This window comes from Lycorma delicatula, chromosome 3 (genome assembly GCF_047948215.1).
Source record: "Lycorma delicatula isolate Av1 chromosome 3, ASM4794821v1, whole genome shotgun sequence".
Classification (NCBI taxonomy): Eukaryota; Metazoa; Arthropoda; class Insecta; order Hemiptera; family Fulgoridae; genus Lycorma; species Lycorma delicatula.
Window position 1 is genome coordinate 51536337 of NC_134457.1, and position 72089 is coordinate 51608425.

The following is a 72089-nucleotide window of genomic DNA, read 5'->3' on the forward strand; positions in this document are numbered from 1 at the left end:
CTTACAACACTACTCTGGGAAAATTAGTGTAGTCATAAAAAACCGTTTTCGGCGATTAGCTAAAATATTGAAACAATTACGAATATTTCTCTCTCAAATTAGGATGGATTCAGATAGATTCGTTCGAGGTCGTAAGTGAGAGATGACGATTGGTTTTTTTGCATAATATTCTTTAACTGTTTTGATGAAAACTGGATTTAGAATTTCATTTGAAGTGATAACGATCTTTTTGGTGTGTTTGAGGGGTACGAATCCAAAACTGTTTTGTTTAAACTTAAAATTATGTTTAGTTCTTCCTTACTGAATAAATATCATCCGTTTAATGTTTGAGGGATTTTGGGATTAACAGCTTTGATCTTTGACCTTTGCACACACTACCCTGGAATTTTCCATTAACTAATGTCACATTGTGGCTAGTATTTTTAATGGCTGGGGGGAATCAATATTTTTACAACGTTACTAATTTATTTATTATTATAATACTTTTTTTTTTAATGTATTTTATAGGTGTAAGAGAAATTTTTAGAGGAAAAAAATTAATTATTAACAGATTTTTGTAGACTAAAAACAACTAAAAAAAAATAATAATAATTGAAACATTACTGTTACAACATCTGTTTTTCTTAATAAATGAATTAGAATGTTTCTGTAGTGATAATATAAAAAAATAAATATTTTCTGCGAGTAAACTAGTCAGTTATAATATATACATTCTAATTAAAATTTTTAACGGCATCAGTCTTCATAACCATTTTTTTTTATCGATTGAGATCTTTATAAATCAAGAATTTGTGTTAATCTAAATTAAAATGAGTTTGAATTTAAATAAACTTTGATAACTTTTGATATATGTAAAATTTTATCAGTGAAATACAAAACTAAGTTACACGACTTAGTTACATGACTATGTTTTATTACACATAATTTTTTAAAAAGCTTTTTGCCAACTGTAACTAAATAACGTTCATGAATTTAGTGTGCTAACAAACAACAAAAAGCTTCGAAATCCTGAATATTTTTAGCTGTTTCTTGAGTTGTGATTTTTTAACACAGTTCAATGTTTTCATTTTTTATTCCCAAAACACAAATATTGTCTTAGATAAATTGTTCGTATAAAGAATTATAAATCGTTTGAACGAATGAATCGTTTGAGAAGTATAAATCATTCGAACGAATGAATGAACCCGTCGTACGCTGCATGCAGCCGCCCGGCGCACCTAAAATAAAAGCGCAGAGCGGACAGTAGCAGCTAAAATAAAAATCTGATGTTGACACCACATGACTTCCTCGTATGCCTACTACATCACATATGTACATTTTTTAAAATAAAAATACATAAAATTTTATTCCATTAGCAATTTTTGTTATTTTTTTTTTAATTGCTATTATTTGTCGTAAATTTTTTTTACAATCAGAGGTTAATAATTATTAATAAATCAATATATTTAAATTAAAAAAAAGTTAAAAAAAGGATATGAAGTCTGACTCGAACCGATATGCCTATGTGACGTCTGTAAGTACGTACGTACAGACGTACGCACGCCGAAACTAGTCAAAATTGATTTAGGGATGGTAAAAATGGATATTTTCGTTGAAATCTGAATACCAAAATTTTTCGCGATCACAGTACTTCCTTTACTTCGTACAATGAAGTAAAAGTATATGCGAGCATATACATCAAACAAACAAACTCACGCATCAACCTTTTTTATGGGAAAGACACCGATAAAGTACTTAGTTCTTAAGCCAAGTTCTACCTTTCGTTCTGAGATATACAGTGCTGATATTAAGCAACATTACGTATGTATATTAAGTAAATTCCAGTCCATTATCACCACCAGCCTATTATTTATCTTCCACGACTTCATTAGGTTTCTTCTCAGTTATGTAAATCACATCGGGACACAAATATTTCATTCCAGCTACCAGGTTTTATCTGATAAATCTCTAACCAGAATTTTCAGTAGAATGTTTACAGAGACTGTAAGTAAATTTAGATGAATTAAATATGAATAATTTTTAACCTGAAAATTCATTAGATTATATTAATTTGAAATTTCCAGTTCTTCAACCTTAAATCGAATAGAAGCGTACAATTGTATTTTGATAATATTTTTAGTACTGTTTTAGTCAATGCTGCCAAGGTACTATATAGCCAGCCTCCGTGGCGCGAGTAGTAGCGTCTCGGCCTTTCATCTGGAGGTCCCGGTTCGAATCCCGGTCAGGCATGGAAATTTTACACACACGCTATAAATTCATTCATCTCATCCTCTGAAGCAATAGAGGTGGTCTCGGAGGTTAAAAAAAAAAAAAAAAATATAGTCCTCAAGTCGTATGGGAATGAAAGTAGAAAATAATTATATTTTTATACATATCTTTGATTCATGTAAGTACGTACATAAATACTGTACATATTCTTTCTTTAGGTTACTTTTTTAAAGTTGATTTAAAGTGTGAAGAAAAGGTTATAGAAATAAAACCCGTTTACAAAGTTATATATTTATAAATTTATTACTTAAAATAAAAATCAGGTAAATTTAACAGAATAAACTACTTTACTATTACGCTTCAATTTAATAAATATTTTTAAAAAATTACTTCTTAATTACATTAGTTAAAATATTTATTATTTCAATATTTAATGAAATAGTATAAATTACTCTTAGAAAAAATTAACTATCCTTAAATAATGGAATTAAAAGACATTACAAAAAATAACCACGTTCTCGGTAATTTAATGTCTGATTGCTTTAATAAAACGGACACAAAACTACTTTGTGTACATAATTTTTTTTTGCGCAACTTAAAAAGATCAAAAACTAAATATCAATTTTTATATCTTTTTATTTAATTAATTCATTAATCCGGTTGCTTATTATGGCTTACTTTTTTGGCTGTTAAATGGCTTTTTTATATAGCTAATATTTTGGTTAACTAAATAATTATTTTATTTATTTGGTTATAATGATTAGGTGGTAAAGATAAATAAATATGGTAAATATTATTTTGCTCTTTTAATAACACATCGAAGTCAATTTATCGATTCAGGTGCCACATAATTATCCGAATATCCGGATATACTTTTAAAAATTATATTAAAGAAATATTAATGTAGGTTAGTTCAGTCGTTTCAAGTTACTTGTGGAAAAATGTAAAAAAAAAACACACACATCGAACTGGGAATTTAAAGTTACAAATAAAAATGTTAGTGTCATGATTTATCTTTTCAAAAAATAATTTCAACAACAAATTTCATAAAAGATATTTTATGAAAAATTAATAAATAGAAACAAATATTTTTAATTATACTTTTTATTTAAAATAAAAATAAAATATGTTCTAATTAGCTAAAATTATTTAGTTTGGTTAATTTCTTTCTGATCGTATTTTCTTTTTAAGTCATTGAAAAATCTTTAATGATCCTGATCGCAAACTGAAACGATGGATTGTTAAAATTTTATTCTGTTAACATTAAATTTAAAATTCGTATAATTTGAAAAATTTTTAATAATATTTGTAATTGACTAATAATTGTTATTCAATACCTCTAATTTATAGAGGTATTTATTTTTTCAGATTCATACAAAAATAGTGGTAATTAAAAGAAACTTTCTGCAGTAATTTATAGGTTTGAATTATGATGAAAATTAGTTTAAGTACATTCATTTCCCACAAAAAATGTTCACCGGCTGAGTTACATTATCAATTCATTTTAAACTTATTAAGTTTCAAATAATTATAAATAATAGAGAGCCTAGTAGATAATTACATTTATAATATATCTAAGCATAATTTAAAAAACTTTTTTAAAAGTTGATTAAATTAACATGAAAAAGACAGATTTTTATTTATGAATTTACGTTTCCTAAATAAAAATAAAAATATAGTACTATTTTTTTAAATTGCTAATTAAAACAAAAATAATAATAATTAAAATCGCAAAAAATAATGGAATTCGATCCCTTAAAAATTTGTTCCACCACCATTTTTATTTTTATTTATTTTCTTTGAACGTTATTACGAGAACAAAAAAGAAAAGTAATATAATGAGAAAACGCTTTGGTATTTCGCTCTATTTTATCTATTTATAATAAATACAATATTCAATAAATAAATAAACAAATTTATTTTTAATTAAATTATCGAAATATCAAACTTACATTAATTTTGCGATAAATTATTCCTAAACAAAAATAAATAATAATAAATAGCGTTTCAGTCTGTATATATACAGCGTTATTTTCCTGAGTATTTGTATAAATAAAGATATCACGTCCATACGACTTCTGTTCCTAAAGGTGGAAGTCTCATGCGTCTGTGTTCTCTTCCGCTTCGTGCCGATAATGGAGATCTTGCTTTGGGAGGATGTCTGGGATCACTAAAGTATAATCTCATCCCGCCTTCTGGAGGCGGAGTTATTATAATCTGTTGATTAGGAGTTTTCGCCAGCTTTTCTATTATTGGATTTTGTACGATTATAGTTGTGATCGGTCGGTCGGTAGTAATCGGTGGTGTGCTAGTAGTATTTTTAACCGATAACGGAATGGTCCTTTGTTTTACTTGTACTTTTTGTTTATCATCGTCATCACCTTCAATCTCTTCTAAAATCCCTTCTAATACGTCGTCAATTTCTTCATCTTTTTCTGCCGGTCTCCCTTTTGATTCAGTGTTTGATACATTTTCATCGGAATCATCACCTAATAAATCACCATCTACGATCGAAGACACATCATCGTCGTCATCATCATCTTCATCATCATCATCTTCATCTTCATCTGCGACGTTGACCGATCCCGAAGTTTCTTTATTTTTAATCTTAATTGTTTCCACTCTATCCGTCGGTTGCATTTCTTCTGAATAGTTTTCGGTCGTCATTTCTGTAGTTGTTTGATCTGTAGTCGTGAAAATGATATCACCACCACCACCACCGCCGCCTCCATCAGTCTCGTCTGTACCTTTGGTTTCTTCAAGTACCTGCATAGATGTAATCGTCATCATAGTCGATGTTATATATTCTTTTTCTTTATCATCGATCGTTGGAGTTTCCGTTTCGGTCGGAGTTTCCATCATTGTTGAAGGAGATGAAGGCGCGATAAATTTTTCGGTAGTTTTGACCGCTTTAGGTGTAGTCGATCTAACTCTGTTTCTCGGTGTTGTTTGAACTACAGCGACGGGTGTTTTTATAGGTTTTAAATTCACTTTTACTGGTGGTTGAGCGGGTCGTAAAACTGAGAGATTCGGAACCGGCTTTTCTTTGATGACCGGTTTCTTTTTCTTTTTATTAGACGAATCGGATCCGAAGAATCCATCTAGAAATTCTTCACTGAGCGCACTAAATCCTGTATAATCGGCGGAATCGACATCGTTATCGCCCGTTTCATTACTGTCGTCGTCATCGTCATCGTCATCATCGTCTAATCCGAAATCATCATCGTCATCGTCGTCGTCATCGTCATCTAAACCGTAATCGTCATCATCATCTTCATCTTCTTTTTCTTTATCTGGTTTTGTCGAGGGGAACGGTTCGGCCGGATCGATTCTAAGTCCTCCCGGGCCAAAACGAAAACATGACACTCGAAGCGCCGCTTCCACATTATTTAAAGATCTTAGTTCTAATCCTAGACACGCTTTAAACTGATCTCCTTGTTTTTCTATTCCATAAACTCGTCCACAAAATTTAGAAACTCCTCCAGGCAGGCCCATGCACACCGGTGTTGGTTTCTTTCCTGCGAAAAAAAATGTAACATTAAAAACTCATATCAAATTGTTCTTTCATGAAATTTAGGTTACGCTTCATCAAATGTGATCTTAAATTATTTATTCTTTAAGATTATTCTCTTCTATATTTATTCAGCATCGCTGTTGAAGGGCAATATAAAATTTAGTGAAGTTTTTCTTGTTCTTTAATTGTTCTTTAATAGTTGTTTTGTCCAAATTTAATTTTTTTCATATAAATGTTTTCTTAATCATGCTTTCGCTAGAAAAAATACAGTTAACGATTTTTAAAGATATGTCGACGATTGCAGTGAGTGTTGAAGAACTAAAATAATGAGTTCGAAAACAAAATTTTTGTTTTATATATATATATATGCATATACATATATACATATGTATACATACAGTGATTCAAAATTTCACAGCAATCTTTTGGAAGATGATTCTATAGCCAAATGTAAGAAAAAATGTTCATACAAACGCAGGCCAGAAAATGGTTAGTTAGCGAGTTTTCGGCTCGCGGAACATTTACTCGTACTCCTGCTTTCTGCTCCTTCTTTCGAATTAAACCGTACTAAAATTCTTGGGATAAAAATCAAGGCGTTTGTTGATTTCTTATGATTTTGATATAAGAAATTGAATAAAAGTGGTACTAGACTTCTATCTCTTATATTTTAAGAAAAACAGTGTAAAACGTAAAAACAGGGAAAATATTTTTTTTAGGTTTGAAATAAAATAACTTTGTTAATTTATAAATAACAAATAAAACTTTCTGGTTAATTTTTTAGAAAATTTAATGCAAATAAATAAGATCATATAATGTTTTGGGGCAATGAAGATAAAAATTGGTCATTTAATTGGTATATTATCGGTCTAAAATATTTTAATGAGATGGAAAAGTACTGTTAAAATTATTATGTTCGGTTCTGGGGAAAATTTAATTTCGAAAACACAGGGAAATTGATTAAAAAAAGAAGAAAATTGTTTATAAAAATTAAAAAAAAAAAAAAAAATAACTAGGTTCAAATACGAAAAGTTAATTGTTTATTTTAGTAACAAATTACAAACGAGTAATGTCTATGATAGAAGAACCATTTATCACGTGATGTTCTGTGATGTAATTTGAGTGATTTAACAAGTAAATTATTAATTTCAACACAAATATTTTAGTGTAAAAAAAATTGTCTTTTAAAAAAATTACATTTTAAGTTATAAATTGTATCATTTGCCAACCTCTATGGCGTATTGTAACCTCTTAGTCTTTTATCCAAAAAGTCTTCAATTCTGATCCTGATCATGCACGACTTTCATACACTAAACGAATTTATACCCTAACAACTGTTGATCCTTTTTTGTTGGATTTGAATAAATCAAATATAACATTTTTGAGAAAAATGTTTTTGTAAGAACGTCTTTGATATTTATTTGGTAATAAACACTGAATTTTTTTACGAACGTTCTATCTATGAAAATTTATGTACATAAATGCGAGTTTGTGGATCTGTTGGCAAAAACATCAAGCGGGAACCAACCGGCCGATTGCTTTCAAAGAAAATTTCAAGATATATTCTTGCTGTCCCAGGAAAGGTTTTCAAGCTATACTTGAGGCCTTAGCCCACTTGGGGTGAAGTTGTGAATTAAAGATATTCGTTAAACAAAAAAATCAAACCTGTTACTTCGTTATACCGTGTGTTTCAAAATGAATATCGGGGTTTTAAAGCTATGTAATATTTCTCAGGTTTCACGTACATTGATTAATTATACATGAAATGAAAGAGAAACACAAATAGTTTTAGCTGTGCGTTACAGCTGCGTCCATATTGTTTACAGCTGTTACAAGCTAGGCCGTGGCCTACAGATTACGGTTTGCGTACTACCTTCGCAAATGAAATGACGATTAGCTTCGCAAATGAAATGATTGCGATAGCTTCCCACCGTGTCGATGAAGACTTTCTTTATCGTGTCGTATTCTGTGACGAGTCAACATTTCATGTTAATGGAAAAGTAAAGACTCATGATGTGCATATCTGGGGAACAGAAAATCCTCACGAAATATTTCAGAGTGAAGGAAATTCTCTGAAAAACTGAAACTAAAAAACTGAATGTTTTTTATTCCGTATCCCGACGGCAAGTTTACGGGCCGTTCTTTTTCGCGGAAGCAATTGTGTCTGGAATGAACTATCTTGATATGCTACAGCTATGGCTCTTTCTATTTACTGCAATACGAACTACATAAGTATTTGGAATTTATTTGGCAATAAGATGGTGCGCCTCCTCAGTGGCATAACAATGTATCTGATCGGTTGAATGAAATTCTCCCTGACCGCTAGATTGGTCGCTGGGGCCCAGATGACAGAGCTTGATTGCCGTGGCTTTCACGTTCGCCCAATTTGACCTCGTGCGATTTTTTTCTTTGGGGATTTATAAAGAATCAAGTGTATGTACCACCGTTACCAGCTGACTTAACTTGAGACATAGGATTGAAGCAGCTGTTACATCAATTACTCCAAATTTGCTAATTAAAGTACGGGATGATTTCTCCTATCGGCTGGATGTATGCCGTGTGATGAATGGTGCTCACATTGAATCCATCCATGAACTTATAAAAAAAGCTCTTTGGATTGCTCTTTCATTTCATGTACAATTTATTAATGAAAGTAAAACTTACTAAATATAACATAACTTTAAAACCTCGATACTCATTTTGAAACACACTTCTCTCAACTTGGTAATAGAAATATAATTTGGCAATAAAATATAATAAAATAAAAGGACTAATTATTTTTTTTTTAATGACTTAGAACCTCGGTTAGTACAGATTAAACGTTTCATTTCTTCCATGTTCCAATTTTTCTCATTAATAATAAAATGTTTTTCAAACATGGACTTTTCCATACCGGAGTTTTGACTGTGCCGGACTTATGAACTTTTCTGTATAAGCCGGTGTATAAAATTAATGGTGCTGCTGGCAGAATGAGATAAAACAAAGAAAAATTATTTTATATTTGTTAATTATTCGTTAATAATATATACTACACTGTATATATGTACTAAAAAAAAAACGTAAATTACCTGAAAGCGTTATATTTCTAAGAACTCGATCACCGAATTTCATCGTTATACCGAATTCATTTTCTCTCAGAAAAGTAATTGCTGCACATCCTGAAAAATAAAAAAAAGTAATAGTAACAATTATGTTCAAAAAAATATGTATATGTGTGTTAATTATTAGACTGCAATTTACACGTATAAATAATAATTTAGATTCCCGTTTAAACCAAAGACTCTAATGTGTAGATGTTATAACAAAACACCTTCTAAAAAAATTTGTCTAAGTTGTTTTACTTTTCTTAATAATAATGATTATTATTATTAAAATTTTAATTTATTTTCTTGTCACACAAAACAATATCTAAGTGATTTTTTGAATTATCATGATTTATGTAGTAGGAATTTTAAAGATTTTTTTAACCGTATATAAGAAGTTATATACACCAGCTATACGTGTACGTCAATAAAAGGACAAACCCTTTTAACGGTACTTCGAACAATGGAGAATCACAATAGTTAATAATTTATTCATATTATCATAACATAATAAAAATGAAAGTTCAGGCAACACACATTTGAAATTATGAAATATGTTTATCTTCATCCTATTTTTAGTTTAAACAGTGTTAGTCAACGTACGGTACTCTCACACCCCATGTTATAGTCTTATTACTTACGGTACTTTATGCATATTTGTTTTAAAATTAGATTACGTATATCACTTTCGATTTTATATTAATTCCATTTTAATTTAAACTAAAATTAAAATTATTAAGAAATTAAATTATTATGCGAGATAATTTTGTAGAAATACTTTAATCATGATTTCTATGATTGTTTTTACTTCTCAAAAAACGCAAGTACAATTAATTTTCAGCATTTAATATTGTCCAGCTTCAGTCAACCATTCTTGAGGCGTTAACTGAACCATAAAAACAAAGGTACGTAGGAAATGGGCGTTCGAAAACATATTTCACTATATTAGGACCAGAATTATTAAGCATTACAAAATAGTTGTAATAATAGCCCATGTTGTGCTAATTAGAAATGTTTTTATAATTACAGGAAAAAACTGTCAAATATGTAACATAATTTATTAAAAAATATTTAAGCACAGTAATATAAATTATAGAACAGTATAATCTATCTTCATTTTGACTACTATTGGGAGTAACTAAAAGGAATTGCTTAACACTTGTGTTAACTGTATAGAAAATATAGAATATAGGTTTACAATACTATTAAAGGCGGATACCTGTTTTAATCTTGTTATATACTGTTCTCATGCTTTCGAAATTCATACTTCGAATTATATTTCGGTTATACTAGAATACAGATATTTAATGTATAAAAGGAAGTGTTAGTCTACTAACAATAGTAAATATAGAATTCCCTATCATTCTGGATGGGCTCAAAAAAGAATGGTCAGATTTTTTTTCAACAATATTAGCAAATAATATTGTTTATAAACAACATCGGTAATAACAATTTTTACTCTATTTATAATATAACTAGCCGGTCAGGTGGCTGTGCCCCCTGAACCTCTATTTGTTCATTAAACTCATGCTTGTGAGAAAAATAATGATGAATAAAAATTAAAGCCCGTAAAATTTATAAAATCTATCAGGGTATTGTAATTTCTAGAGTTTGATCGGCAGGACCCAAAACTTTGAGTGAGCTGAAAAATGCAGGTTTCAAAATAGTCCGGCCTGCATCTTAAAAATAATAATTATAGTTGGTTACCCGTACGAAGGACGGGTAAAAATATATTTTGCCCGGTTCTTAACGTTATCCGATAAACACCACTTGGAGGTCACCGTACTTCAATTTTAATTTTTTTAAATTTTCTTTATTTATTTATCTATATTTCTTTATTTTATGTTTTTTTTTTTTTTAATCAAGCTACAGTAGGCAGGTGTAGCCGGTCGTACATACAGTGACAGTAGTGTCAGTGGCTGTGTTGATTGAGCCACCACGCTGTACTTATTCGCAGCCCTTAAAAAATCTAAATTTAAAAACAACCAGAAAATGATTTTTAGATATTTATCTAAAGAGTACTTGCAAATCCAAATCGAGTGAATATAAAATCGAAAATGGGGAAAATTTGCAATCACTGTTCAAAACATTTTTATCTTTCTAAACCCCTTTCAAGGTCAAATTTAGAAAAATCTAGAAATTTTTTAAAAAATATTCACATGAAAATTATACCAAAATTATATCAAAAATCAAGTTGATATATTCATTTTTTACCGATAATTTCTAAAAATACTAAAATTCAATGTTCTCCATTTTAAACCTTTAAACTCGAAATTTCAAAAATCCTTTCCTGTTGTTCACTTACACCGTAAGAAGAACGTGCATACAAATTTTTATCAATTTGTATTCAGTAGCATTTTCTGGGGTTGATTATGAATCAGTCAGAACATGTTGATTTATGGGTACAGATTTAAAAACAACTCAATTTATTAATTGTAAGTAAGTATAACATCTAGTATCACACATAGTCCAATCTACTGGGTTAATCTAATGTGAACTCGTAATCGCAAATCATCTGACTTCGAAGTCGAAAGTTCAAATCCTAGTAAAGGCAGTTACTTTTATGCGGATTTGAATATCTAGATCGTGGATACCTGTGTTCTTTAGTGATTGGGTTTCAATTAACCACACATCTCAGGAATAATCTAACTGAGACTATACAAGATTACACTTCATTTATATTTATACATATCATCCTCATTCATCCTCTGAAGCAATACCTTACGGTAGTTCCAAAGACTAAAGAGAAAAAGAAAGAAAAAGTATCACACATAGTCCGACTACTAATAACAAATATAGAAGAAGGGATTACAAACTACAACATTTTATAAATCGTATTGTCGATTATAATTTGACAGATTTTTGTGAGTGGGATTATGAATAATATACAAATTTTTAATAATTTTTAAATATTGTATAAATAACTAAATACTCATTGAAGTGATTAGATAGGTGTGAAAATATATTTTGAATCCATTAATTACAAGGTTACTGAAAGGAGGGACAAATAATTTGTAAGATAAGACTTACAGGAACTAAAAATATTAAGATAATTATATTTAACATAAATAAAATAAAAAAATTAAAATAATGAATTATGTAAGACTTAAGGATAATGAAGAATCAACTATTAAGATAGGGTAACACAATACGTCAAAGATGGAAGGATTTAGATATTTAGGTACTAAAATTACAAAGGAGGAAGTAATACAGATATCAAAAGCTGATTGACATAAGCAAGAAGAGCTTTCATATAAAAATGAAAAAAAATATAGAAAAATATCTAGTAAAAAAATATAGATCTAAGAACGTATATTGAGTGCATCGCTTTATAAGACTGATACGTATATAATGGAAAAACAAAAAGGTGTTTAAAAATCGAATGATTGAAAATGTAATGTTGAATATTAGGTGGATCGATAAGGTTTGAAATGAAGAGAAAAAAACAAATGGAGAAATTTGTGATAGAATCTTATAGAGATAAACAAAGTCAGCAGAACTTAACACAAACAGGTTCAGGTTATTGGATGACGAATGAACGGGAAAAAGATAAAAAACATAGAGGGAAATAAAGTTTGGAATATATGAAACAAATTGAGGAAAAGTAGGATATTAAGCTAAAATATTTTCACAGTACAGAAAGGAATAGAGAATACAGAAATGATCAGAAAATAGAGATAAGCCTTTTTCCTTCAAGATTGAAGCATATTATGAACTTTGGGTGAAAGTCACCCACATGAGGTAATTTTGGAATTAGTTGTAGCCATTAATGTAACATTAATTATACTCGAATTATCTTACATTATAATTTTACTTCATTCTACTTTTTCCCCTTCATTTCTTGCCCCGCCCCCCAAAAGCCGGACCCGCACTCAAGCATAAACACAGCTCCGGCGGGTGCCATCCCCTCAAACCACCCAGGCAAAAACCCTGGGCCCGGCTATGCCGTTCCTAAGGCTCCACCCAGGCAGCCGGGACTCGGCCTTAAGTGCCATGCCTCAAGCTAGGAGATCCCAAACGAATCTCCCCGCCGGAACACCGATCAGCCACTGCCTTGCCTCAAATAAGGGATCCCGAAAGGGGAATCACCTACCGGGCTATGGTGTTTCCGGTTCTTAAGTAGAACTTCATTCTACTTAAAAAAAGAAAAACCCACTGTTAAAGAATTGATTACTTTATTGGGGTGTGGAATATTTTAGCTTCTAAATTAGAATATCATTGTTTTACATTTTGGTGCAACTAAAAATGATCGATTTCAAATAATAATCACAATAACAATAATAAACTTTTGGTTTCTAACAATAGGTAGTGTCTATCAGCAACAGCAAAGTAGTAATTTTATTTCAAAGAAGAGAGTTATAAAAGTTAAACATTTACTGTTAGTTTAAAAAAGAGATCCAACTGTGATCAATCTAAATTATATTTAGCCTATCTGATTTACTTCAATTATCTGTTAGTAGTTCAGTTTCAGAAAGTATGTCGCGAAACCAGTAAATTGCTTTTTTCTCTCTCTTTTTGTTATTATTATGTGTAATGAAGATCTTATTTTCACGCATAACTAATTTTATACACATTTTATATTCTGTTACCGTTGTATCCACTTTTTTGTATGGTATAAAAAATATTATTGTACTACTTGAAGGCAAAGTTAATTTCACATTTATTTTAGTCGAGTAACATAAACAATTCTATGTTACACTAAGCAGATAGTAATAAATGGGATATCGTTATGTTTAAATTAAAAAATTTAATCAAAAACAAATACTTTTATTTATAATAATTTGATTACGAATAAAATCTTATTCAATTTATGCCTTTAGCCTTAAAAAAAAAAAATAGAAATGAAATTAAAGATAGAATTTTAAAATTTTGTTTCACTAAGCAATTTTTTTTTAGAACATATTTTATTAAATTTCTTTGTGTATTATTAAAGAAAAATGTTTGTTGAAATGGTATTTTATCCCACAGATTGAAGATCTGTAATAGAAATCACCAATCTATCTGATTTCTTTATCTGAGGACAATATTTTTCAATTTTTTGAATTGAAAATTACTGTCCTCAGATAATCGGAAAGCACGGCATATTTTTCTAATATATCCTACCCTTCTAAAGGGAATTTGTATGTATGTCTGTCTGTGTGCGCGTTCCCCTTAGCTGAGTACTTGCTTATATGATTGAACATACTGCCCGGCAAAAAAATCATAAGATTTTTTCTTAAATGTTTATAAATAATAAATAACAACAGTAATAATAATTATAAAATAAATTAATAAATTTTACTACCGTAATTCATTCATTAAATATCATAGCAGATCTTAAAATACAACTATTTTCGATAAAAATAAATCGATACTGAAAATACTATCGATTGTCCATTTAGAATCCATTGATATTTTTTCGGAAGGTTAGTTTCGTAATACGATAATTTTTTTCGTAAATTGAATATAATATATAAATAATAAATTAACTAATTTAGTTTATATTTAAGCTTCCAGGTCTCGAAGTGAATAAACTTGCATATGAATACTTTTGACGAATCCTTTTTTCGCTTTTGTTTGATAAATTTTCATCATTAAAAAAAACATTTTTACCCAAGAGGTAATCAGTTTTGGACACCTAATAATAGCATTCCGCCCGCCCGGAGAGCCTAGCTGCGGAGGCGTGCCTTAGGCACGCCCTGCAGCTAGTTAAAAGAATAGAAACATTTGTCTGTAACAAAAAAAAAAAAAAAAAAAATCTTTTTACTTAGGGTAATAATTTAGATTACGTGTTTGAGTTGTTAATTATTAATAACTTTCAAATTTAATAAGCTTAACCTATATTTTCCATAGTTTAGTTTTTGTCATGATGCTAGTGAAAAAATGTTACAAAACAAAGGTAGAAAAAGTTAAAAATTACTCATAAAAAAATTAAACATAACCTGAAGTAATAAATAAATTTAAAATAAATAAATTTAAAATAACTAAATTAAAATAATTTAATAAAGTGCCAAGCATAATACTTTTTAATTTTGACTTTTTGAAACTTTTTGACCTAATAAAAGCAAGTTAGGTACTAACTACTCAGTAATCTTTAATTTTGAGTTGATTTCAAATAACTGAAATTTAATGAATAATTAAAATTATTATTTTTTACTTTTGGTGCCTTTTTTGAAATCGATTTTTTTTTAATTTAAAATTTTCTATTTTCATTAGGAATACGTATGTATTCAGAATATCATTTTTCGGTATGAAGAAAAACAGTTTGGATAAAACGCAAAGGCGAGAAACTAGGCGTCTTAATAAAAATAAGAAAAAGAATGGTGAGAAGGCATGTAAATATAATATTACCGAGAGCGAGTTAAGGCGAAATTTGGACACTTGGGAAATGTATAATCAGCGGGTTATTGTACTGTACAACACTGCAGTTTAATAAATGATTTCTTATATTAATTAATTATTTTCAGTTGAAAGTAAAATTTAATAAAATACATCTGTGGCTCACCTGGTCCTCGAACTTGTATTACTGGAAGATTAAAATCTCTGCAACAATTACACATTGTATTGGAGCATGCGCAGTATTTGTTTGGTTCAGTCTGTTTAAACATATGCTTCTTTCCTTTTTTAAAAAGCGACTTATGCTTCGCCTTGGAGTCTGTAAAAAACAATTTAATAAATAAAATTAATGCACCTTGTTTTAATTTTATATATATTTAGTCGCATGTATGTATTAAGTATCATAACCGTAATATATGTAGGCTACCTGACATGAGTCATTCGGAAACAAGACTTAGTCGTTCTTAAGAATAACAAACATCTCATACCAGGCTTAATAGGGTAAGTGGTCTTTGTTGTCTTCTTCATTAACCTAAATATAAGGTTGTGCATCAGCATGTCAAACCCGTCGAAATTTAGGTGATAATTATTTCTGCAAGTGACACCTTTTGTTCACCCGTAGAGAAAGTAACTCTGACTGGTACCACTTTTATTTGTATGGTGCTTTACGTGCATCACAGCAATAAAAAAAAGGATGAGGATTGTAGCATAATTACAATGCGTATTAAACAGATACAGTGAGGTTAATAACATACGGTTAATAAAATACATGTTTAAATAAATAAAAATTTACCTCTTAAAAAAATCGGGATATGGATTCTATTCAGTGATTTAATTTACAATATTGTCATTCGGTTAGAGAGTTATTTAAGATGTGAAAAATGTCTTAGTTATTGGTGGTGGTAAAATACACACAAATGTATTCATTTGTTAATCGGCTGCAAATTCTCTAGATCAATGATCAGTTCTCTAGATCAAACTGTGCGCCGCGGCCTCTTCAGAAGGGCTCCGTAAAATATTGTAAAAGCTTCATAACTAATTGAACCAAGACATTTATATTATTAATTTAATGTTAATAAAGTAAAAAATGATAAACACGAGTTTTATTTATTTTTATCTCTTACTTACGAGTAGTAGTCACACATTTACTTAGAGTAGGGCGCCATGAAAATTTTTAATTAAAAAAAAGGGCGCCACGACTCGGAAAAGTGTGGGAACCACTGCTCTAGATTATTATTTCTATAAACAAATACTCCTACTCAAATAGATATACGTTCATAAGTACATTTCGTGGTTCATAAATTTATACATAGTTATGAAAAAAAAAAAATTTGTTTAAAATAATTTAACCGTTGTGAATAACTTAAGATTTTACTGTAATTTTATAATTTTATCTACATTTTTAAAACACATGATTGATTTAGATTTTAGGTGGCCCAAAAACCTTCTATAATTAATTTTGAAATGTTTTTTTAAGTATTTTTAAAGTAATGTGATCTTACAAACCATTATTCTATTTGGAATATCTTGGTTTAGTGTATTTCAGATCTAGAAAAAAAAACATTCCTGTAATGGCTTAAAAATCTTATTTGCAAAATATATGATACTTTTAATAAATTTATATTTTTATTTTACTCCACCGTGATGTAGAATGACAGTTGTTGGGATTGACTAAAATATTGGGAAATTTCTAGGTAGTATTCTATTTATTTAACTTTTGGGTGATCGGTTGCTTGAGATCATCGTTTTTTAATCGTAAATAAATAAAAAAATATTTAATTTTTCTTTATTCTCTGAGAAATAATATAAAACAGATCTGTGAAAATATAATAACCAAAAGTATCATTTATTTAACATCAAAATCCATATTCAATTTCAAAATCCACGTATTTCATTTATTAAAAAAATTATTACCCATATATCCTGTTGGATATTTATTACATATTACTGAATATATGAGGATTACACAAGAACTATTTATATCTTGATTTATTTTATTTATCTCCCTTTGATAATACTCTGAATAACATTTTTAAATAAATCTCTGTAAAAAGTGATTAATTGATTGTTTAGAAAATATGATGTAGCAATAATAATGACTTATGATTGAAAAATAAATTGATTTGAGTGTTATTTTCTGCCCTTTCTAGCATTGTCATTCTAACATTCGAAGTTGATGCTTTTCGGAATACTTCTACTCTTAAAACTACTTTTAGCGTTCATCACTGGAGGAAAACACTCTAGTGATGAATACTAAAAGGCTAAAGTAGTTATGCTTAAAGTAGTTTTGAGAATGGAGGACTTCGAAACGCTTCAACTACGAATGTTAAACTGACAAATCTAGGAAGGGCAGAAAATAACATTCAAATCAATTATGATGATCCTGTCAGAAATATAAAATATTGTGAAAACTGAAAAATTAAACTTACCTATAACTCTTGAGGCAGCAAACGCTATTATTAAGAAAATGAGTAGCAATTCGAACACGACTGAGAGCCGCATCCTAGCCGGTTTTTACTGGAAAAAGATAATAAAAGTTAAATTATAAACGATTAAAAATCACTATCACATAATCTCAGAATAAACGACATACAAAAGACAAATTAATTACAGATTTTAATCCTGTTTTAAAGCAACCTACTATATTGGTAAAATTAATTCCAGACTTGACTTTCATTTCTTCTTAATCAAATGTTAGTGAAAGTTACGAGTAGCAATATTTATAAATGAATCTTACCAAGTTTATAATATTAATCTAAGTTTAAATACAAGTTACAAGTTCAATATATATATACATATATATGGTAACATTTGTTGACATCAATGAAAGTTCGGAATTTCCCAATCGGATTTATCAGCGAACTACGATCACGTACTACCTCATAAATAACACTCAAATCCGCATTACGTAGAATATTATACTGCACTCCTACTTTTAGATATCTATGACCCAGATTTAAAAAAATCTTTTAATAAAAATTTCTGCAGGAGATATAATCTTGTCTAGGTAAAAAAAGACCGAAATAAGATATGAAAGTTTTCTTCTGGGTAAATTAAAATGTAGTACTGATTGGTGTGGGTTTAATAATAAGAAAAGACATGTAATATTTTATTTTTAAATTTCACTAATGACGTCCATCTTTATATTCTTGGTTTAAAAATGCGAGCGGAAAAAGAGGTTACATGTCCGGAAGGATAGTTTTCTATTGTAAGAAACAATTAATTTCATAAAATCTTTTTGAAAGTTTAAATTATATTTTTTGGAAATATAATCTGATAAAAAATAATAGTTCGGGGAATTTATAAAAAGTTATAGAATAAAAGTAGCAAACATCTCTTCATTTTGCACTGTTTTTAGATTTCCAGGAGTTATTTTTGAATTTTATTACCTTGAAATATGTAAGGTAATTATAATTCAGCGAATTGTTCCAGAATCAAGCAGATAATTCCTGAGATAATGCTGTTAAATAAACACAGACATAGATATTTGGTTAACAGTAGTATAAAACTGTGAAAAATACCATATAATAAACTATTTTAATAAACTCATGTAGCCTTAAAAATTCTTACGGGAAAATAAGATCAAAGTTTTATTCGTAAATTTTAATTTAATTAGTAAAATTATACGAAAAAAATGTTTTGGGCATTTTTATGGGCACATAAATAAAAAAAATGGAAAAGAAGAACGAATTTCTTATTTCGAGGAATAGAACATCCGAAATATAATTTTAATGCATTAAGGCTATTTATTATACAATAATATATTTTTAATACAAGGCTATTCTGGCAGTTGATGCCAGCCCAACTATAGCATCAAATAGCCTACAATCTGAGTCGGACTTAATCAACAGATGGTTGAGTAAATGGAAAATAAACGTTAACCAAGGAAAGTCGAAAAATGCGACATTCACATTGAGGAAAGGAAACTCCCCTCGATTCCACCTTGATGGAATTCTAATTAGTGTGAAATACCTAGGTCATCATCTCTATTGTCGACTGACGTGGACAGTTCATATAAGAGAGAAGAGAAGGCAACTTGAGAAAACGTTTAAGGAAATGTCCTGGTTGTTGTCCAGAAGATCTCGTTTGTCCTTGTCTAATAAGCTGCTGGTATAGTCAACAGTTGTAAAACCTATTTGGATGTATGGGATATCGCGAGCAGAAGCGATGTCGAAATCTTACAGTAGTTTTGGAATAAGCTGGCGAGGTGCACAGTAGAGGCATAATGGTTTACAAGAAACATGAGATACATTAATTACAGATGTACATGAGATGATTAATTAGGATTACGATCCGTGATGGAGGAGGTACAGCGTTTCAATTTAAAGTTCAAACTTCGGTTTAACTACCGCACTTAGCAGTGAACTCACTAGACAATGGGAATATCGTTAGGTTGAATCGACTGTACGTTATAGACCTAAGTATCCTTATAGTGTCTTAATGCGTTAATAGTAACTTTGGCTGTGAGTCTTATGAATTACCTGTTTGATTCTTAATTTCAAATTTATTACATATATCTTACTTTTTTCTTTAAATTGCTTCATCGTTTTTTCTTTACTAATTATGATATTTTATTTTGCTTTGTATTATTTAGTGGTGTTGAGTGTCTTTCATTATTTCTAATTGTATGTGATTTCAATAAAAGTTTTTATAATACTAGTGTGTAATTTTTGAGGAGTTTCACTGAGGATTCCTTATCATGTGGTTTGGGGATGTGTTCCAATTTACTAGATTTATGTAAATGTAACCGATTGTAAATAAGCTTTGAAACAATAACAATAATATGTACATATATATAAGACTAATTTGTTGATTAAATTGAATAAATACATAAATTCATTAAGGTGCTTGAATTACTTCTAATATAATTGGACCGTTAAAATTATTCTGTACGATTTCTTTTTGTTTAACAGCCCGTCAAATCAGTAACTAGTCCTAAGGAAAAAATAGTAATTTTTGTATACTTTTTTGCAAAATAGTGAGATTCATTTCATTAAAAAAACTGCATTTATAATAAGTACAGTTATTATATATGCTTTACACTAATTATTAATGTAATCACAGATAAATGTTCTCACAGTGTAAAAATGCAGCATACACGGCATAACTGACAGATATTTTTGAAAATTTTCGGAATAATAATTTCATTTTTAAAATTATGTATTATTAATATATACTAAATTAAAATATTACAATGATTTAGCAATATTTTAGATGAAATAACTGAATTAATTTTTTTTTCATACGCAATTTATGGTGTTAGATAGGACGTAATATCCTACTTACTGTATTTTTTATCATTTACATTTTACTGGTCCCAAATTTGTGCAGGTGTAGTAATTATAATCAATTCACAATAAAACAGTTAAGCCCGTTTTACAGTCTTAAAAAAAAAAAATCTAATGAAAATTTTAACGATAGTCTAAAATTTTTTATTTTAAGTAATTTTTATATATATAAACCTAGATTTATTGCTTTTTATCTGAAGGCCAGATTCATTATTATTTATTTAATAGTCTTTACCAATCTATTTTTTTTATAAACTACTAGCTCCCCGTCGTAACTTCGCCCGCGTTTTATGGTTATTTGCGTTTCTCGCAGCGGTCAGTCTTCTTATTTTATGTTTATTAGCCAAGTAACTGGAGGCAGATGCAGTCAGTAACACATATAATAACGGTGGCAGTGGGTATGGTGGTTGAGGCACCAATTAAAAAAATCGGAACTAAAAAAAAAAAACAGAAAATGGGTTTTAAATATTTATCTGAAGAGATTTTGGAAGCCCAAATCTACTGAATATCTCGTTTACTATATTCGAGATTGGAAAAATTTACAATCATTGTTCAAAAACATTTTTACCTTTCTTCATCCCCTTCAAGGTTGAATTCCAAAAATCTAGAAACTGGTTTATTGCCATGAATATTATACTCACCAAAAATCAGGTAGATTTCGTCATTTGTTACCAAGAAATTAAACAAATAACAGGGTTTAAAAAAAATGTAAAAATCAATTTTAACCCTTGAAACTCGGAATGAAACTCAGAAAATCTAGAACTGGTTTTTAGATGTCCATAAACAATCAGTTTAAACCCAGCTCACACAGTGACAGACCCTCACAGTTCACAATGTATTAATTCAATTCATTAAAATTTGTGCTTCCGGTAGAAGCACAAACCCCACTATTACATTATTTATGTATATATATATATATATTTTTTTTTTTTTTAATTTTTCGAGATGTAATATAACAAAAACCTTTTGCCAAGAAACATGGGTAAAAATTTAGTTGCGAAAAATCGGGTGTTTTGTTTGTTTATCCCGAACAAAGAAAAATCCTCTTCCTCTTTATGTAATAGTAAACTATAAAGGAGAGCTATAATTAACGCGGTAGATTTCAGACATTGGCTTACCAATTTCGAATACTGCCTTAATTGAAATCTAAAGATATTGAATGTCTAGGCCTACCGATTAAAGTAACTTAAAAATAATTTGACATACCATTACTTAGACAGGAACTTCGTTCTATCAGAATCACAGAACGCTGTGAATATTTTCCAAAACGAAACTATTAAAAAAAAATTAGGAAAATTCTTCATTAACAACCCACTGTGATAAATAGTCGATTAAGGAAATTCGTTGTATAGAGTTGAATAGTTCTAAACAAAGGAGTTCGTAACCTAACATTAATAATAAAATCTATCGAGAGATATAATTTAATATAGTATACGTTAAAATGTTCAAGACTGTTAGAAATATTATATTTTGAATTATTAGATTGTTACTTTGAATATTAACTTTTAAACTGTTAGAAATAATATTTTTAAATTATGAAGGGAGAGATAAACAAAAGAACAAAAGATGCATCTTAACCGGTTATACGTATGCGTGACTGTTGTATAAGAATAATATAATATCCATACAGATTTTTCATGTAAAAAAAATCTAAATGTATAGAAAGATAAAATACATAGTATAGCTAGCTGTCTTTTTCTGCTTTCACCTTTCGATACCGCCGACGTTTATGCATCCTGGGAAGTCTTACACGTATATACCGCACGGCCATGACCCAGTCAGTATTGGTTTACTAGGTACAGAGGACGGGGCCGACGACCTCTTTGGTACCGGATGTCCGGCAAAATAAGTGGCTCATCCGTGCAGTAACTAATGCCTAATATTACTTGCACATTATTGCAATATATAATTTATTAAAAAAATTAATTAATCCAACAATTATTAAAACAATTATTGTTTAGCCTTTTTATCTAACTGTAAATTTGCTATTAATTTATAACAAGGGACGTATAAAACCGCTAATAGGCGTTCCTTTATTTAATTTATTGCTTTAATAAATTCACATGTTTTAATATTAATTACTACAAAGTATTTTAATATTAGTAGAAAGAAAACCTGTGAGAAAAAATAGATAAAATTAGAGGAAATAAAAATGATTTAATATTATGGGATGCTATAAGAATGAATATAATATAGAATGAGTCTAGGATAATATTATAGAATTAATCTAATTTTATTGAATGATTTAATATTGTATTTATATTATAGTACGGTGTAATTTATTAACATTAAAGTTTTTTTAAAAGTAAGTAAATTAATAGATTAGGTTAGTAGATTCGTTAGATTAGTAATTTAGTAGTAAGTAGATCAGTAGATTTGATTTTTTTTTTATTAGTTGTAATGACCCGAAATAGGATAAGAAAGGAACAGAGGAGGAATATTTTTCCTGTTTGTTGATTGCAGTTATCGATCAGAATATATAATTTATTTATCTTGATATATTATTTTATTAATTGTACCAGTTTACTTTGGTTTTTGATGACGGTGACAAAGACTTCTTTATCCGACTGCTTCATTCAATCAGTTTTTTATTTCTTTATCTATTATATGATATTGAGCTCAGTTTGTTTTTAAAGTTTTGAATCGTCTATGCTTTTACATGATAACATAGCAGTCACTAATTATATAATTAGCATTGATATCTATTACTTCGAATTTTATTTATTTATTACTAATTTGTTTGGAGATTTTTACAGAAACACCATTCTTTTACAACAAATCATGCGAACAAATAATTTCGACTTTTTGCCTGAATTATATGTGCCCAGACATAAATAAAGTGGTTGAAAAAAATCTATTAATGTTGGTGTCATTTTAAGATAAGAATGAAAACCTTACAAGACTTTAGTAAAAAATTCATAATTAGAATTAACTTTTACGATACCAACTTATGAAAAAGGGAAAACTACCACCAAAAAATGGAAAGATGCGTTTAGTTTATATAATCAACCTACGATCCAAGACGCATTCCTCTGCATTTCTGGCGCCCGTAGTACATGTCTGGCTGGCTGGCTATCCAACTCTTACATCCGGTAATAAGTAATTATTATTTTTTTTAGTAATTTCTAACTCATATTTTATATTGAAATAAAAATATAATGTTTACATAAATCAAACTTCAAAGAATCTCCACTGACAGATCAAGAGATCTACTGCAAAGAGTAATATATCAGCAACCGCTGATATACGAGTATAATTTTTTCATTTATCTTGTTATCTTTTATAAAGTGTTGTGGCAGTATTTCTTCTCCAAAAACAATAAAAAATGAGGGTATTTTCGTTTTATTTAAATAAAAATATTGTGCACATATATATATACTTTTTTTGGTTGATGATTAATTCACCATATAAGCTGGAAGTTCAAGAATTGAAGTATAAATGAAAATCTTGTAGGGAATAAAAAATGCCATGTCTGATCAGGATTAGAACCTGGGATCCTCTAAATGAAAGTTTGGGAAGCTAACACTCCGCCACGGAGTTTGCTTAATCAGTATTAATTGATAAATGAACATATCTTTGTATAATATACCAGATTCCAAATGCTGTTATTTTTTCTTTGACTTTACATATTTGCCTGAATAAATAGAACATGCATTTATTAATCGGCTATTTCTTATTCAGAACAAGTTTTTCTTCGGTCAGTCATCGGATGTAATTGTATTGATTAATAGAAAGCCTGTACTTTAGTCAGTATAAACCTCCTATAGAAAATAGGTACGTTAAACATTTAATGATGAATCGGTTACAAAGGTTTTATTTTAATGTAAGCAGTTTAGATACAACATAATAAAATATTATTGAATCAACGATGGAAGATTATTGATTGAAAACTCATTAATCGTGTTAATAAATTTTATCGAGTAGAAAAAATAAAACAGAAATACCAAGAAATATAATTCTCTCTTTTTAATTAATAAACCATTTATATAATCACCTAGACTTTAACAATACATTAAATAAAAGTTAATAAAAAAGATTCAGATTCATTAATTTGAATAGGAATAACTAATGTAATATTTATTTTTGTTTACATCATTAAAACTTGTACCATATTATAATTTTAACAATTTCACTTTTTTAAATGAAAAAAAGCAAAAATTTCTATGAAAATAGGCTCAAGAGTTTCTTTTAAAATTATTAATAATACTAGAAAGTTACTTCAATTGAAAGACAAGAAAGCTGTTATAATTTTCTGTAAGCTGTAATTTGTTACAACGTAGAATTAAATAATGTGCAATAAACAATGAATAATAGAAAAATTATAATAATAGAAATAAATTTAAAAATATGGGTTAATGAATGTTTTCGTATGCATTTAGAAGGTAATAATTATATCTGAAAAAGTTAAATATGGGGTAGGTTTATGTAATGTAGTTGTAAAATTTGTGTTTGTACGTTCACAAGTGATAAAAAACGTTTTCAAGACAGATTTCTCATTAATGATGGAGATGATTTGTTTTCAAACACTAATATCACAATAATACCTATATATCTATTCTACTTAATATTTCTGATGATATTTAAAAGAGTAAAAAGTAATTTAAAAATATTTTGTCTTTATAATACAAAATTATTAATTAAAATTTCTGATATGGACACACATGACTTCCTTGTACGCCTATTAAATTACATATACACATTTTTTTTGAATAAGAAGTACATAAAATTTTAATTCATTATTAACTTCTGATATTTTTTCATATATATATATATTTTTATTGTTATTATTGAATTATTAAATATCGTAAATTTTTTTTACAATCAGAGGTTAATAATTATTATATCAATATAATAAAACGAAAATCAGCAAAAAAGGAAAATGAAAAAAAGAAGAAAATGTTGCAAACCAAAAAAAAAGTAAACAGGAAGAAACTGTTGCAAAGAAAGAAAAAATAAAAACATTAAGAAAATATGATAAATACAAAGAGGAAGAAAATGCTAAGACCAAGGAAAAAATAAAAAGATTAAGAGGATGATACATATAAAGAGAAAAAATGTGAAAACTAGAGAACCCGTACACAAATTAAGATCAGAAGAATTAGATCAAACCAAAGAGCGATTAATACGATTGCAAACAAATAAACGAAATGATGATCAACTTCGACTTTAGGAGAGTATTGTCCGACAATATCACAGAAGTAATGGACTAAAAGATAAGAATTTTTTGCAATTTATTAAAGATCGGGCATACATGCATCAGTGCATATGTTGTTCTTATGAGGGTCTATTTTTCAGTCACTCTGTGCTTAACTTTAATGTTGATAAAATTAAAAAGAAATTTCAGAATAATTAAATAAAATTGAACAAAAATTAAACTAGAAAATACAAAAATAATACGATTCCGAATTATAATTTTCGATTAATATTAAATAATCAGATGTTTCACCAAATCTATTACATATATACATATGTAATAATGCCCATTCAATTACATATACACATTTTTAAAAGTACGTAAAATTTTATTTTACTAATAACTTTTGATTTTTTCATATTTTTTTTTTTTATTGTTACTGAATAATTATCTATTGTAAAACTTTTTTACAATCACAGGTTAATGATTATTAATAAATCAAAATATTTAAATAATAGAAAAAAAATAAAGTAAAAGAAATAGTTAAAAAAAAAGTAGATTAAGTCTGATTCGAATCGATGTGCACCTACCCTTGGCTTCCTTTTGAATTGCAATCAAAAGGGGAGGTGTACAATTAAATATTACAACAGTCCTAAATCCAAAATTTCAACATACTACTGCTAATCGTTTTTGAGTTATGCGAGATACGTACATACATACGTACGTAAAGAGGTCACGCCGAAACTAGTCAAAATGGATTCAGGGATGGTCAAAATGGATATTTCTGTTGAAATCTGAAAACCGAAATTTTTCGCGATCACAATACTTCCTTTACTTCGTACAAGGAAGTAAAAGTACATTTAGTATTTAAGTTGTATAATATAATCTTTTGGAGCTTATAATTATTAGATGATAAATATTTTCAACCGAACATCATGTAATTAATCGGGAGTAATTTAATAAAGATATAAAATTAAAATTAAATTAAAATTAATTAATTAAAATTAAAATTATGATAAAATTAAAAAGAAATTTCAGAATAATTAAATAAAATTGAACAAAAATTAAACTAGAAAATACAAAAATAATACGATTCCGAATTATAATTTTCGATTAATATTAAATAATCAGATGTTTCACCAAATCTATTACATATATACATATGTAATAATGCCCATTCAATTACATATACACATTTTTAAAAGTACGTAAAATTTTATTTTACTAATAACTTTTGATTTTTTTCATATTTTTTTCTACACTCTTTAACCTAGTATTAGATAAACTAATGAAAACATTTTGGAAAGTTAACTCATCTGCTTTTGGAATCTAGTCAAAAAAGGGAAAATAAGAGTAAATTGTTTATTTTCGTAGCTGATGTGACTACTGACAAATTCAGAAAAAGAGATAATTTCTCAAGTTGAGTATTTGAAAATAATTGCCGAAAAAGCGGGTTTAATAATCTCATTTTCTAAAACAGAAATAACGACAAATTCTAAACAAACCAAGAAATGTATAGAAACCAAATTTGGGAAAAATTAAATACACGGATAGATTTAAATATCTAAGCGAAATAATAGACACAAATGGTACGGATAAGAAGGGGGTTGAAAGCGGAAAAATAGTTTTTGAGAAATTAAAATCTTTAACTAAAAATATCAACAAGAAAGATTTATCCATAAATGGAAAATTGAGACATTATAATACTATATTGAAACCAGTAATCCTGTATGAGACAGAAACCTCTAATATAAGAAATCTAGAATCACTTTTAAAAATTGAAAGGAAAATTTTAAGAACGAATCCATGGCCCAAGAAAATCGAACGATGGATACAGAAAGAAGTCAAATAAATAAATCTACAAAATTAAAGTAAAAAAGATAAAACTTTTGAAGATTTAGAAACCACAATCCAAAAAAGAAAACTAAATTTTGTGGTACATATGATTCTAATAGATTCAGATAAATAGAACAAAAAACTTTTTGATAAATTTTGAAAATAAAAAAAGGAGAAAAAAATTAGAGAAAAAAATCTCCGCAGAATAAAGGTTCTCATGAATGCAAAAAGAAAAGAGAGCAAATGTGCTGGACAGAAAAACGGAAAACACAGCATAGAGAAAGAATTCTGGAGGAGAAAGAGGGAAAATCAGAACAGAAGAAACTAAAATATTTGCGTGGTTCTGTGCAGGCCTCTTCGAAAAAAACAAAAACGGTATTTTCGCATTATTTTTCGTAAATTTATACATATAAATTAACTCAAGAATAGTTTAATGGGTTGTGCAATGTAACAGAAAAAGATGTGTTAAAAAATATAGGCTAAGCTTTTCAAATAGCTTTTTGTCAGATCTGTGTGGTGGAGTGGTAGTGCCTTGGCCTTTCATTCGGAGGTCCCGGGTTTAATCCCTCGACCAAGCAAGGCATTTTTCATAAGCTAAAAAGTTCCATTTCATATTCTTATTCACAAGCTTCAAACTTATGTGGTAAATTATTAATTATCCAAAAAATATGTGTGTATTAACTAAGTAGCAGTTACAATAAATATTTAAAAAGAAGATGGAAAACTTTATTTTTCTATTGTTAAAATAGAAAAATAATTATAAATAAATATTGTTAATATTATATAACCTAGCTAAGTAAATTTTTGATTTCTAATATGAAATCAGATCATAACAAAAGAAAACGTTATTAAAATGAATTAAGTAAATAACGGTTGCAGATATAAACAATATATATTTATATCTTAAAGTAACAGTCTTACCTTTTATTTACAGGTTTTCAATCTACAGGTTACCGATCTACACTCACCGATCAACCTAATACAAAGGCTGAAACAATTTGGAGTAGAAGTATCCTAAAACATGTCTTGTTGAAATATGTATTCATTTATCTTAATTAATTAAGTTTAATTTCCATTAATTATTATTGCTATGCAATAATAATAATAATAATAATAATAATAATAATAATAACAATAATAATAATAATAATAATAATAATAATAATAATAATAATAATAATAATAATAATAATAATAATAATAATAATAATAATAATAATAATACTCTACTTAAATTATTAAAGCCATTTTTAATTGCTTGTCAGATTCACATGTAGTATTTTATTTATGCAGCGGTGAATAAAGTCTTTTAGAAGTTTTATGTATTTATGTAGTAATATTATAAAAATAAATAACAAACATAATAATAAATCTATAAGTTTTTCAGAAACAGTAGGACATGTTTATTTTTATTTAAAAAAAAAAATTATATATAAGAGGATAATGAAGTTACAGATTATTCGTTAAAGAAAATATTTAATAAGAATAATGCTATTTATCCACATACCAAGAAGAAATTCACGAACAAATCAAGTGAAGTGAGAGAATTTTTTAATTTTCTTTTCATTTTGATTTCTTCTGGATTATTTCTCTAGATAAAATAATATACCATTTATAGGTATATAATAATGTATCATAAGATACCATTTATAGACATTTCTACTCGTACAGATTAAAAAATTATATCAGTTTGTTATTGATTGATAATTTACTTTGTTTATTAATAATAATTAACTCCAAAACGGCTGTATCAGTTTTTAGGAAACAGATATCAAACTTTTTTATCAGTTAAGCGAATGAATAAGGATACAATCATTAAAGAAAATCTTTTTAAGAATTCTTTAATTATTAAAAAAACTAACAAAAAAAAAAAAAAATAAATAAAAGACTGCGTTGTAGAACTATTTTCTATAAGATAAAGAACCAAAATTGTCTGAAACCCGTTCGTGTGAGGACATCAGTTAAAGTACTTTAAATAAAAAATTATAAAAAAGAAAAGTTAAAAATTTAAGCACAGTTTTCAAAAAATAAATGATAAAATTCTTTACGTTATAGGTCCAAGTATAAAAAATAAAAAAAAAATTCACCTAATATTCTTCCCGAATATGCAGCTAAATCAGGTATATTTATTTGTAATACGTTATAGTTACAAGTTTTACACTTATACCTATAACTTTGCGGGGATTTCTCGCCTCCAGAACTGGAGTAATTGTCTTAGGTACTGAGGGTAATTAAATCATTACGTGACTCAACGCTAAGGTCGGGTAAACATCAATAAAAATAATTTTGTGACCTTGTAACGGGAAACGTACTAATATGTTATTTCATATTTACTAAAAAAATATGTTGATGGCAAAATCAGAATCAAAAGCTATAAAAAATGTTCTGTTAAGATTGATTAATTAAAATTTATTACAGCTTTATAAAAATATAATTTTCTTTTCATAATTCTTCTAAAGAACGCAGTATTTCTTTTTATATCAAAACAATTTCATATTTAAACATTTTAAATTCAAAATAAACAATAGCTTTAAAAGGAAAGAAATCATTTATTTGCATAATTGATGTGTAGTAATTACGTTTATAAAATCCTGGATTTAAATAAAATTGCTGTTTATAGAAAATTTATTTATTTATTTACCTTTAGAGACCTTATAAATATTAAACCGGATTGTAGGGATTAGAATATATGATAAGAAAAAAAATTATTATTAAAATTAATTGATCGATTGCAATTAATTTATAACATATAGTAAGTAAACAATTTTAAAGTAAATAAACAATTTTTTCTACAACGTATTTTAAATTAATTAAGGATTTATTTCTCGTGGGAAAGTAACAAAATGCAACAGTAATAAAGCTATATTAATTCAACTGTTCGAACAGATTAATAATCTAATAACTGCGATATCTACAACAAAATTCATTAGAAGGGAAAATCAGACCTTAATTCACTTTATTGATGTGAATAGGTATTTTGTTTGATAGAGATTTCATTCGGTGAAATACTAGAATACAGTCCGTCACAGATGTCCATCTAAATTGCCAGCCATCTGCGCGGTCTAATTTATAAATTACAATTTAATTTTAAATGATATAAAATTAGTTTCACCAAAAATATTTATGTTCATGTAAAATGTAACGCGTTTAATGAGTATAAGTCTATAATAAATCAATAGTAAAACGATAAAGTAGTTCTTTATGAAAATGAACCCTTGATAAGGTTCATAATAAGGTATACAGGGCATGATTTAAAATATAACTTTCCGAGATTTCGAATTATTATCAATATGACACACACACACACTCTCTGTCTCTCTCTCTCATACACACACACACACACACACACAAACGTGTGTGTTTCTTATAAGTATAACACATAAAAAAACTGATGTATGCACATAATTCTCTCAAAAATCGCTCACCGATTTCAAGAATAATATGCTTAAACTTAACATGAAAGATTTATTTATATCTTTCATGCTAACTTTAATAAAAAATGATTGCAAAATGAAGTGGGTTCCTGTTGTTTTTTTTTCACTGACTCGATAAGCATGTCAAACCTAGTACAATGAAAGATGATAATCCAGCATTACAGGCTTATTGTTTCGCTTAGTTTATCATATAAATTTGTGTTTGAACATCATTACTCTTAGATAAAGTAATCTTGACTAATACCTCTTGTGCCTCAGGTTCTTTAAAGGTACGTCCATTAAATAAATCGGTACAGATAATGTAAAGGTTAAGTACATTTTCATAACTTTTATTAAATAAAACTTTACAATCTTATTATTAATAATCCATAAATACGGATTATATTTTCTGTAGTTTTTAATGCCTTTTGAAATGCGATGTTTCAGAAGAATATTAAAAATTTGGTGGGTAAAATTTGTGATTAAGAGTTTAAAAGAGAAATATGAAAATACAGAAATTTATCGCAGCATCTTTTCTAGAAAGTAAGTAGTTGATGGACGACTTATGAAGACAATCAGGATTAGTTAATTTGGTGATAAAGGTATGTGTAGAAGCTAAAAACAAGAGAGGAAGGCAAAGACTGGTTACATGAAACACAAAATGGATGATATAGGATGTAATTATTTTGAAGTTACAAAATTACCGTAGAATAGAACGGTAGGAATAGTAAAACCGTTTAACTGACTAATAGTTCAAACAAAAGAAAAATCAGTAATGGTTTTTGAAAAAAAACATAAATAAAAAAGAATGAGGCAAAGTAATGAAAAAAATTAACTCTGAAAGAAGCGGAAATGATAAGGTAATTCCGGGTAAAAATATTTCCTTAGTTGAGAGTAGGTTAATAATATTTGTGTTGGATACCATACATTTATTGATAGCAAAGCCACTTAACACGAGACTAATAATAGTTGTAAATATAGTAATACGCCCAATAAAGGTAAGTAATATTTAATTTTATAAATATCAGATCCATCCTGGTCATCACCAGATACTGGTTTTACCGAAAACACCATTCTTTTGAGATAAACCTGACTAGTGTCTCTTGCACTTCAAATATTTATTGGGATACTACGTTATTTGAACGATGTCGGAAAATATAAATATAATTATATCTTTGTTCGGAAGATATAAATTTTTGTACAAATTTTAGAACAGTGGGAGTACCTGCTTTAATTAGTTCTTACTAAATCGTACCTTGTAGTACTACAAAGAGATAAAAAAACCTTTTAAATAATTTAATTACTGCAATAATAAATATTTTGTTTAATTAACTTTTAAATTAAATGTAATTAATTTCAATGACTCATATACTTAATTTTAAATTCAGTCAGGATAAAAAGAAGTCTCTTAGGGCTTATGTAGATAAAAGGAACAATTTTATTTACATTAAAAAAATATATTTTATGAAACACATAATTTAAGTTTTTCAAACATGGCACCTTTGGCAAAATATAATATTAAAAACAGCTTACCAATATATTATTCGATTTCTTCAAAACATTTTCGGCTATTCTGCTATCTTCAGGAGGAATTTATAATAATACAGAATTAAATTATATCATATAAAAAATATAAAGTCATATGATAAAATTAGACATAACAACTGATCGACATAAGATAAATTTTGTAAATGTTAAAGTCATAAGTTAAAATAATTACTCCGATTTGTAAGTGTCACAATTGTTATCTACATATTGTTTTCCTTATAACAGCCGGAAACGTTTGAGGAAATAAAATAATATATTGGGTAAGCTGTTTTTAATATTATATTTATAACATAAATTTATACAAAAAAAACAAAAAAAAAACAGCTATTATAACATACCAGATGTTTTTAATGTTATTCTTGATAATCTTCTTATCTATAAATTAGAATAAACATTCATATTAAACATAAGAAAATTTGTGTATTCTGAGCCTAGTCATCAAGAAGTGATCGATAAGTAAAATATCAATTAATTTCGGGTGAGAATAAAAATGAAAAGTGAAACTAAAAAAAAGCTGTTTGATCACAATCGTTTAAAAAACTTGAAGTCTTTTGTAATTATTAAGCAGTTAATATTACAATCTATTAATCATACTAGTAATAAAAGGAAAAGTAAAACCGATAAGAAATTTAACTTTCACTTAAAAATTCTAATATTTATTTAAAATTTTTATTTAAACTAGTTTAATATTAGAGACGCAAATTATTTACATGTTTACATAAACTTCTAATATTACCATCATTATCTCAATAAAAAAGCATACCTGTTCATTTGATTGAGTTAGACTGAAATATATTTCGTTTGTTCGTTTAAAATAATTCGCTAATGAAACCAGTTTGTCAAATATTTAATTAATACATTTATATATTGATTGTTTTGAAACAATATAACAATTAACGTTTGTAACGTATCATTTCTTTTATATTTAAACTAAAATCCTGAGTTTAATTCGTGATATAATAATGGAATTTCTGCAAAATAGTTCATTCACTATATTGTCCTCGACCTTGTAATCATCCATAACAAGGAATTAGGATTCTGCCTATAAATATTAATAAATAGTCTAGCAAGTTGCATTGTAGGAGCAGTATTTATAAAAAATAATCATCATGAACTTACTGGTTATTCTTTTCTCCATTTTTCTCGCCAAAATTAATGTTTAATATAAGAGACTGAGACAGTAGTAATTTTCACTATATTTTACTTTTTCAAAATATATTTTTAATCTAACATGATTAGTTTTCTATGTTCTGAATGAAACAAAAGCTTTGTATTGCCCTGGATAAATCCAACCCCACGTCCGTGAAATAACATCTACGCATACGTTTGGGGTGGGCAACGACATGGTACTTCCGTACTTTCACTTATGTCGGGCAACGGGGAAATGGTATTACTCAGGAACTTCTTGTGGAGTACGGGAATGATGGTCCCGAGCTGTCCGAGTTTGTTGCGGTTGTGCTTCTCGGTTTCGCTGTTAGCAGCAGGAGCGGTAGGAATGACTGTGATCTGTTTTGCCGACGCTTCGTGGAGTGCGGACGGGAAGTGTTCATCCCTTTTCTCGGTTGTGGAGCCGGGTTGAGGGTGGGCTGCTGTGAACTTGCTGTGCTGAAATCTTGCGCCGCCCAGTGTGAGTCAGTCACTTCGGCTCTTGGCAGGGATTGTCCCATGGGTAAGGGTATCGGAGCCCTTACTGCTACGTGCGAGTCCTGGGATGTCGGTATCGTCGGTCAGGAAGTACCTGACTACCCCGCCACAGTTAAATGGGAGTTTCCTGACCGGGAAACCCAGACAGGATCAGTGATCCAGGGCATGCCCAACCATCTCTCCGCCCGAACCTTGCGACATATTGACTGGAAAAACATAGGAAGAACTTCCACAACTTGGAAGAGGGTCCACGTAAAAACCCTTGTCCTGGAGAATCTCTTTCATCCGAAGCAAAGAGGAAGGAGAGATGTCGAGTTCAGTGATAAAGAAGAGTTTATAGTTCTAGAAAAGAAGGATCGAACCAAGCTTCGACCTAAGAGTGGAGGAGCTATTCCTAAATTTCTAGTAATCAAGTAAAAGGAAGGTGATTTTTCCAAGATCAGCTCTTTCGTGATAGCTCGAGACATCACGGAAGCAGCTGGAGAACCGGTTAAAGGAACAAGAAAGACTGTGACGGGATTATTTGTTGAGACCGTAAGTGACATACAGTCGTCCCGATTACTGAAGGCAAAGAAGATTCTACTTATCGACGTTGAGGTTGTACCACACAGTACACTAAATATCCCTAAAGGAGTTATTTGACTTTTTTAACTGCACTGAAGACGAAATTGTAAATGAGCTTTCTGAACAGGGAGTTATTGCATGTAAATTTGACGAAACGGAGACGTAGTACCCTTCGTGTCACATGTGTTAACGTTAAATAAACCTAAACGTCCACAAAATAAAGGCAGGATTTCATAGGTTAGATGTGTATCCGTTCATTCCTACACCATTACGGTGTTACGAATGTCATAAGTATGGTCACACAGCAGCAAGATGCACGAAAAAACAGATTTGCACATGTGGCAACCCGCTGCACCCGGATGATCCATGCAGGGACCCGCCGATATGTATTAACTGCAATGGACAACAACACAGTGCAAAATCGAGAAATTGTTCGAAATATAAGGAAGAAATTGCGAAACAGGAGGTAAAGACCGTCCAGAAGGTCAGTTATTTTGAGGCAAGAAAAATCGTGCATAGTAGAAGGCCAAAGGCCACACGTCTTATGCACAGGTTGCTGCTACTCCTGCAGCCTCCTTCAAACCAAAGGACGTGATAACGGAACTGGCGCCAGCCTTAGCAAGCTTAGTGGAACGAATTATTGATCAGAAGCTGAATATTCCTCTATACTATCTCAGAACATTATTTTATTGTTGAATTTTGACTAAAAGTTTGATCTGGTGTTTTTCATTGTGCAGCAAGAAGCTCATTATTACACCAACAAAGGACGCAGTTACCTACGGGCTCCAATAAAGAAACATATTCATACAAAAATGTTTATTGTTGTTATTAAACCCTATCAATTTAGAAGAGATGTATGTTTAAGGTACATCCGAAATATGGAGGTCTTGTCAGTACAACTAAATAATCCAGTGATTATTCAGTACAAAGTTTCTTAGTAAAGAAGTGTTGATTGAAATATACGACCGACTAATAATTTTATTTTTGAATCAACATCATAAGCTCAAATGTTCGTAAAATCAGAAATTTGGATTTATCCAAAAAGGCTAATTTTCCTATTACTATTTTTTTCATAGTCATCTGTAATAAGCAGACGAAAAACATATTTTTTTAAATGTAGGATTTACAGAAGATTAGTCAATATTGTATATAATTATTTGACTTCGAACGGACAATACTAATTATGCAATCACAGTTATAAGAACTTCAGATTAATTTAATATCTAGCATCAGCTGATTAAACTCTTTTCTTTTTCTGTTTAGCTTTCGGAACACCGTAAAGTATTACTTGAGAGGATGCTATGTATGTTTGTAAATGAAGTGTAGTCTTGAACAGTCTCAGGTCGACCATCTCTGAGATGTGTGGTTAATTGAAACCCAACCACCAAAAAACAACGGTATCCACGATCTAGTGTTCAAATCCGTATAAAAGTAACTGCCTTTATATAGGATATAAATATCTTATATATAGGATAATTAAAAAGGATCAAGGATAATTAAAAAACCATCTGTGTGTATATATGAGTGATGACAAAATTTGTCAAATTCGAAAACACAAAAACTCCCGTACCAAGTTTTTGTCATTTTTTTAAGTCAAACGCTATAGGAATTATATTCATATTTGTATAGGCTATAGGATTTGTCACCAGCGACCCGAAAAACCCTGCATAGCCGTTTTGCAAATTTTGCAATTTTTTACACCCACACCCTTAATTTACCTCTGTACCGAGGGATGTTTGCAAACGTAGTGGTGGAATATTGTATTGTCACCAGACCTTAGTAACTGTGAAAAATTTCATCTATAGGCAATGTCAGGAAGTATGCTAAATTAAGGATGCAACATTTGAGGACACAAGCATGGAAAAAACTTTGTGAGTTAAATAAAAGCAAGTAATAAGGTACTGGAATGGATTTCTATTACAAAAGCATGACATTTGTATCATCTAATTTCATTCTCACAATTTACACACAAGGAATCACGAAAGTAGTATCCAGAAAAAAGGAAACGTACTTAAAATTGACCGAAATCGAGATAAAAAAATGACAAAAACTTGGTACGGGAGTTTTTGTGGTTTCGAATTTGACAAATTTCGTCATCACTCATATATATATTTATATTTATACATTATATATATATTTTTCATAGTTAAGTAAATTAAATAAAAACTTCGTTATGCAAAAACTTCACTTTTTCGTTACTTTGTATAGTAAATGTTGGATAGAAAATTTGTATGACATTTTATAAATATATTAGAAATTTCACTATATAATGTATCTATTGAAATCCAAATTAACTTACTAATTAAACTGATGCAATATATGATAATAATTTGATTAAATATCTTTAATCGAATTATTATCATACATTTTTGTCACAAAGAATAATGAAATATTATGTAAATATGCATATATGTATGAGATCGTATTTATATATATTTTATTTATTTATTTATTTAAATTCAGAGCATTTTATAATTGCCACCAAGTTAGCGTAGTTCCTAATGAAATTCCAATCTATATTTCTATAAATAACAAAAAAGGTAGGTAATGAATAATCATTGTTTGCATTCAAAGTAATTTTATTAGTCGTTATCACCAGATTTGTATCATTTGGAATCAACATAGGCAATTTCAAATTTAATTTATTACGTATTGTAAGTTCTCTATTTTAAATAGAATAAAAAAATATACAATTACAGATAAAATTTTATTTTTTACAATAGTTAATCGTACTTCTGAAAAATTAATTATAATTACTAAAATAATATATAGATTGGGTTATTATTTGTTTCATTAATGTATATTTAAATTATTATTGTAATAAAATGCACTTTGATATTACATGATTACGACTAATAAAATTAATCGGTCTTCTTATTTTAATCTATTATTTAGAAAATTCAAATAGTAAGATCTTAACATTTTAATCTGTAAAATTATAAATAAATTGAGCAGATTTTAAATAAAAAATATGTATGTATGTGTATATATATATATATATATATATATATATATATATATATGTATATATATATATAATTATAAAAAGGTTATGTTTTTTAATAATGTAGAAATCTTTTTTAATAAGTTTTATGTGGTGACAAGAAGTTAGATACTTGAAATGATAAATTATTTTAATTATAGTGGAATAAAATAAAAGTTTATATATTAATAAATAATGTATAAAAATACAGATCTACAAGAAGAGAATAAAGTTAAAAAAAAGTTTAAAAGACAACTCTGTTTAATTATATAGTACTTATTATATGGAAATACACTGATGTCTTCGATTGTTGAATTGAAGAATAAAACATGGAAAAAAGATTATTCTTCATAATGTTAAAAGAAGAATCTAAAAATACGGCACACATACACACACACATACAAACTCATGAGTATATCAGTATAAAAATGAAGATAATACCAAGTAGTTTTTTGTACAATTCAGAATAAATCTGATCGAAATAACTGTTATACTAAATAACAAATCTAGAAAGTTGCAGAGGAAGGGTATTGAAGAATTCAATACCTCATTTTATTTTATTTTTTTGTTTTATTATTATTTAATTTTTAAGAGAATATGATAAAATTTACATAAATTTCATTAAAAAGTTAATAATAACAGAATATGCAAGTACGAATATGTGGACTTAAATCAATTATCATAATGGTTCCATTTAATTTCATCTAACAATTTCATTTTAAAAGCATTTATATAAATTTTCATTTAAATAACTAATAAAAGCTATAAACGATTTAAAATTAACCTTTCTGAAAAGTCAAATTTTATAATTATTGATTAATCCATTCTCTAAATAGCAGCCAATTACTAATTACAAATAGAAAAATGTCACAATAAAGAATAAATTTTAAGTATTTTTTACGAAACATTAATTTATCTATATCATATTACATACAAAAAATATTGTTATAACTAGTTTACCTGTGCTAGCTAACCTAGAGCAGTTGACACTCGCGCGTCGAAGTGAAGACTGGAAGCTAGCGGCTGTCTTGAGAAGTGGGCCACAGGATCTCGGTCATTCATACGCTGCTGTACGAATGAGTATACAAAGGGTCACTTAATGCAAGACGATGAGCGCACCGGTCCGCTAAGAAGTAAAGTAAAACAAGGGACTGTTTCTCACAAACTGACTTCGTTCAGAGTGTTAGTGAGGTATGGCAAATTAAAAACGCTGTTACCGCTATTACACTATTACGTAGTCTTTTGATAGAAATTATATCCCTTTACGCTTCTATTTATTTTACTAAACTCGTTCTGCACAAAGAAAGAAACGAATGTGAAAGCAACGTGTTCATCTAGAAAGTATATTAGGATTATATCCACGTAGATACGGTGATAGAATAAAAACATATCTTGTTTAATATTTATCATAATTTTATAAAAAAAAATAATAAAATAAATTTTAAAAATTACAATTTCTATATACATATTTGGTAAATATTACAAATTTAAAAAAAAGGAAAGAAAAAGTAACAAAATTTACCTAACAACTAACATAACCTGTCTCTTTGTTATTGAAATATGTATATCAATTCTGAAACAAGATATAAATATTAAAAAAGTACGACTGCCAAAAAAAAAAATTCCTTTTCGGCACGGCGGAAGGCGGAGGTAGATTTCACCGGTGCTAAGCAGGGGATAAAAAAGAATTCCACTTAAAGTTAACAAAAACTTCAAATTTACTCAGTACGACAATAGTTGCATGTGAAAAAAGTTTCACATGTTTAGTATACAAGTCCCATGTTAAAATTCCAGCAAAATTTTGGTCATCCCTTGCCGTAAGGGTAGGTGATATCAAAGATTGTTTCAGACAAACGTTTTAGGTAATGTTTTGAGGACCAACGACCACTTAAAACCGATTCTATTCTGTGACTATTAAGGGAGGTGTTTTTTTTGTCTTCGAAACCCCATTTTTCCACTCCCGGGAGCAATGGTTGGTAATATAAAAAAACTTTACTTAGATAAGCTTTAGAATCTTAATCAAAAAATAGTAGGAACTTTAAACGAATTCGATATTTTACTTAATACGAAAGTTATAGCGATATTTTGTTTTTTTTTTTTTATATAGCATTTATATAAAGTATAATGAAATTTTTTTGTTAATAATAAAAGTAGATTTTGTTTTTGTTTTGAATAGAGTTTATTAAATCAATTTTCTCAGAATAAGATTTTCTACGCGTTTTGATAATAAAATTTATGCATTTATTAGTCCTTTAATAAAGTAATTGTACTCAAACATAAAAAAAAAATGTTTTTCATCACCGAATTTTTCTGTGTTACGTTGAATATCATGAAAACTACGGAAAATACAGTTCTGGAACCTATTTTATTCAATTTTTCAGGTCAAAAAACATAAGAATTCATCAAGTTTACACTAATATAATGAAATTTCACCGGGGGAACTGAAATCCGCCCGAAACTTTTTGCTAGCTGTAACTCTATAACAAAGCGTTTTCGGACATATGTGTGTATGCATTTTTCCTTATTTCAAGCTCTATCATCAATTTCCAGATATTTTCTTTTCCTTTTAAATCACATGCACATATATATAGGATGTTCCATTTTAATCGCCTCAGGCAATTTTCTCGTAAAATACGCACAATAAATAAGGATTACCTAAAAATAAAAGTTACTCAGATTGGAGGAGGACACCTCATGGTGACCTTGGATCTGAGGTTGACCGTACTTCAAGGTTAACACGATTTTTTCAAACTGAATGACCTATTTTTGATCCCATCAATGAAAAGAGCAGAAAATTTTACTTTAAAATATATGGTCTCACACATATGATCTTGGACCTTTTTTTTGGTCATACGGCTAACCATCAGAAATACGGGTGACAATGTTATACGAGTTACACGTTTCTGAAGGTCATACAATATTCCTGGAATATTTATATTCCAGGCTATTTATCTCGCAAACTGTGGTAAGGAGCATAAAAATGACCACACTATCGTATAGCACTATCTCTGATGATAAGCCATACGACCTTCAAAAAAGGTCCAAGGTCATGTGTGTGACCACATATTTTAATGTAAATTTTCTGATTTTTTTCATTGGTTGGGTCAAAAATAGGTCGTTCCCTTTAAAAAATCATGTTAACCTTGAAATAAGGTCAAGTTCAAGGTAAAATTAAAGCTCATCATGAGGTGTCATCCTCCAATCTGAGTAACCTTTGTTTAGGTAATTTTTTTGTATTGTCCGTAGTAGTTTGCAAGAAAATCGCCTGGGGTAATTAAAATGAAGCACTGTGTATTTTATGTAGCCTATGACAATCCCGGTAACATAAGAATTCCAACGCGGGGTCATACATCTAAATCGGTTCAGCCGTTGAGCTGCTACGGTTGAAAAAACATACATAAATACATACATACACCCTAAACACATTACACTTCTTTTTGGGCAATCGTATAAAAAGTATCAGTCTTGAATTAAAAATAAAAACAAATGCTTATCACTAGAATACGTATCAAAGGATTTACTTAGTAATCTTTCCCTTATTTTTTAGTTCATTGCTATAATTTTTACAGAACATTCTTAAGATGAATTTAAAACAAACTAAAAGCAGACATTTCTGTATAATGTTTAACACGTTGATAGTGTTTATACAGTAAATTTATAGCCCTTTTAGTCCTAATAAATGTAGAAAAGACAGTATATAATCATTTTCATCATTACAGATCAGACTATTGACTTGTTCCATTGCCTGCTGAAATTTAAAATTTTTAATTAATATTTTCATTATGAAATTACTATAAAGATTTTCAGAGTGATCTAAACAACTAACTACTTAAATAAAATCTAACGATATTTTACTGACGCGATCTCATCATATTTCCTATTGTGAATTATGTTATCTATGCGTTCCGTACACAAGTCCTGCGATTATCGTTTCGTACTCTGTTAGCTCTAATGACTAAACAAAACCTCAAAACTTTTATCTCTGCAGTACGAATCCGTTGGTGGTCATTGGCTTTGTTATTGGCTTCTAATCTTTATTTGTGAGTGTTGATAGAGTTCTGTCCAAGACCTTTGTCAGCTTTACTGCAAAAAATAGTTCATAGTTTTAATAACGGTTTTCATTTCTTTTATATCTGTTAATTATCTTTTTTACAAATATTCCACTTATTTATCTCTACATCCTCATTCCTGAATCTTCATCTTCCTTTTTTACATTTATCCTATTCTTCCTTGCTACCATTTCTTCTCTTTATCTTTTTCCCCTTCCTTGTTAAACTCTTCAAGAACAACTGGCATCACCGTTAGATCTAACATCAGTCGCTCTCGGGTGTCGTGGTAGTCGACTGCCCCTCTGTCTTCGTCCCCTGCTGGAAGTTATCGGTCGGGGTCCCTCTTACGTCAAGAGAGTGTCCCGATATCCTCTTCTGGACAGCCGAAACACTCCTCGGCGGGAGAGCTACCCTATCAGTCCCTAACCTTCCAGGCTCCGGACATGCGTTGCGCATATCCTTTCATACCTCCCGCCCGTCCTGACATACCTCGAAAATCCCACCTGACATCATTAGATACACCCCCATTTCCCCACTCTTGCGTGCGGTTTAGCCAGAGTGTCATAAGCGGATGGACTACCTTCCGGACCTATAGTTTAACCTGTCGACAAAGTAACTTACCGATGTACTAATTAATTTTATTTACCATTTAAACTGATTTATTCTATCTCGTCTACTGACAATTTTTTCAGAATCAAACTCATTAAAATTTTCTGCAGCGGAAGAATTTTTATATCAAATTTAGTTTTTTTAGTACTTTTTCTATTCTATTAGAATTACCAAAAAAAAAAGTTAAGATAATTATGAAATAAATCCAGTTTATAAATAAATGGTCATATTATTTTGTACACGTTTCTTCATCAAATATATAAAAGATAAGCACTGAAAGTGATTTTCATATTAACTTAATAACGTTTAGAATATTATAAATGAAAGGGCAGTACATTCTTTATTATTTTTTCTTTTGAATCCTTTTTTAAAAAAAATTTTCAAACGTAGAAAAACTGCAGTTGAGCAATTTTTCATTAAGCTATAAATATAAGCACAAACCACTCTTAGAAATTATACTTCCTTCTAAAGGAAGGAACAATATATAATTATGTATTTTTTATAATTAATATTTTCAACTATTTCTGTGATTTAAAAAAAAAAATCACTATAAAATAGTCAATTTTTTTTTCTCCGGCTGTAGTTCCGTTGTTGCTATATAGCAGCAACAGAGAAAGCTGTAAAGAGAAAGTACACAGATCTGTCTAAAATTTCGATCTAGGATTTTTTGTAAATGTCAATATTTCACTACTTGCTGAAAAATCTTCAAAGAAACATTGTAAGAAATTTCTTGAAGACTCACGAATTGCCCTGTATTTTGTTCAATATATCCGGACGGATTCGGCATAAATTCTTAGAAAATTAATTAAAAATGTCTATACGTATGACATTGATACATTTTAACGAAAAGGGGAGGGATAATTTTAATAATTTTTTATTTTTTGTATAGCAGTCGTAAAATACTGAGCGATAAAAGTGTGTATTAAGCTATTTACAATTCCAAAAGATTAAGTCGGTCGGGTTTAGGAGTGGGGGGTAATACAACATTATTTCTAATGTTGAAATGTCAACCATATCATTAGAAACAACATATATTACAAATTTTGCTTAATAAAGTAGTAACAGGAAAATAAATTTTCATACTAAACAAGTTTTAAATAATAAGCATATGTATTACTGATAAATTCACATTTTTTTAATGAATATATTTAAACATAAAACATTAATGTTTTATGCCTCATACCTCATATCTCGAAAACCACTAGAAAAAAGTTGAAATACGGTGCAAATATTTTGCTACATACATCCCGGCTTCAGCTTGATTTTTGATCCTATTGGAAAAGGGTGGCATGACGTATCTATATTTTTTAGTAAACTATTTTTTTTTACCCTTTTTTGAAAAAACTAAATTGGACCGACTTGTTTAAGTTAATAAATAATTACTTCGATAAATAAAGTTTTAAGCCCCAAAAAACCAAGGATGCTAAATGGAATCCGTACATAGAATATAAATTTTTTTAAATAGGTTTTTGTATATTCGTGCTCATCATATATAAATTTACGTTTATGCAAATTTATATCTCTTATTTGAATCTAATATTAACATAAAACTGTCAGTGAAAACTTTTATTCAGATAGTGTCAAACTATTGGTGAATTAAAATAATTTTATAATTTTTTTCTGAAGAGTAAGGAAAAAATATATTTTATAATGGTATAAAATTCAATAATTTACATCAGAAAAAGTCAAAGAAATACCGACTGTTAACTGTTAACCGATTAGGCTATTTGCGTTTATCTTCGGTGAATTTAACGGTAGAAAGATTTAAACACATTAGTAAAGTGGTTTTTGTTTGCATGAATTTATCCATAATATTCAGGTTAAGTGCATTTAATTTTCGAAAAAGTAATGAGTTTTTTTAATTTTTTTTTTTAAAGCTTGAAAAATAAAAATGTTAAAACCACTTTATTTATGTTTTATGTTTAAATATATTCATTAAAAAAATGTGAATTTATCAGTAATACATATGCTTATTTAAAACTTGTTTAGTATGAAAATTTATTTTCCTGTTACTACTTTATTAAGCAAAAATTTGTAATATATATTGTTTCTAATGATATGGTTGACCATTTCATTCTTTCGCCTTTGTTTATATAAATTTATTCCACGTGTAATAATGTTTTGAATAGTAATATTCTTAAGTTGATTTGGTTTTTAAAGTTAAGCTAACTTAACTTTAAGATAAGAAAGCTGACCAAGAGCTAGTATAATCAAACTGAAGATAACCGTTCAACTCCTTCATTTATTTCACTTTTTTTTAGTCTCTTTATTTTTTATTCCTTTCGTAGGTAATAGATATTCAAATAATGTGGTTGATGTTAAATATATATAAGATTAAACATAATGTAATTTTACTTGTAATAAAGTTTTATTAATGAGAGTCATAAATTATATGTATAGAATTTTTATTTTGTAAAGCGGAAACAAAATCATACATACCCAAAAGGGTTAAAACATAATAAAAATTATTTCAAGATAACAAAAGTATAAAAATGTTCACATTAAAAATAAGGAAAAAAGGTTTCAGCCATGTTTTCATAGATTGTGATTGATCAGGTAGCCTTACAGAATAAGACGAAGAATTAAATAAGAAACGAACAAAAAACCATTATCGTTAAATTAAAATTTGAGATAAAAGTTGCAATAGTCAAAATAGCTTTCTATGAAATTATTGATTCTCAATTTTAACCAGCTCAAGCGGTGAACAAAGTAAGGGTTTCATTTTTAGGCTTTGTAATTAAAGATTAGCGTATATATTTGAAGATTTAAATTTAATTCTTTTTTATTATCTGTTTATTCATTTATTTTAAGAATGCTTTTACTTATCTGAATGCCTGTTTAAATTGTTACACTTCCATGTTAGTTTGATATTATATTTCGATGGACATGTAATAACATTATTCTCCTCGATAAAGAAGGCACCGGAATACTTAACTATTTTACACTTTCCTTAGTACATTCTACATGGGGATATTTGATATTTCTGAAAACGTCTGTGCTGTTTTCTTTTCATGTCACCTACCCTGTTTTTAGTTGTAGCCCTTAATGTATATAACATATACACAATATTTTTGTTTGTAATTTTATTATTGTTTGAAGTTCAATGTTTGAAAAACAAAATAAAAAATTCTCAATTAACCTCATATATTGTTTTAAAAAACCATTAGCGTTTTTTTTTTTTTTTTTTTTTTTTTTTTTTTTTTTTACTTTTAAGGCCGCAAAGGACCACTTAGTCAGAATAATTAAAGTCTTTTTTGCCGATCTTTTGGCCTTTAAGTTCTTAATTTTTACTTTCTCCCAATATTTAGTCATTATTAATGATCTTGCTTTACGATCCTCTTCTGAATAAACCCTTTTTGTATAATTAAAAGTTCTTACTTTAAAGTCGGTATTCGGATCTTTTAATTTTTTGGATTTATTAAGTAAATCTTTAAATTTAATTTAATTTAATTTAATTTTCTTCAAATTTAATTTAAGTCAAATTTAATTTTTGCATGTCTTCTTTAATTTCTTTGATCCATAATGGCGGATTTTTTAAAGACCAAAATTGATCGATAATTCTCTTAGTAATCCTATCCTGCGGTAATCTTAACAAGTGTGCACAGAAAGAAATTCGCTTCTTTTTCATAGTATCAATGAAGGATTCCAAATTTTCGTACAGAAATTTATTAGGCAATAACCTGTACTGATTTTCATGTTTATATTTTTTGTTTATGCAGGTTCTAAGAATCCTGCGTTCAACTTTAAGCAAAGGTTCAGTCCTATTTTTCTGATTTAATCTAAATAAAGTCTCGCTCGCGTAAGTAATTATTGGTTTAACCATTAACGTTTATATCATACATTTTTGCTGAGATTCGTTTTTTCCTACACCTTCAAGGATTTCATAATTTTTTTTTATATGAAAAAACCCATAAAAACAGTTTTGTTATTATTTGAGTATGAAAATAAATAATACAGGTGCATTTACAGTTTGAAGTATTTAGTTTCATAAATAAATTTAATTTTAAGGAATTTTAGAAAATTCTTTTGTATCTTTAGGAATATAAGTTGTACATTTAGGTTCAAGGTATATATTTTTTAATCTTCCTCGAGGCATCTCTAATTCGTTTTCAGAACTGGCAGAGTTTAAAGAAAAACTAAAAGAATTATTTTTTATTTTTTTTTATTTTAAGGAAGTAGTTATATTTTTTATACGGAAATAGATTACTGATTTATTAGTGTTGTGGCACATGTGTATCACAGGAATTTAATAATGTGTATTTATATTTTTATTTATCTAATTTATATCCAAAAAAATGACAATGATATTGTAAACCATACGGTAAGAGTTTCGCAGGTATCATTTCTTACGTTCAAAAAATCAAAATTTCTGTAATACAAATAAAACTTTTTTTAACAAAACGATACTGATATCAAAGAAGGTAACACACTACATTTCTATTATCAAAATCTGCTATTAATTTAGAATTTTATTTAAAAAAAAAACGTGTTAAATATATCTAATGGACAGTAGATGCACAATAATAGATAATAAACAATATTTAAGCATTCCAAATAATAAGCAAAAAATAGAAAAAAATGTTACAAAACTCTTACAGGCCCCATTTCATTTATTAAATAACGAATAATCATAAGAATTGTATTATTTCTATAAATGTGATATGTATTACACATATATAAAATCGGGCCGGTAACAGTTTTGTAACAATTTTTTTTTTTTTTGCTTATTATATGGAAAGCTTAAACATTATCTGGTTTTGTGTATCTATTGTCTATTACATATATCTAACATGTATTTTTTTTTAAAGAAAATTCTAAATTAATAATTTTGATAATAGAAATGTAGTGTCTTACTTTTTTTGATATCAGTGTAGTTTTATTAATATTGCGGAAATTATTGAGCGGAAGAAATGATATCTGCGAGACTCTTACCGTACGGTTTAAAATTTCATTGTAATTTTTTTTGATATCACTGAGTTTTGTTAGATATTCTTTCATTTTTTGTTTGTATGAATTACTGATTGTTATCTTGTGGATTTATTATTAAAATTTATTGCCTTAGAACAAACAAATTGAATTTCACGGCCAGTTTTTTTTTGTTGATAGTCATATCATTCATTCACACTATATTTTTATTTTTTTAATAAAACTAATATCATTATATTAGTTTGACCATTATAATGACCTTTACGAATCGAAAATTTGTGATGTAATATTGCACTTGCTACTTTGTAAGTGTAACCCTCGATTTTTATCATTAAATTCGATTTTACCAATCGAATTTACTTCTGTTTTATTAATTCCTTTTTTATAAAACTAGTATAATCTCTTGTAAACTAATACTTTTACTTTTTTTTAAAGAAGTGATGGGAATAAAAAAATTGTTTCATCTTCAGTACTCTCATTTATATAACAGCATTTACTATTAAAACAAGCTGTAGTATATTTTCTATTAAATTTTATTTTTTAAAATATATTATCAAGTTTTTGTACGCTACCTTGAACTATCAAGTACTGCTATCTACCGGCGTGATTCGTAAAGGTACATTAAAAAAATGAATAAAATGACATATTTGAGTCCTGCGGTTAATCAAATGGAAATAAAAAACGTTGTCTAACAAAATTCGAGGTATTTTTTGAAAATTCTTTATTACTAAATTGAACTGAAATATAATGTTTTCACGTTGTTTTTCCCCATTTCATTTTACTGTTAGGTTAAGTCATATTTAGAACTGTAAACGTAGTTCGTTGACTTTCATCGCCTCTTACCGACGAAATTGTAATGAAATCCGTGATAATAATTTAAATTTAGTGTTCATATAATTCGCATACTACGTAAATAATACTTCCGAACAAAAAATTAATACGTAACTTTTGTATTTTTTAAAAATAAAAAACATTTTTCCGTGAACGATTGAATTTTTTCAATACTCCACAAGTATCTAGTTCTTTTCCGTTTGATAAATCGGAACCAGTGGGCAACTTATAATATGGGGTGAGCTCAGGTGAGCGGGCCGGCCATTAAATTGGCCCACGATGTCTGACCCAACGTCCAGGGAATGCATGGTCCAACCGATTCCGTACTGTTGTAACATATTGAGGGGGACCATAACCTGCTGCCAGCACAACTAATTAAAGTGGTCTCTCTGTTGGAGTAAAGGATAAACAGTGTTTCTAATGAGCTCCAGGTAATTCTCACCATTGACGCCATTTTCAAAAAAGAAAGGACCGATGACTTCTTGGTACGTCTAACAACTCCCCACACCATGATGGCGGGATTTTTATCATCGTGCTCGATTACCGCATTTGGATTCGACGTACGCCAGTAAACACAATTATGTCTGTTTACGCTACCGGACAGGTGAAATTTGGCTTCATCAGTTCATATCACCCTCTGTACAAATCGTGGGTCTTCCAAGTAGGTGAGCTATCTACAGGCGGCGATCAGGAACATCTTCAATCTGTTGATGAGTCTCGGATGATAGGTTCCAATTTCATATCTTTGAGCATACACTGTAATGATTTTCTGGAAATTGTCAGTGCTGCGGTCAGACGGCGAGTTGATTTGGATTTCTGGGGTGACGACTCCAATACCTGCTGCAGCCTCTCCTTGTTCTCAGCTGTGTTGACAATTTTTTGGTTTTCCTGCACGCGGCATAACCAGTATGGTGCCACTTGCATCGAAGTGTTTGTTTAAACGTGCAATGGTCTACAGCTTTGGTGCATCCGGTCCATACTCCAGACGCATACGGCGGTGAACTTCCTGCACGTTGTCGGTTGCGGAGTACAAGCATAGTACAGTGGAGTAAAAAAAAACCCTTTTGGAACATTGGAATGTGAAACCTGTGTTATACATTAAAAGTTAAACCCGACAAAAAATATACTTCCGCTATAAGTTATGATAATTAAAACTGTAGTCTACTACTTACGGGCACATATATATGTATGCATAAGATTTTTCCGTCTGGTCTACCGGACGTAATTCTCTACCGATTTTGACGAAACTTGATGGGGTGATGTAAACCTATTGGGAATAAGGTCCTATTGATTTTCAAGCGAAAAAACCAGAGTTTTTGGGCACATTTTCAGCTTTTTTTGTTCTATTATTATGCACTATTACGTCATGCACTTAAACTAATGCTTATTGTTTACATCAAATAATTGTTTTAATATGCGCTGTATAACATTATCGTTAAAATTATAACAACAATAATACAGACAAAAAAAAAAACGCAGAATAGTTATTAATATCTAAAATAAATAAAAAATTGTAAAAAATATTTTAGAGAAAGATTTGGTAAAATGTTGAGTACTTTCAATAAAACTGTATGTGCTGCGATCTAGCATATTTCATTCATACTTAAATGAAGCTTAAGTTGTCATGAAATCATTAGTTTAAATGCGTGATTTATTCATTGGTGACATATAACGGAGAAGATACTTTTTTCTACCTTAAATTGAGCGTAACTTAAAAACTACTCAATCAATCTTCATCAAATTTTCAAATGCACAACTTCAGATACACTGTATGATGTAAATTTCAATGAAATTTATTTAATAGTTTTGGCGATTTTTGAGCCACCCAATTTTACACATAGGCCTATATATTTAAGGAACCCTCAGTTTAAACGAATGGTATTTTCGTACTTCTCACAGCTCAAAAAGTAAAGAAAATATATTTTCACGCCGTACTCTCAGCATGCGACAAAAGTAAAACCATATTTTTCTTCGAAAATTCGGTAAAAAAAACCACACTACTTCATCAAAAAGGCTAGTTTTTTAAATGATACTGGATTTAAAAAACAAGTAAATGTGAGTCATAAGAAATAAAAATAGATGCTTGGAATGTTATCCATGACAGCATCTAGCAGTATTGTATGAAAATATAAATACAAATACGTTGTAAATGAAAGCAATAAAGAATACAAGATTAAGTATAAAGATATACAAATTTTTCTAACAAATGTGTGAATTTGTTCATTTATACTAAAATATTTTATCAAACCAACCAAAAGAATAAATTTAATTATTTGGTATTAAGGTAAAAAATACTGAAGGAAAATCATATGATGTCACTTAAATAATTTTCACAGATTTCCTTTACGTTATTATGAATCAAGAAGAAACGGTTTAACATGAATTTTTTGGGAGCGACTTTGAAGACATGTTTACCCAAGGTTGACTCTAATTGTGGTTTTTTCTATTCAGACAGTAATGAAAACAAATCATTGCAATTGTTTAAGAAACGTATTTACTTATTCAATCTCGTACCAGAAAATAAAATTAAGAATACTCTTTTTTTTAGTTAATATCAGTTACTATATCTGTATAAGAATGATTACAAGGGCTTTAATTCAATCAATGTAGTTATAGAACAGTTTGTTTTTTTAGTCTTATATATAAAGCCAAAAGTTGTCTGCTTGTTTGTTTTCGCATCACGCGAGAATAAATCGACCGATCCCTTTCAAATTTTTAGGATACATTTGTGTTATTTCAGGGAAGCTTGTAAGCCATAGATGGAGGCCCTAGCCCCTTAGGGGTAAAGTTATCAATTAAAGATATCCATTAAAGAAGAAAAAATTAATAATTAATTAAAATTTAATTAACTTCTGTCACTATGGCAACAGAAATAAGCTGTGAAATTTTCCTTGTCAAAGATCTGATTAATTTAGATACCCTAGTTACTACTATTCTGTCTTTTGTAATTTAGTTTCTTTTTCAGGTTTTCGTAAAGCCTGAATATTTCAATTAATTTTATTTATCAGTATTATTTGCACAACTATGAGGGTAACGAGCACTGCGGGGATCCTGGGTAGACGGGAATAGTGAGCGAAGCGAGCTCTGCGGGAAGAACGAGTGAAACGAGCTAGCGAACAGGCAATTACTAATGAAGCAAGTCCCGGCCGGCTAGTAGTTACAATAATTTTTTTTTTTTGTAGTACTTTTGAAATTCGCATTGTCAATAATGATTATTGATAAGTAATTGTCAATTTTTTCTGATTAATAAGGGACCAAGATTCCAAATTAATATATTAAGATTGAAAACATTTGGAATAAAAGAACACATTGAGAACAATATGAAATTTCAGACCGGTACGAAATTCATAAAGAATTAAGAGAATTCAAGCAGGATTTATTTAACTTAAATTAGTTAATTAAGAGTAATCAATTATTGGTATAATTTAATAATCGATAAATTTAAGGTATTTTAAATAAGAAAGATCATCCTGTTACTAAATGTATTATGTCTTTTTCGAACTGATCGACGAGTTACGCGCTATCTATCGGCGTTATTCTATAACTTAAAAAGATAATAGCACTTGCTTAAGAAGTATAAGTGAACCAGAGTGTTGTGTACTACACGCACTAGAGTGCAGGATGAGTTAGAAGTTCATCGACCGGTTGAAAAACCTGAGTTAAATTAACTGTGAAACTATCATTCATCGATGAAAATAAATGTAGTTTAATTAACTAATTGACAGGATCCTGATTCATTTATTACAAATTAATTGTTATTTGCCTTTCGTATTGGGAAGTCTAATTAAACTGATGATTAATTTAATTTATAATATTGTACGAATTAAAAAATTATGTGATTATTATAATCTTAATTTTAGTTTTACAATAATTAAAAATAACTGTTCCTCAAATAGATAATAAAATACGCTTTAAATCTATATTAAGAATGCTACCCAATAGAATCTTTTCGGGAATTTTAATACTATTAAAATTTTTATAATACGGTAATTAAATATTACGGTTAGTAATATTTAATTATGTCGTACACTATCGTAACATCTAAAATTTTATTATTACTTTTTGATTCATAAATCAGTTTATTGGTTTTATGTCTTCTGCTCCGCGTTAAATTTTAACTAAACATACTATATCCTCCGACATCCTCAGTGGTTGGCTTACCATATGTCCGAGATTAGCCTGGACAGTCCTGGTTTTTTAGTACAGCCCAGGGTTGCAAAAATGTCCGGGGTTTCAGAATTTTATGACTGCGAAGTCATTTTAATTTTTTAATTTAGACCTATATGCTCGACATCGCGTTTTTAAATATTCTCTTACGGCCGTGCATCTCTCAGCCGACCTTTTACTCAGCCGCCAGAACTTTTTACTTAGCCATTTGGCAACATAATAGGTACAATGTGTTTGTTGCTTTCGTGTGTGAAGTAACTCGTCTGCACGTTTTTGATCATTTTATCTCTATTTGTTTTTTGTTTCATCGTTCAGCAATGGCAAAAGAAAATGTGTGTTTAATGTTAACCTGCGACAGGAATACAAATTTTTGAAATTGTGAATAACAGTAACAATGAATGTGTTTATTGCACACACTATGTACTGGGGAATTTTCTGTTGTACATGAAGGAAACGGTGATATTGAAGACTACATGAAAACAGCTAAACATAGGAGTCCTATTATGCTACTTCTTCAGCAAACATAAGAGATTTTTTAAAAGAAAAGATGGGAATAAAATAACAGTGATCTGGAGCGTGCTGCTAAAGAAGCTACATTTTCATACCGCACCACTAGACACGAACTCAGTTTCAAAACATCAGACTTAACATCTAAACTGGTTAAAGAATTATACGACCCAAAATTTTCATCTAAACCAAAACCGAGGCAATTATTGTTAACGTTATTTCGCCATTTATATTTGATAATGTGTTGCGATCTTTGGAAAACATTAATTATGTAACAGTAATGATGGGTAGCTCAAACAGAAGTGAAGTAAAACTTGTTCCGATTGCTGCAAGATATTTCAGTCTGGAGGAGGGAATTCAAGTTAAACTGTTAAATTTTGATGAAATGTCAGGTGAAAATACTCAAATTTTGACTCAGTATCTTTTGCAGTGTGTGAAAAAATACAACAAACTTGAAGAAAAGTTGGTTTTTATACTGCTGATAACAGTAACAGTAATTTTGGTGGTATGAAGAGAAAGGGGAATGAAAATGTGTTCAGAAAAGTTCAAAGTGATTTAGATAGACCTGTTTTAGGAATTGGTTGTTCAGCTCACATTGTACATAGTTCAGTACAAGCAGCATGTGATTCTTTTATCCTGGACATAGAAGTTATTGTTATAAAATTTTATAAATGTTTTCACATATATACAGTAAGAGTAACGAAACTCTCTGGAAGAGTTCTGTGAATTTGTGGAAACAGATTACAAAAATGCATTATGTTCTTTTTTCTTAACATGTGGCACCGTTGGTATTATACAATTTTGATAAAAATAGAGTATTCACTTACCAACAGTTGTGGGTATTGACTATCCAATATAGTATAGTAGAATGGTCAATATTCATAACTGTTGGTAAGCGGGTACTCTATTTTACATAAAAAGTATTATCTCATAGCAGTACAAGGTTCCTTAGTTTGTTACCAACCAACAATAGAAAGAATTCTTTCCATTTTTGATGGCCTAAAATCATACTTCTTATCTTGTGACAAATGCCCAAAATTATTATTTTATTTTTTTGAAAATCTAGAAAGTGAACTGTTTTTGAAAATTTTATAAAGTACTCTAGAGTTACTTAACAATGTAGTTCTGAAATTGGAAGCTAATTCCATCACAGCAACAGAAACACTTCAGACATATTCTGAGTTAATTTGTCAACTTCAGGAAAGAAAAATCTACAAATTTATACCCTCTTCTGCCAAAGAATTGCTATGCACTCTAAAAGAAAATAGTGATGTTCATGAAAAAAAATTCTTCTCAAGCGTAGAGAATTTTTATAAATCTAGTATCCAATAATTAGAGCTGTGGAGAACCAGTTTTGATAGTTAGTAAGTTTCAAGGGATAAATTTATGAACTGAAATTGCCCGGTCTGATTTAAAAGAGAGTGCACAAGTTGTTAATGAAATTACAAAAAAATCCATAAATATTGATGACCTATTTGATGAACGCACATTGTTGAGCCAGGTAATTCAAAACCAAAGGGTAGGTTGTGGTACAAGTACTGAAAAAGTACCAGATACTATTGAAAAGAAGTGGAAAGCATATTTTAAGGCGTTTCAAAAGACTGATATTTCATGTTGCAATATTTCTAAAATGGTTGAGATTACCATGTCTTTGCCTGGGACATCTGCTCCAGTTGAGAGAGTTTTTTCAATTACGGGGAAAGTTTGGTCTGCAGAAAGGGGTAAACTTTCAGTATTTATTGTTAAACATCCGCTAAATGTTAAAATTAATTCAGATCTTTCTTGTAATGAATTTTATGATGTAATTAAAACAAACAAACCATTTCTGAAAAAAGTCATGTCTAATGATAAATACAACGAAATAAAGATTAATATTTCAGTAAACTGTTAAGACTTTTAAGTAATTTCAAAAATATCTCCTGAGTTGGGCTCAAAAAATATGGTAAGCCTGCTCAGTGGTCTGTTTTTTTTATTTTAATTTCTGTTTTCCTCAATAGGTTTTACAATTTACAAATCGAACCAGTAATAAATTATCCAAACCTTGGTGTCTTAATGTAACTTAGAAACCGAGCTCATTTCTTTACAAAATTTCTTCTATTCGCCTTACGATCTCTTCATTTTGAATTTTATAGATCCATCGAATTAACTTCATATTTCAAACGCCTATTTTTTTCTTTTCTTTTTTTTCCCCTATTCACTTCATAAAGCCGTACAATTAACACAAATACTTTCAAGTTCTTTTTAATTTTTCGATTTGTATTTAATTCTTAGAATCCTTTTTGTATGAAAAAATTGTCTGTACTTATATCGGTTTGCTTTTGATGTTTGCTCTAGTAAGTCCATTTTTTATAATATATCTATCAATACTATACACAATTATATTTTCAAACTCCTGTACATACATATACAATTTTTAAATGAAAAAGAAAATATTAACTTAATTATTATCTTTTACTTAACAACAGTAAATAATTAATATACAGGTGCATATTTTAAGTACACTTGTACACATATTACATCTTTAATGAAAAAAATAAAATTAAAAAACAAAGATTTATTCATTTATTTAAGATTGATTATATCAAAAATATTAAATAAAATTAAGGGTTTACATTTTGAAAACAAGATAACAACAATGTAGAATAAATTAATTATAAAATATCGTTTATTGTAATAAAAATTAAATAAATAAATTAGAGAAGACTAATTTTCTTGACTAAGCAGCAGAGTTCTTTTCAGGGAGGGAAAAAACTATTACTTGCAGTCAATGACACTATAACCTTGACATACTGCAGGGAAGGTCGAATCTTGAAAGAAATGATGTATGTATTATTATTATTGTTAATAGTTATCCGAATGTTTTATATTGATAGATATAAACTTCTGCATAAATATTATACGTTCTTTATATTTTTTTAGGTCAGGTCGTTTTAATATAATATTTTTATTCCGTTTTGGATGAGTGAATCCGTTTTCTTTAATAGTAGTGTCGTGACTGTAAAATCATTAAAAGGATAATGATTAAATGCACTTTTATTATAACAAGAATTAAATTCTAATAAATAACATTTATGAGAATGTAATTTGGTATGCAAATGCGATTATAATATTGTGTGTAATGATAAACAGATATTAAACTGATGGTTTATCGGTCGTATCTTATTTAATGTGCATATTATCTCGTATCTACTTATCTCTAGCATCTTTTTGCCACAAAAGATGCATCGGTTAGTATCCGTATTAGGCATAAATACAAATGAGAATCCATCTTTAAAAGATGAAACTACACTTATATAACATATCCCGTTGTAAGCCATTTCATATAATACTAATAATAGAGAAGCTTCGTCAACCCGCATTTTTATTAATTGTTTAGCAGAGTAATAAGGGTGAAATACGCAAGACTATACCATCATCACGCACACGTATGCAAGTAATATATTTTGAAATCGTGGTTCAGATAGTCCTACAAATGTCCTTATGAAAAAAAATTAGAAAAATAAAAAACAAAGATTAATTGATTTATTTACGGTTGATTATATTAAAAAAATAAAAAGATTAAGGGTTTAAATTTTGAAAACAAAATAACAAAAATGTAGAATAAATTAATTATAAAATATCGTTTATTGTAATAAAAATTAAATAAATTAGAGAAGACTAATTTTCTTGACTAAGCAGCAGAGTTCTTTTCAGGAAGGGACTTTATACAGCACAAAAGAGCAGAATTTTGCGTTTACTAAATCAAGAATTTATTTTCATCTAATTTATTTCGACCACATTAATTATGCCTGTAATTTATTTAAAAAAGCTATACTGTTATGTATCTAATGTAAATCTTTTCCTTAAATCTATGTTGTATTCTAATTGTTCTGTACGCTATTTCCAATTCATATAACCTTACAAAATATTATATACATCTTATTCTGTTTCAAAGTATAACATCTTATTTTTAATAAGCAAAACATAAATTCCACATCTTCATTCATTCCACTTCTGTTATATTATAATTATAAACTGATTAATTTTTTGAAAATGTCCTAGTGGTTTTGTGTACCTCTATTATGACTTTCTGGGGGGGTCACGTCTCACAGTTTGAGAATCATTGTTACAAAATTAATTGAATTAATAAGAGCCATAATTCTAATGGTGGAAAAGTTCATATTACTATATTGTATCAGTTGTCTGATGACGTGTTCAATTTTTCGCCTAAATTGTAGAAATTTAGTTTTAAAACTCCCTTAAGTGAGGTTATCTACTTCAAAATTCAATCTAAACCTTCTTCTTTACAAATTGTTACATAAATAACCATTTTATGCGTAGTATATTTGTATTATAGCTAAGTAAGTAAATAACTATGGATAAATTTTGTCAATACCTTCAAAATTCGATTTAATAATTTTAACCAAAATAGAGAGGTTTCTAATCACCAACGAGACGAATAAATTGCCAAATATTCTATCCCAAAATATTTCATACAGATATTGCATTTGAAATATTGATGACAAACAGATGTAAGTGATAATGCTACACAAATTTGATTAGACTTTGATTGTAGCTTTGAATATAATAAATATGATAAAACGTAAACGTATGATATGGTAAACGTAAAATATGATAATACGTTAACAGGCCACTTAAGAAAAACAAATTTATATGGTTGTTGCTTTTGTTTGCCTATATTAATAGAGACTGCTTAATTTGAAAATCAAACATAAGACAAGTTTACCAATCTGAAAAATCAAAAACAAATTCTGTAAACATAAAATTACAAACGTTTAGTTAAATAAACCTTTATCTAAGCTGAAATGTTTATGAATACTGTGAAAATTACCTATTTTTTCTGAATTTATTTTTGGTATCGCAAAACTTTCATTTTATCGGATGGATTTAAACATGGGTAATAATAAACATGGGTATCGTTTTTTACTTCCTTGTACGAACTAAAGGAAGTATTGTGATCGTAAAAAATTTAAGTTTTCAGATTTCAACGGAAATATCCATTTTAACTAGTTTCTGCGTGACATTTGTACGTACGTACGTCTGTATCTCGCAAAACTCAATAATTATTAGTCGTAGGATGTTGAAATATTGGAATTAGGACTGTTGTAACATATAGTTGTGCACCTCCCCTCTTGATTACAATCGACTGGACCAAAAGTGTCCACAAAAGCCCAAAATCCAAAAAAAATTGGATTTGGACATTTTCTTAACTGCAGTAATAACCCCTCTTTGAGAGCTTTTCATTGGTTTCAGAGTTATGGCCCAGTAAAATTGTAATTAATGAAATATTTTATCTTACAAGGGGAAGGCACATCGGTTCAAATCCGACTTCATCTCCTTTTTTAAAACTTTTTTTAAAAATTTAAATATATCGATTTATTAATAATTATTAACCTCTGATTATAAAAAAAATGTTTACAATAAATAATAACTCAATAATAACAATAAAAAAAAAATATATATATAAACATTTATTTATAATGTTATGTACTTTTCATTTAAAAAAATGTGTATATGTAATTTAATAGGCGTACAAAGAAGTCATGTGGTGTCCATATCAGATTTTTTTTATAGGGGAATATTACAAACGTTAAGATAAATAAATGAGAATTAGAATCAATATATTCTCTGTGAAGCCGAATAATAGTTTTTCTTGTACATAGAAATTGATTCATAGCGTCTTTAATAAGTAATTTTTCTGATTTTCTTGCATCCCATTACTAATTTTTTTCATAGGTAACTTAGATGAAATTATAAAAAAAAACTCTATTTATAAATAATTTTTATTATCTACCCAGCGGCTGGATAAATTACAATTTTATTACTGTACATTATTTCATCTAAATATTGAGATAGAAAGGCAAGACATGGTTTCTTTCTTAGAAAGTACGTAATGTGATATGTTAATTCTGTTTAAAGTTAGTTTTTTCAGTGATGTTTTTTAGCAGACTATATCTATATAGTATCTTAACGTAATTCCTAAAATGCCAATAAAATGTCGTTTAGCTGAAGTGAAAGACGTACAAAGGATGGATGTTTAAAAGAGATTTAATGCTGTTATTTTGATAACTAACTGTACGAGTTAAGAGAGAAAGTTATGAGTGAAATGTATACAAAGTAGGAATGAAAGATTGTCAATGACGCAGAGAAATCCCTTAAGTGACGTCACTAAAATAACGAGTTAAATCGTTTTCATCTTCCTCTTTATTACTCAAATTAATTACCAAGAGATCGCATATTAATTTTTCTAACGAATAAAAATTTCACTTACTAACAATTATATTACTTTTGATAATAATTTCAATTGAATTTAATCGGTATTTAATCTGAGCAAAGCCGTTATATTAACATAAAATTCAATCGGTTGTGAAGATTCCAGATACTGATTAACAGATTTTTTTTACCCTTTTTTGAATCTTGATTTAAGTTAAATTTTTAATTTTTTGCTTGCTCATTTTGAACTTTTTCGTTTTTTCATCGAATTTAAAGTGCATTTCTGATAATATCTCTGTTATATGTTACTCTATCTCTTTAAATTTCAACATTTTTTTTACTGTTGTAGGATTCCCGATATAGGACTAACTATTTAGCTCAATTTAATTGATTCTTTAATGATAAATTAAAAAATCCTTGACAGTAAAAAAAAAATATTATTTACATTAATTAAATATTATAAAAATTGTTTTTATTCTGAAACTGGAAATTTATTCCATCCTTTTTGTATGAAGGTTATTTGTTTGTATTATGGTAATATCGTTTCTTTTAAATTTATGTGGAGATTATTTGACTTATAATTCTAGTTTAGTATTTAGATACAATATGTAAACAATAAATGAATTATGCTTACCAGTCATCGGCTGCTAAATAGTTGATATTTGTTTTAATGAGTAATGTTTTTGCACATTTCTCAGCGCATTTATTTGAATATTCCATGACATTCAACTATTAGTAGATTAATCAGCAAGCGGCAAAAATACGACGTTACATACATATCAGTCATAAATAGAATTCATTTCTGTTTAAATTATTGAATTTATGATTACGTTACAACTATGTTGACATAACTTAACAATTAGTTAATATGAAAAGAAAATGAATATAACTCCAAAAACCATTATCCAGGGTGTAACTTGTTAACCACCAATAGTGTTGGTTTATGATAAGTTACAAAATAGGGAGTTTAAAATGGTGTTCGGGTAAAAAAATAAAAAAAAGTTTGCTAACATTCTTGAAAAATTAGATGTTCTGAAGTAGAATATTTTCAAAAAATATATTTAAAACAAAAAATTCTTTTTTGGGTCTTTCTACTTTTTGTTAACTTAGACTATAAAAACCTATTTTTCAACAAAAAAAATCTATATTATTGTTATAATAATCATTTAATTATCAATTTAAATGATGACATTTAATATCTATAAGACACAGATTATTTCTTTTATTTATAGATCTGCTGTGTCTTCTATTAATTTTGGCAAAACACACCGATAAGCGTTATTATATTTGTAATGAAATAAGCTCTCCAATTTCTATTTATGGTATCCGGTTAAACAGAGGCATAATTTTTCTCATCAAATTAAAAATGGGTGAAAGTATATATCATAATTGATACACAACGATACAACAAATTGATGCTACCCACCGAAATTCTTTTTAAGAATTTCTTGTTTAATAATTCTGTTACCAATCGATCTTTTATTTTGGCATAATGTAAAATATCCTTGAACTATTTTTGTACTGCGAAAATATAATTTAATTAATAAAATATATTATTTATGCATAATTATATTTTTAATTTTTTTTTGTAACTAATTTAAAAAAAATTAAGTTAGTACTAAGTATTTACATAAGAACATTAATTTTTATAAGTTGAGAAGAGAAATGGTACAGTAATAATGAAAAACGGCAGTTTGTAAGTAATTGACAAAAAAGTCAGTAATGTAACTCATTTCTTAAAACTTAGTCATTGTTAAAAAAACAATTTATTATACAGTTATCTCATGAAGAAACGGAGAAACTTTCAGGACAGGTTTTACTGGTGAAATAATAAAAAAAAAATCATATAAACATGTCAGGAAATGATTTGTTAAAAGAATTCGTCCGGATTTCATATCTACGAATAAAAAGAAGCCGTACTGTAATTTTGGGGACCCAAGTTATGGAGTAAAGTTGGTGGTTTCTTATGTAATTTAAGCTGGATGTAGGAATTTATGTAATACAATATATTAATTTATGTAATTTATAAATCGGTGTTCTTAAAACACCGATTTTTAACATGAATAAAAAACAGCTCTTCTCATACAAAGGGCATATAGGTTTTTCAAAAGCTGATTTTTTAATATAAACACGTATTGTATTTATACATAGGCATTTATAAAATTAAAACTGCAAAGCTTAATAGTAATAAAAAGAAATAAAAATGTTAGCATTTAAAGAAAAAGTGATAAATTTATAACATAATTAGATAAGAAAAGGAAAAAGGAATGAGACAGACATTCAGAGATATTAGAATATCAAATATAAATGAATTTTCGCTACTGGGCTTGTATTCTAAAATTAAAAATTAAAACTGAAACTAAAGACAAATACTTTATGTTTAAAAGTCAGACGAATTGTCGAGGAATAAATCCATTTCTTCTCTATAAATTTTAAGTCTGGCGTGCTATTTAACGGGGGAGTATACTAAGCGAGCATTACTGATCTTAAAATAAGATAAGGATAAGCGGAACTTCCTTCTAGCCGATATCAGAACCGAGACATTTGATATATTCAAGAGATGGGGGAGTCAGTTAGGTTATTAAATGTACCTTATTTTATAATGAAGTAAGTGAAGGCTCTTTTACGCCTTGCTTCTAAGGATGAAACATTAAACCGGATACTTAGATCGTTAAAAGGAAAATCCATAAGACAATAAAATGTAACCTTTTGAACTATATACAACCCACAAATTTATTCACTTCAGTTTGACAATGTAATTATTAAAAGTTCTGATTTGAAACAAAAGCTGCGGATTTCAGCAGATTACAAGGAAGTACTTTGTATATGGGCAATTTAACGTCCCTTACATGAAACTGTGAGCATGTTCTCAGAACTAAGGCTAACGATTGATTGGTTATATACTAAATTTTTAGTACGGTTAGAAAATCTCAAATTTAACACCAGATCCTTAACAACAGGGGCTTTCTAGAAGAGAGAATCTTATAATAAAATGAATATATTTCGCTGACTTGTTAAGACTTTATACTTTTACTCCACGTTTAACCCATTTGTGATATGCATTCAATAAACTTTTCAATATCACTGTAAAGGTATCACTTATGCATTTAATCGATTCATGAAACATTTTTTCATTATTATTACACTAAAAAAAAGTTAATTTATGAATTTTATTATATTCTGAATTGAATATGAAATCTCGTTTTGATTTTTAAATTAAACATTTAAAAAAAAATTAATTAATAATAATTTAATATTTATAATTTAATTTTTTTTTGTTGATAATTTAATGTTTAATTAATGTTAAATTTTAAATTAAATATTTTTAAAAAAATCAAAAAAATAAATTCCTATAATTTTTTTCTTGCAATCGTATTTTCAACCGATTAGGGTACTTTGCAAATGATTTAGAGGCATACAATCTTTTTCCTTGTTTATTCTTTGTTAAACAGCCACCCACATTACGTATAAACCTTATGAGAAGAACCGGTGAAAATGATACATTTTTAATTCAATTCCGAACATTTAAATATATGAAATCAATGAAAATTTGCCCGAAGTGGTGGTATTCTGGTATGATAGTATTGATTTTATGTGATATGTGGGTTCGATCCTCTTCAAGCGTCTTGAGTATTCACCTTAAGATATTACTTTATTCAATGGTTCTAATATTGCACATATTTTTATGAAACAAAACTTATTATAGCGGTACACGTGCGAATTCCGAGAATTACAAAATTATGGAGCATTAAATAAAAGTATAATAAAGTGTGGCATTATTTTTAAAATGCTTATAAAATATTTTAATTTCTGCTACGTAACAAATTAATTCAAATCGTACAAAAAGATATAAATGCGATTGTGCTTTCATAACCTTAGTTCAGTTCGAGTTACACTCGAGGTAGATAAAGTGAGTGATTATGAAAGCTAATACTGAATTTCTATTTGTCTAAAATTGGTTATTTAATTAACTGGTAAATTCTAGAAAGGGGTACTGAGAACTGGAAATGTTTTTTTGCATTTACTATTTTATTTTTGTCAAGCGAATGAAAAAAGAATCATTCAGGATCTTCAAAATTCTGTTATTTTTTATCATAACGAGTCCAGTATTGCTCTTTACCTATGTTTAGCTGCTAGGTCTTTCTCATTAATTCAACAGATCTAAAGAAAGATAAGTTACGACTGATTATCGTTCACGATAAAATTTAAGAAAACAAAGACGAAAGGCATGAACCATTAAGACGTCAGTAATATTATCTATCAGTAACGTGAACGGTAATATAATTTTACCTTGAGGCAAAGATTAAATATCTAAACATAAAAAAATAAAAATAAAATAAAAAAATAAAAGTTTTCGTAGTAACAACAAACAATTTAAAAAATGTAAAAGATCTGTTAAAAACCCGTTCGTTGTGATCAATTTCATGTCCTCCTTATTAATGATAAACAAACTATGTAACTCTTTTCTTCTTACTTGTGTAAGCCGTATAAATATGTTAATCTAAGTTGAGTTCAACAGCTGTTTTATAATATATATTTTCTTTTTATAATATTATTGTTAATTAGTTCAATTCAGTTAAAGATGTCGTTAAAGTTAAATTAGTTCTGTTAAAAATGTAACTTAAAATGTGAATCTAAATAAAATACTTGCATATAATATTTCTTAAAATATAAATATTGTACATGTACATAATAATTAAGTTCAACAATGTTTAATAAGTTACTAATAATATCTGTTATGAACTACATATAATATAAATATATCTGTATATATCTGTTATGATCTGTTATGAACTACATATAATATAAATATAATCGATCACATTAAAAAGGAATTTGTTGAAAGACATTAATGATCCAGTGGAAGGTTCTAATTTATGCACAGTTATTCGAACACATTAAGCTCGAACCGATTATGAATTTGTACGTCCTACATCAGAGAATTCTATTATATTTACTTCCTTTAATTAAATGAAAATTCTTGATCTACAATTTTTCGTGACGTTGTGAAGGAATACCAGTTAAAAAATCTTATTGATGTTTTTTATAGTTTATTATGATACTGGAATCAAAATTATTTTGTCTCGTTCACACTGAGAGAACTGACCTCATTTATCAGAATTTGTAATAAAATTCCACTTTAAGATCAATATACGTGCTCACGAAATACTATAAATGAATGGTTCATCGCTACAAAGGACAAGATTGGCCCATCAGTATCACCGATCATCAAATTTAATGTTTGTGATTTTTTGGTTTGTTTCTTTTAAGATGATGAAGAGAAATGATAAGTTAACTTTTAAGAGAATTAATTTAAGTTTTTTAGTTACGTAAAAGTTTAGAAAAAAGTTAAGTTTTAAGGAGAATGATGAGTTAACGGGAAAATGTATACAAGGAAAGCTTCTAGGGCCTAAGTTCTAGAACAAAAAATCTCCGTTAAAATCTTCACAACGGATTAGTATTGTGTATATTCTATTAATATTGTGTGAAAGTTTAATAAAAATATTGTTCAAACTAAGAATTTTATTGTAGGTGTTAGTAAAGTATATAACCCTTCGTAAAGCATTAGAAAACAGAAAAGATATTATATTTTTTGTTGTTTGAGTATTTGAGTATTTGAATTTTTATTGTTGTTTTATCTATTTATTTACATTATTTTAATTTTTTTTATTGCTTAAAAAGAACAATTTTAAGAAAGGAAAAAAATTGTAATAAAACCTAATTTTCTGTTCATAATAGCTTTTGTTCAAAAAGCTTTTTTTGCTTGAAAAGCTTTTGTTGTATTGCAACCGGATAGTAATTTTGGAACTAATAAAATCAGACATAAGACTCTAGATTGCAGAGCACAAATATGAAGTTTTTTGACAAAGAAATTGGAAAGTACATGGTGAAAAGATGCAAAAAGGAAAAATTGTGACGTAAATAGTTTGGGTGTGCAAAAAGGAAGGTATTGCTAGAACAGAGTGCAAGAATAAGTTGTCTTGAGGGTATTAAATAAGAAGGAAGAACGATTGATGATTAAGTAAGATAAGAAATAGAAAGATGAGAACAGTATGAGTAAACGGAAGAAAAAAATGCTTGTCTCTGCGGTTAGTTTCAACAACATTCAGCATTGAGATTGCAAAAAAGAGGATTTTAGAATATTTTCTTGGAGTAATTAGTTTTGGGCTATAGAAATTATAATTTAATGAAATGTATATTAAATATTAATTTTTCAACAATCAATTTGATTTCCTGTTAAGAGTTTACTATCTTATACACGGAAGTGGAGTTGTAAGGAGAAAGAATGACCTTTATCTAGAATTAATTTGTATAACTTAATGAGACAGAATTAGTTTATATTCTTACTAGGTTTCTGATTAGAAGGTATGAGAAAAAATTCGTTAAAATTATACTGGTTAAATTACACTTAACACCTAATTTTTTTAACAGTGGTGTCTCTTTTGGGAAAGTATGTTTGTAATAAAATAAAAATACATAATTAAGAAGATAATTAAAAAAAAAGTTGTAAATATTAATTTCTAATACATTCCAGTCGAGTTGCGTGTAAGATTCTAAGAAAATACACGGATTTTATAGTGTTGCCTACTTATTTATTTATACGTAACTAGAGACAAATAGGTTATTTAAAATTATTATTTTCGACGTGTTTGTTTTGAAGTTTCTTCTATTATTACATGCAATTATTTTTAGTCACGTTAAGAAAGCTTATTTCAAAATTAAATGAAATCTGATGTATCTCTTTACGCTTAAGAAACCCAAAATAAATTAATAGAATTCTTTTTAAAGCGACTCATTCCAATAATAAGTTTACTTTCCGAAGAAAGAATAATTTATTAAACGACTATATTCCATATTTAGTAATTTAAATCCGAGTTATCACCAATATGAAACAATGTTATTATTAAATTGTTATTATTTATTAAATGAATTATTTTATTTTAAAAATATGTTGTTAATTTAATTATTATACTTTCATAAGATCCTACCAATCCAACGGTTAGGGAATCTTTCCTTGAGAGCGGGTCGAATATCTAGGCTAAAGTGTGGGGACGCACCATCATTACACAGTAACGTTACTTTCTTGTTCAATTTGGTCACCTTGCGGGAAAAATGGTTGTAGCATGTTTAATTAAACGTTCCCTGTGATAGTACTGTCATGAAAATAGAACGGGCCAATTATACAATCGGACGGACATCAATCCGCATCACATGTTTACTTTTTGGGGAATCTCTGACATACTCAATAATTTCATTGGATTGCTGAGATACCCTTTTTCTGCAATTATGCCGGTTGACGTAACCACTGACATGGAAAATCGCTTCTTCCGTAAACATAACACGTTTTAAAAAACGTGTTTTGCAACGATGTTACGTCATCGTCAATTTTGTTAAGGATTTTTACTTTCGTATCACTTCAGAGCAGATTCTTAGACTTTTTTTGGTTATAGGCCACCAGGGGGCGTTACAGTACATGTATTTCTCTAAAATGGTGGGCCGATTTTGATGCAGGTTTTTGTATTACATAGGTATCCCCTCAGAACAATTAACATTAGTTTTACAGTTACAGGGCACCAGGAGGGCGTTGCAGAAGACGTATTTCTCTAAAACGGTTGAAACGTTCAATTTCTTTGAGGTTTTTTGCATTATATAGGTATCACCTCACTACATAAGTGTTATCTCAGAGCAGGGTCTTGGATAAGGTTCACGGTTATAAGCCGCCATAGGGCGCTGCAGTACATTCTGCAAAACGACTTCGTCAGTTTTTAACATTTTTAATTTTATCACTTGTAAACAATTCAGTTGTAAAAAAATTTTAATTGATCAGCTCTTATAAATCGGCCAGCAGAGATATTCTACTTTACGAATTAAAAATTAGTACTTAGATTTTTTCCTCATCTAATGTTTGTTTTTTCTTGTTTTCTTATTTTACTGAATGAAATTTAATGAAAATTTATAACCAAATAATTTTTTAATCAAAAATCTGAAAGTAAAATATTCCAGAAGATAAATTGTATGTACTTTAAACAAAATCACATAAAAATATCTAATAATAATAATCGTAGTAATATTCATTGATCGTGATAAAATAATGATATGAATTTTTTGACAATTTATATCTGGGTTTATCTCAACTTCAGCTTTATCAGAATTATAAAAAAGATTGTAAAGTATCCCATCATGTGCTAACCAGTATAGATCATCGAAATCATTGTTTGCTACATTAGCACTGTCTACATCATTGTCAAGCTCTACGTTATTCACATTATTTATGACATCACCACGTTGAAAATCATATTTTCACTGGATCTAATTCTATCTTCATCACTATTAGGTACAAACTCTGGATATGCATCTGAACCTACTCCAAAATCTGACAAATCACTCCAATAATTCTCATTAAATTTAATATTCATCCATTCTTTTGATAGAGAATACGCAAAAAAGAAATAATACACAAATGTACAAAAAAAAAACAAAATTATACTCCACAACCTGCGATGAAGGTTATGTTCAATTATATAAAAAATACAATGAACGGAGAATAAATCAGATGGCATTAGGCTAGCCAGCATTATTTTTAATTATATTTTATTATAAAAAACATATGACAAGAGTAATATTTTCATAAAAATATATTGTTTGTAACAGATTTAACCAATTTTTATGATAAAGCCATCATTTGAAAGAAAATAGTGTGAATAACAAAGATACGATGAAAACTGCACGAAATGAGAATCGTTATGGAATCTCTGAACCTCCTGACCCCGTAGGAGAAGATACCTTTCATGTGACGGTTTCGGTCGTCACGCCATCCCCTCCATACCTTGCCCTTATGGGCTTTACGGAGGTCATCTTCAATACCTCAATATAGACATCTTTCAGTCTAGCCTCAGCCAGGATGATACCGATGCGAATGTCACAAGTCACATTCCCATTGATGTACTAACTATCATGGACTCAAACACATCATGCGAAGTCTTAAATAACAAAGAATGGACTACACGGTAACGAAGGGACTGAACTATCTAACTGAAATAGGCAAAAGTGAGTTTAGCACACAAAACAAAATATAAAAAAAAGCAAAAAACAAGAACCAACAAGTACACTAAAATTCAAAAACATTAACAGTAAAAAAAACAAAATAAACAGAAAAAATAATATTTAACACAAAGCAACAAAACTTAAAGTGGGAAAACCCAAGCAGAACCCTAAACCTGTTTTGCAATCCTTTCTTTTGCGAAAACACATGGTAAGCGTCGTCTAATTGGCCCACATTACGTACACATTCCGCAGTCTACCAGACCGAATTTCTTCAGTCTGTCCTGTAAAGTGCCACGGCCAGAAAGAAATTGCGTCACGTATTCATTAGGATGTACCCAAGAGGTGTATCGCAAACCGACAACATTAGTGAAGAGGAATCTATGAACATTTATGAAACGTTTAGCATTTGATTCCAAATGGGATCTCGTGGCCTGCTGGACAAATTAGATAAGACCCACCCACTTTAGGATCTCGTAGCCAGATCGGGTAACATACGAAAATCGCCATGGCAGTTAACTGGTTAAGACATGATGAAGCATTTGATGAAGTCTCTAACTTGTACAGAATTACGTATTGAAATTTATAAATTAGTTTTATCAGCATGCAGTCCACATCTAAAGCAGCTATATATATATATATATATATATAGCATCCTTTCCACGGCCTTCCCCACGTCGTTAAACATGGTAGTCTATAACCAATGTTAGGCACGTTTTCGTTTTCATCACATTCCGGAAGGAAGACCAACCTTGAATCCTTCCAACACTTGGGAAAGCTTTTGGTCTAAGGATCGAAATTAGCAATGTCGGTCAGCTCCTAGGACACTTTACTTGCTAGATTTTTTAAGACCGCAGCTGGTACCGATATCTTTCTAGAAGCAGACTCTTCCGTGAGGACGGGTAATCGCCTACCAAACCGCTTCATTGCAATCCGATAGGCTCGCCCCCACGGATCTGCGACGAGTTCACCACGTAACTCTCGCCATTTCATCTCTTTTGACTTTTTAATCTGTAGTTCAGAACGCGTACCCCATTGACATAACTCCTGGCAACCTCTTCATACTCTTCACCATCAGCCACTCTCAACCGCTGCTTTATGTGTCGCAACCGCTGTAGGTTCCTCCTAAGTTGAGCAATATCTTCGGTCCACCAATACACCCGATGATGCCTACCGCCTTTGGTATTTGAGCAATCTCCTGTATTATAATCTCTTGAAGAACTTCAGGTGACAGCCTTCGATCATCTGCCAGCTATATTGCGACATTGTTTACAACTGTTGCAACCTGTTTCCGACTTAATCTCGGTGGCCTCTGCACTCCAGCTGTTCTAGTCAGGGGGTCTTCGATCTCTAACATCTTGGCAAGATGGTCACTGGCAGTTTCGTCCTGCAGGACCCTCCAGCTGCACCTGGAGTGGTCCCAGCCTCCACCCACGGTGGTCATGTTCAGCACGGATTGATGCCATCTCGCTTCAAATGTAGGGGTCTGATCATTTAAACAGTATAAACCAGTAAACATCATCAATTCTGTCAGGACTTCGGCTTTTCTATTCGTATAAGAACTGCCTGCCGCGAAGGCCTTACAATTAAAGTCACTCATCAGGATGACCTTTTTCGGGGATCTTGTGATGACGCCATTAAGACTCCCCACATAGTTTACGAAATCTTGATAATCGAAATTTGGGTTGACACAAGCCCCTATCAAAACAGCGTCTTTCAATTCAATAGCTGTGATACCCTGAACTCTATGAAACCATTGAAAACCCCATCTACCACTGATATTGCGTATGGCAACATCTCCGCCATATCTGAGCACTTCTGAACTCTTCTGTTTTGTCAATAACATTCTCAACGGCCTCTCTAACCTCTTGTTCTGTGGAATCATCTTCGATATCTCTTACATGCACTGCCTCGAGATCGGAGGTCCACTTGTAAATCTGCGGCTTTATCGCGACGTGTAGTTGTAAATTGAGCAGCCTTCTCAGAGCCTTTGATTCTGACATGTAAATCGTCCTTGTTACTCTTCCGAAATGAAAGAACCTCACCGGCTTCTTCCTCAGTAATAGAAGACTTCATGGTTTTAAGTAGATCGGCGTAGGATCTACCTTGTGCCTTGACTATGACCACCCTGGTGTCCTCAGCGGAAAGAGTCGATCTCCTTACAGATAACGATCTCGATCTTGATCTACTTGATCTGTTGTTAGTGCTATGAAGAGCCACGGCTACCGGTTTCTCATTTTTCTTAAATAAAAATACTAAGATCTTTTATATTACCCCAATAGAGCCACCTGGCAACACAAACACCGGGGCTGGAGACTTTACTAACACTCGCCTAAAAGACTTCATGATTACTTCCGACGTCTGTCGGTCCCCTCCACACGACAATAAATGCTGTATTTGCTTCTCTGAATTAGCTCGACATCTTCACCCATAAGTGACGACACGTCACACACTACATCTTCGGGTTTGAATGTAGCATTGCGGGATTTATCTTCTTCATTTCTCCCAGCCCGGGCAAGATCCACAAATAAGCACGTGTCACTCACTATTCTCTTCGGCAATATTCTTCACCTTTCTAACTTTGTTAAGTAAAGCCGATGGCCATCTCAACGACAGTTGATCTAACAATTCCTGTCAAATCCCCAGCAAGGGCATCAACTCTCAATTCATCAGTCTGACTGGCTTGGTTAATGCCAGTTATCGGGGCGACATCTCGCATAATTGCCGGAATTTTTTATAAAGTTCACACAAACCCTTAAGATGTTCTATAATATGTATTTCCATATCTCTGCCCAGATTCTGTTGCAGTGCAATAATACACTCACCCAATTGTGAGGTCAATGTTTCTAGTGCCTCCGGGGGGAGTTCCTCCTCCTCAGATGATACCTGCCTCGAGGGTTTCTGCCCCTTTTCCACCCTCTTCTCAACGCCCATCTCTTCAGTCAAACGTAGTGAATCACCTACACTTTCAGTACTCGATGTCGTGGGTTTTGAAGCAGGAACTACTCTGAACTGCGAGCGCCTTTGACTCCCAGTCCCCACAGTTTCGCTCGCTGTTGCGCCTCGTCCAGCTTTAGCCGCTACGTTCTTTTATTTTCGTTTAGGCTTCGGTTTCAGGCTTTTAATCACCTTTTAGCTTCTATACGATTCCAGTGGGGTTGAAAAAGAGTTCAGTCACCATTAACGTGTACTACTCTTAAGTCCGAGTAATTTGGTTACTCACTTGACTACGTTCGCAGGGGCCCTTTTTGAACCCCCCCCCCCAATTTCTTACTGGTACTCTGTACAATAAAATAAAATATTATTGTACCAGTAATATGACAATAGCTTTATAAGTAAAGCTACAGTAGTAACCTTTTATATCAGACCTGATAAGATAACAAGCAATTAAAATTAAATTATTAAATCAATAATTTAATACTAAATTATATTATTTACCTTCTGTATAATAAACCACTATCAGCTTTAAATAAATTACAACCTGTATATTAAGCACAATTAAAACACAATGTTATCAGAATAGATAACGAAATATTCAGTTTAATAAACAATTGCCCTACCCAGACTGACAACCGGCACATCACTCGAGACCACTCAGAAGTCAAGGCAATAAGGTCGAACTAAAAAAAATTAAAGTAAACATTAGTCGAATGCTCAAACTCAATAAAAATACGAAAATACTGTTCCAAAAAGTTCTACCTTCAATAACCAGTACTACGTACCTTGTAAATCTAACAAAAACTCGTAAATAAAAGAAAAAATCCAAGAGCGCAGAACGACACGTCTACTCACTTCAACACTCAAACTCAGCTGTATTCTAAGAACTGCTTTTTTTACTTTATGTATGCTGAATCGTTGAGCTGTTCAGGAATTTAAGTAAGATTGTTCATTTGGAAGAAGTGTTTTATGAATCAAAAGATATGTTTACTAAAAACATGAATTGATTCAGTAAAACAAAAGTACTATAGAACCACAAAAATAATTAATGGTGATTAATAGAATTGATAAGTGAAGAATTATATAATTAATTTAGAAGCAGTCATCATTTTAAGTTAAATTTTCATCATAAGTAAAAGTAAATTATTTTCAGAGGTTATATGAAAATGTTTAAAGAGAAAGTTTAAATAAATATTTATAACAACCAACAATTTTAATTGATATGACGTTTTTGCTTCTTCTATATTTCTTTGTATATAACTTAAATAATTTGTTTTTAAT

General features: G+C 29.2%; 1 protein-coding gene across 1 annotated transcript; it reads right to left on the reverse strand.

Annotated features, from left to right (window-relative positions):
• Positions 1-3978: 3978 nt before the first annotated feature.
• On the reverse strand, positions 3979-32443 carry LOC142320885 (uncharacterized). Its single transcript, XM_075358869.1, has 5 exons — positions 32322-32443; positions 17547-17634; positions 15287-15436; positions 8788-8877; positions 3979-5726 (listed from the first exon to the last, which is right to left on the reverse strand). Exons 2-5 carry the CDS (start codon positions 17617-17619, stop codon positions 4270-4272), a joined length of 1770 nt encoding a protein of 589 aa, XP_075214984.1. The 5' UTR covers positions 17620-17634; positions 32322-32443; the 3' UTR covers positions 3979-4269.
• Positions 32444-72089: the final 39646 nt, after the last annotated feature.

What these genes read in the sequence shown, in the direction of transcription:
- LOC142320885 (XM_075358869.1), bottom strand. Translation starts at nt 17,619, where the DNA reads ATGCGGCTCTCAGTCGTGTTCGAATTGCTACTCATTTTCTTAATAATA. An exon ending in TGCTGCCTCAAGAGTTATAG is followed by an intron (nt 15,437 to 17,546) that starts GTAAGTTTAATT and finishes TGTTTTTTACAG; the next exon opens with ACTCCAAGGCGAAGCATAAG. An exon ending in AATACAAGTTCGAGGACCAG is followed by an intron (nt 8,878 to 15,286) that starts GTGAGCCACAGA and finishes TTTATTTTTCAG; the next exon opens with GATGTGCAGCAATTACTTTT.